General features: G+C 43.8%; 2 protein-coding genes across 6 annotated transcripts in view; both read left to right on the top strand.

The window, feature by feature from the left end:
• The first annotated feature begins 10,534 nt into the window (after positions 1–10,534).
• KIF3B (kinesin family member 3B) lies at positions 10,535–50,551 on the top strand. 2 transcript variants are annotated; one of them, XM_035006040.1, is made up of 9 exons: positions 10,535–10,625; positions 31,371–32,838; positions 36,267–36,368; positions 36,582–36,704; positions 36,812–36,930; positions 42,293–42,406; positions 42,972–43,077; positions 45,417–45,595; positions 47,163–47,259. In XM_035006040.1, exons 2-9 carry the CDS (start codon positions 31,435–31,437, stop codon positions 47,257–47,259), a joined length of 2,244 nt encoding a protein of 747 aa, XP_034861931.1. In that variant the 5' UTR covers positions 10,535–10,625; positions 31,371–31,434. The 2 variants fall into 2 exon arrangements, with proteins under 2 accessions (XP_034861931.1, XP_034861932.1); XM_035006041.1 differs by lacking the exon at positions 10,535–10,625 and having other exon boundaries at positions 31,435–32,838; positions 47,163–50,551.
• Positions 50,552–68,379: 17,828 nt separating this feature from the next.
• ASXL1 (ASXL transcriptional regulator 1) overlaps positions 68,380–69,869 on the top strand; it is a 73,515-nt gene continuing 72,025 nt past the window's right edge. For all 4 annotated transcript variants that reach the window (XM_035006039.1, XM_035006037.1, XM_035006038.1 and 1 more), the window contains exon 1: positions 68,380–68,519. In XM_035006039.1, coding sequence (XP_034861930.1) covers positions 68,463–68,519 — 57 coding nt within the window. In that variant the 5' untranslated portion in view covers positions 68,380–68,462. The remainder of the gene's footprint in view (positions 68,520–69,869) is intronic.

The raw sequence follows: 69,869 nt of genomic DNA, 5'->3' as shown, positions 1-69,869 counted from the left end.
CCTTGTATCTGTGGATTATCTGTCTCCCCATTCCATCTGCTCTTTCTCATTTCATCCCTGATCCCACTTTCCTACTGGGCAAAAATGTGTCTTTGAATTTCTTTCCTTCTGATGCTCTTTGGGAAGAGCCAAAAGATCCCACATAGCTAATAAATGGCAGAGATGGGTCTTGAGTCCAGGTCTGACTGACTCTCCAGTTCATAAACTTTGATGCCACACCATGCTCCTTGGGTTTGACACTCGCTGGCTGTGAGAGATTGAGTGTCTTGCCCAAGATCCCACAGCATCAATGACAGAGCTGAGACCCAAATCCAGATCTACCTCGCTCCACGTCTGGTGATTTTCCCTTACACCGCGCTCCCCTGTCCTCATACGGAATCCTTAGTTGCCCTTTAGAATAGTCACCATGCTTCTCCCATCTGGCCATTAAGTAATGAAGCATTTGACTATAGCACTTCATTATCAACTCTCCTGTAGGAATTCTGTGAGGTCATCTGGCAGCAGTCACATCCAGCTTGTGGATGAAGGAATTGAAGCTCAGAGAGGGAAAGCGACTTGCCCAAGGCCACACAGAATTGGTATATCCAAGACTCCCTGTGCTTCCAGAGTCCTAGCTCAGTGCAAACACCACACCTTAAGTAAACATTTCCTGATGGGTGGTTGGCTACCCTATGTCAGATGCCAACTTGACGCAGAGACTGGGTCTGGTTGTGAGCAGTACCAGAGATGGCCTTGCTGCTCAGGGAAAGGAAAGGGAAATAATCTTGTCCTGATGGATCTTCATGACCCTCCAGGTGGTGGCCACCCCAGGAACTCTAATCATCAGCACCAGGATAGTGGGATTGCTAATGTCAGATTTCATTAAGATCACAATACCTACTTAGGTTATTTTTTTTTTTTAGAGACTTTATTCTTTTAGAGCAGTTTTAGAGTCACAGCAAAACTGAGGGGAAGGTACAGAGATTCCCCACATACTCTGTCTCTCCCCACATGTGTGGCCTTCCTTGTTATCAACATCCCCAACCAGAGCTGTACCTTTGTTACAGTTGATGAACCTCCATTGACACATCATCATCACCCAGAGACCATAGAAGTTTACAGTAAGGTTGACTCTTGATATTGTACATTCTGTGCATTTGGACACATGTATAATGACATGTATCCATCATTATGGTATCATACCGGGAAGTTTCACTACCCTAAAAATCCTCTGGCTTCTGCCTATTCATCCCTTCCTGTACCCAACTCCTGGAAACCACTGATCTTTTTACCATCTCCATACTTTTGCCTTTTCCAGAATGTCATACAGTTGGAATCATATAGTACATAGTCTTTTCAGTTTGGCTTCTTCACTTAGTAATAAGTTTCCTCCGTGTCTTTTCATGGCTTACTAGCTCATTTCTTTTTAGTGCTGAATAATGTTCCATGGTCTGGATGTGCCAGAGCTTATCTACCCAGTGAACAATAACTCCCCATAACCCCCTCCCCCCCAGCCCTTGGCAACCACCACTCCATGGTTTGTCTCTGTATTTTGACTACTTTAAGTACCTCCTATACTTGGGATCATACAGTACTTACCATTTTATGTCTGTCTTACCTCACTTAGCATCATGTCCTCAAGGTTCATCAGTGCTGTAGCATGTGTCAGAATTTCCTTCTTTTTAATTTTATTTACTTACCTACTTATTTTTTTATTTTTAAATTATTTTATATATTTTTTGTTTAAAGATTTTATTTATTTATTTGAGAGAGAAAAAGTGTGAGCAGGAGGGAAGGGTAGAGGGAGAATCAGACTCCCTGCTGAGCAGGGAGCCCAATGAGGCACTCTATCCCAGGGCCCTGGGATCATGACCTGAGCTGAAGGCAGATGCTTAACCGACTGAGCCATCCAGGCACACTTACCTCCTTATTTTAAAGCTTTATGCCCACCCTGGGGCTTGAACTCACAACCCTGAGATCAAGAGTCGCATGCTTTACTGACTGAACCAGGTACGTCCCCCTAATTTCCTTCCTTTTTAAAGCTGAGTAATAGTCCATTGTATGTTTATATCACATTTTGTTTATCCATCCAATGGACACTTGGGTTGATCCTACCTTTTAGCTATTATGAATAATACTGTTATGAACATGAGTATACACATATCTTTTTGGGACCCTGCTTTCAGTTCTTTTGGGTATATATCCAGGCGTTGAATTTCTGGATCATATGGTAACTCTATTTTTAGTATTTTGAGGAACCACCATACTGTTTTCCACAGTGATTGCACCATTTTACATTCCCACAAACAGCGCACAAGGATTCCACTTTCTGCGCATCCTGACCAACACTTGTCATTTTCTGTTTTCTGGAAATAGCCATCCTAATGGGTGTGAGGTAGGATCTCATTGTGGTTTAGATCTGCATTTCCCCTAATGATTAATGGTGTTGAGCTTCTTTTCATGTGTTTATTCACCATTTGTAGATCTTCTTTGGAGAAATGTCTATTCAAGTCCTTTGTCCATTTTTTTTTAAATCAAGTTGGGTTTTTTTTGTTGTTGTTTTTAAATATTTTATTTCTTTATTTGAGAGAGAGAGAGAGCATATGCATGAGTGGGGGAGGGGCAGAGGCAGAGGGAGAAACAGACTCCCCACTGAGCAGGGAGCCCAATGCAGGGCTTGATCCCAGGACCCTGAGATCATGACCTGAGCCAAAGGCAGACACTTAACTGACTGAGCCACCCAGGCACCCCGGTTTTTTGTTGTTGATTGTAGGAGTTCTTTATATATACTGGATATGATTTGCAAATATTATTTTCTGTAAGTTGCCTTTTCATTCTGCTAATTGTATAAGAGACTCTTTCTCAGTGACCACCATGGAGCATTGAAAGTTTTCCTGATAGATAGTAATATATACCTTTCCCCTTATTATATTTTCATGAACATTTCTCTATATCATTAGATGCTCTTCAAAAACATCATTTAATATTCCTTCTTACTGACAGGTCTTAGTTTATCTATTCATTCTCCTAATTTTGGACACAATATTTCCCTATTATAAACGAAGCCAGGATGAACATACTGCTGCCTAAGTCTTTAAGAGCATCTCTCATTATTTTCTCACAGTTGATTCCTGGAAGTGGAATGGGCTGACTCAGATGGTTCTTAGTCATCATGTTAATTTTCCTTACAATTTGTGCCAATTTCATCCCATCAGCAGTGGGATAAAAGTGATCTATTTTTGCCAACATTGAATATTATGCTTTTAAAAATCTGCTAATGTGAAATATGAATGTTGATAATATATATATTTTAAAAGATTTTATTTATTTATTTGACAGAGAGAGACAGGTGAAAGAGGGAACACAAGCAGGGGGAGTGGGAGAGGGAGAAGCAGGCTTCCCGCTGAGCAGGGAGCCCGATGCAGGGCTCGATCCCAGGACCCTGGGATCATGACCTGAGCTGAAGGCAGATGCTTAATGAGCATCATATATAATGGAATATATATAATGGAATCCTCATATATTAATGAGCCACCCAGAGGTCATAGATAATGGAATATATATAATAGAATCCCCATATATTAATGAGCCACCCAGATCCCCCAATAATATATGTTTTTTAATAGTGTGTTGTGTGTTGCTATGTGCCAGGCACTGTGCTATGCCCAGAGGATACAAATAAGTAAGACAAAACCCAGTCCTGGGACATTGATTCTGGTCCTAGTCACCACACATCTATGACCTCCTTTGGGCTCTGAGAGTTTAGTTATCATTGTTTTTTCTTCATCCCCCATGATTTATGGTGCCTTATAGCTGGGAGAGCAGTTTCCCACCCATTCTCTGGGTAAGTTCTCACAGCGCCCCTCCAGGGGGCAAATAGGGAAATGAGGTGCAGAAAGGTGAACTAACTTGCCCAAGGTCATACAGTCAGTTAAGTGCCTGAGGAGGAAGCAATTAGCAGCCAACTCCCATCTGATTTTCTTCAAAAAACATCAAAGATGGGAATTTAGAAGGCATTAGCTTGATGCTCAGCTGGTAGAGCCTTCCTCAGGTCCCAGAGCCTCATCCACACTGAACCTGGGCACTCAGCCAAGTGAGAACCATCCAGGTTGTCTCAGGTGCTTGGCCTCGGTCCAAGCCTGGCATTTTGTTTCTTCCTGAAAGAGGCTCTGGGATGCCACCTCTTTGCATTCTAATAAATCATTCCCTTTACAGTCTTTTTTTTTTTTAAATTGAGATATAACTGACATAATATTATATTAGTTTCAGGTGTACAACACAATGACTTGATATTTGTATATATTGCAAAATGATCACTGCAATAAATCCAGTTAGCATCCATCACCACAGTTAAAAATTTTTTTTCTTGTAATGAGAACTTTCAAGATCCACTCTTTTAGCTACTTTCAAATATGCAATATAAAAATCATTAATTGTAGTCACTATGCTGTACATTATCTACCCAGGACTTATTCATTCTATAGCTGGAAGTTTGTACCTCTTGACCCCCTTCACCCATGTGGCCCACCCTCCACTCGCCACCTAAGGCAACCACCAATCTGTTCTGTGAGCTCAGATTTTTGTTGTTTGTTTTTGATTTTGATTTTTGGTTTCCACATATAGGTGAGATCATAGGGTATTTATCTTTTTCTGTCTGACTTATTTCACTCACTTTTTGCAGTCTTTCTACACAATCCCTTTTCAGACCTCTTCCCTAAATGATATTAAATTTCCTAAAAGATCAAACTCTCTTAACCAACAGAACTCCTTACATTTGCAATTATTGTTTCCCTGGAGGACACTATGGCCCTCACCCAGTAAAGGAAGGGAAAAGAGCCACCATTTATGGAGCACATATTAAGTGCCAGGCACTATCCCACACCATATCTCAGTCAATCCTCACAACAAACCTGAGCAGTAGAATTAATAGCCCCTCGGGCACCTGGGTGGCTCAGATGGTTAAGCGTCTGCCTTCGGCTCAGGTCATGATCCCAGGGTCCTGGGATTGAGTCCCGCATCCGGCTCCCTGCTCCTTGGGAGCCTGCTTCTCCCTCTGCCTCTCTCTCTCTGTCTCTCATGAATAAATAAATTAAAAAAATCTTAAAAAAAAAAAAAAAGAATTAATAGCCCCTCATTTTGCTGATGAGGAAACTGAGTCCCAAAGCGTTAATGTGACTTGCACTGGGTCCCTCAGCTATCTGGCAAGAGGTGGAACTGGGATTCAAACCTAAGACCATCTGGACCCCACAGTCTAGGCTTGTCATTTTTCATAGCCCAGAGCTGCACTGTCCATTTAAACTTAAATTAATTCAAATTGAGTAAATACAATTCAGTTCCTCAAGAGCACTCGTCATATTTCAAGTGCTCAGTAGCCACATGTGGCTGGTGGCTACCATATTAGATGCTGCAGACATAGAACATTTCCATCACGGTGGAAAGGACTTTGGGACAGTGCTGCCCTCAAATGTCAGAGAGAAGAAAGGAAATTCAGTGATTTTCCCCTTGCAAGAGGAGCCAGGCCATCTGTCATTTGCCAGCCCTCCGAGGAGTTCATCAGAAGTTATTTTCTCTGGGTAAGGTCATAATTAAACTGTCCATGGGTGTCCAGGCTATGATTTACCTTTCTCCTGGTATGGTAGGAGACTGCAAGCTGGCTCAATTCAGTCCAACCCAGGCTAGGTACCAGCAGATCCCTTTTTTCACTCTCCTCCTGCCCGGAAGCTCCTAGATGTCCAGTGCCCTCCTCTGTCGCAGAGCATTTGGGATGCCTTCAGCCATTAAAATGGGATGTCCTCACAGGATAAGACAGATGAGGACTGAGCAAAATTTCATGGCATGGTGGGCTTCATTCTGGCTGGGTGGTCATTGGGTCAAGCTTGCCACTGGGGAGAGTTGTCCTCACTGAGTGACAATGAGGGGGAGGCCTGATGGAGCTCCTTGGCAATGGGATGTCTGGTTATAATGAGCTATTTTTCTCCTGCCTAGCACCTCTTTCCAGTGTTTGGGAATTCTCACTTTGTAAATGAAGGCAGAGTCTTCCTGCCACCATAGAAGCCCAAAAGTTCACATGTTTGCTTTTATAGCTTCTACTACAGGTAAGAGATAGATATGTGATCAAAGCTCAACCAATCAGAGCTTGGGTTACAGAGAAGCTGGGACTGTGGAGAATCCTTATGGGGAGGGTGGGCAGTGCCCATGGCCAGATGTCTGTGGTGAAAGCTGGGCATCCAGTGTCCTCACCAGTCTGGCCAAGTAGTACATGCTCCCACATGACCTGGCTTCCCTCATTCCTGGCCACTTCTAGAAAATTCCTGATGATTTTTTTAACTTCCCATTACCCTTTTAGTGAATCCTATTTCTGTGCCTTCAGTCAGAATTGGTTTCTATTGCTTATGATGAATAGTGCTCACTGGAATTAGATCAGATCATTTCTAGGCTGGAGTTTGCTCCATCTGGCAAGGAGGGGTCTCTTTTCTGGCCCACATGATCTTTCTATATCAGGACCCTTTGTCCCCACCCCATTGGCCTCATTCCCCTTGTTGCATGCCTACCATTACTTCCCTCAAACTTATTTTTTTAAAAGATTTTATTTATTTATTTGACAGAGAGTAAATGCAGGGGGAGCAGCAGACAGAGGGAGAAGGTGTGGGGCTCCATCCAGGACCCTAAGATGATTTCCTGAGCCACCCAGGTGCCCCTGCTTCCCTCAAACTTAGCAAATCTCTGGAAACAGGGGGTTGGAAGCTCTGCTCTGACTTACCAAGACTTCTTTCATTCTGAGTCCCTCTCCAAGAATTTGGGGACTCAGAAAGTCCTTTCCCTATTTTTCTTCTGAAACAACTCTTCCTTGAGCAATAAATGCCTCCCAGTCCAGGTTGGATGGAAAAGGGGTCACACTGAAAAGGAAATGGAACATAATAGTTATATATATAAGAAAAAAATTATCTCACCACACTAGAGTAAGTTTGCCCAGTTTGAGGGATTTCTTGGGACATGAGACTTTGGGTGCTGAAACAAGGGAAGTCCTGTGCAAACCAGGATGAGTTGGTCACTCTACACTTTAGTATTGCTATTACTACTACTCATCCTGTTCCTTCACACAGCACTATACAGCTTGTTGAGGACACAGTCAGCATCAGACTCTCATCAACACATCAACAGTGCTTTATCAGAGGTTCTTTTTCTTTCCAATTAAAGGGAAAAAAAAATCTTATTGTTCTTCAAATTTTCATTTCCTTTATGAGTGAGCAGAAGCATGTTTTCGTATGTTTAAAAGCCATGTTTTCTATTATTTTTCTTGGAAATATCTATTCATCCCCTTTCATCCACCTGTTTTTTTTTTTTTTTTTTTTATGAAGCAATAAAGACACCCAGTTAAATATGGTGGATTGATGACATTTATATGAACTCCACTTATATGACAATAAGGAATAAAAAAAAATGTATCATCCCATGATGATAATGGTACAGGAGGGAGACATTAGTAGTCCCAAAATTTCAGCAAGCTTTTGGCAGACAGACAGAGGGCAAGTAGTAACTGACTTAACAGAGGGAGAAAGTTATGACCTAGAGTCTGCAGAAGGGAATATTGATGATTGAAAGGTGAGTCCAGAGTCCATAGAGAGGATGGATGCTAAAGTTGAGGAAATCTCCCAGAGAGTAGGAAAAAGAAAAAAGAAAAAAAGCCAAAAAGAGGGAAAATAAGAGGACAACAATGAGAATACTCAGAGCTCATTCCATGAGGTACAACTTCTGACGAAGAGAAGTTCCAGAAAGAGAGAACAGTGGGGAGAAAATAGAGAGGAGAAAATTATCAAAGAAATAATATAAGAAAGTTTCCCAGAACAAAGAGATACAAGTCTCCAGATTGAAAGGACTCAGCTAACACAACAATGAGGAAAAACACTCACTGAGGGGAATCATCATCAAATATCATAACATTGTAGATAAAGAGAACAGCCTAAAAGCTTCCAAATATTAAAAAAAGAATTAGTCATATACAAAGGAACAGGATTCAGAACAGTGTTAGTGGTCTTAAATGTAGATGCCAAAAGAAAGCAGGGCAATGCCTTGAAAATTCCAAGAGAAAATAATTTTCAACCTAGATTTCTATACCCTGCTAAACTATTAATAAAGTGTGAGAACAGTATGAAGACATATTTGGACATACAAGGACTACAAATATTTGCTTCCATGTGCCCTTTCTCAGGAATCTACTAAAAAATGTGCTACACAGAAATGAAGGAATAAATCCTGGAATTCCAGTAAAACTGGAAGACACTGGGTCCAGGGAACAGGGAATCCAATCCAGGAGAAAGACGTAGGAAAGAGCAAATGTGACAGTTGTGTGTTAGGTTTGGAGAGCACCAGTCCAGATTGGAGCTGAGGTCTTCAAGAGAAAAAAACAAAACAAAACTCATGGACTATTTGTTGTGCCTAAGCATCTGGAAAATTCACTGCTAAGCATTTGCCTGATTTATTGACCCTATATAAAAAAAATTAACAACAGCTACAAAGAAAACTAGTGAAAAAGAAAAAAAATCAAGGCAATTATTAATCTTAGAAAATACCAAAAGATATGGAAGAAATGAAATGTAAACATAAACACATTATTTGATTCAATAGAAAATGTATTTTTCTTTTTCTTTTTTAAGATTTTATTTCTTAGAGAGAGAGTGAGCACGAGTGCGGGGGAGAGGCAGTGGGAGAGGGAGAAGCTGACTCCCGGCTGAGCAGGGAGCCTGATGCAGGGCTTGATCCCAGGACTGGGAGATCATGACCTCAGCCGAAGGCAGCCGCTTAACCATCTGAGCCACCCAGGTGCCCTAGAAAACAGTATTTGTAGTCATTATAGGATAAACATGATTTACTGACTTAACTATATTGAATAATGGGAAGGATAGTAGGGTAGATTAATAGGAGAAGGGAAGTAAACTGGGGCCCCAAGGATGATTCAGAGTTAGGTTTCTTAGCTGGGATCAGCTAACTACTGTGACAAAAAGCCTCCACATCTCAATCACTGAATCCAACAAAAGTTTCTTTTCTTGTCCATCTTAAATGATGGAAGTTGGCTGGCTTCCTGGCCAGCTGTCCTTTAAGGGGTGTCTTATTGATCTCCTAAGGCCTTGGAGTCCTTCGCTTTTTTTAAGTTTTTATTTTAATTCCAGTTAGTTAACATACAATGTTATGTTAGTTTCAGGTGTACAATGGAGTCCTTCACTTGAAAGCAGAGAAAGTGTGAACCAGTGTATGGGAAGTTTTTATGGGCCAGGCCTGAGAATGTACACATCATACTCAATTGGCCAGAAATTGGTCTTAAGTGCAAGGAAGGCAGAGAAACATAGTCTAGTTGTGTGTTCAGGAGGAAGGAAATAAGTTCTGGGGAGCAAGTAGCAATATCTGCGAGAGTAGGCAAAAGTAGGGTGTGGGGTAAGGAAGAGCATCTCAGGTATCCATTCATGTAATACTCAACACATATTTATTGAGCAACTACTATAGACTACGCAAGGTTTTAGGCATGGCAGCTATAGTGGTAAACCGAGACTCTGCTCTTATGGAGCTTTCTGTTTGGTGGGGAATGGCATATGGATTTTATTTTTTTATTTTTTAAGAAGGCTCCACACCCAGCATGGAGCTGAACATGGGGCTTGAACTCAAGAACCTGAGATCAAGACAAGCTGAGATCAAGAGTGAGAAGCTTAAGGTCGAGTCACCCTGGGGCCCCCAGCATATGGATTCTTATGGGGGTGAGTAGAACCTGGCCTCAGACCAATGTGGCTGGAACAGACTTAATAGCAATTTTGTAGGAAGCCATAAGGGTTTTGGATTTGATTCTAAGAGCAGTGAGATTCCATCAAAGGATGTTAAGCTAGGAACATGACATGCTTTGTTTTACCTTTTGAAGTGATCATTCTGGCAGCCTCAGGGAAAAATGGCTTGGCAGGGCAGGGCTGGACATGAGTAGAAGCAGGTATTTCAGGCAATCTAGAGGTGAGGGGAGACCGGCCTGGCCTGGTATGGTGGCACTGAAGATGGAGAAATGTGGAGAGACGGGAGAAATATTTGAGAGGTAGATTAAGAGATATAGTGACTGGGGGGGGGGGGTGAAAGAGAAGGAAGAGACAGGAATAATTCCTAAATTTTTTGGCCCTAAACGGGAGCAGTCTCAGTAGCAGTTCGGGACCTACGTCAGGTAATGTGAAAGCGCTTTATTAGGAAAGGTCAAACGGCGGCTGAAATCACGTGGCGCGACCAAGGCAGTGAGTTCCATTTTACAGAGGGGGAAACTGAGGCACGAGAGCCTGGCAGATGGGGGCAGGCCACGACGCGCTCGCCTCACACCGCTTGGGTAGGTGAAAGGACTGAGGCGCGTTGGGGACCTACTAAGCGCCAGTACCGTGCCGGGCAAGGCTCCGCTCCGCGGGCTTCCCTGTTCACCGATCGTGTTCCAATAAAGTTATTGAAATTGACACCGGTTGCTAAGGAAGTGGGTCGCTGAGCCGGGTTGCTAAGGAAGTGAGCGGCCGCCGTCTCTCCCCATCCGGGGCAGCGGGGAATGGCTGAGCCCGGGGCTTGCCGCCGCCCCCGCCCCCGCCGCCGCCGCCGCCGCCGCCGCCGCCGCCGCCAGCTGTCGGCTCGCGCCGCAGGTGAGTCGGGGAGGGGCCGGGGCTCCCGCGGGGCAGGCCCATCCTGTCCGCCGCCCGCGATGTGCCCGGAGGCCCGCGCGGGCGCCGCCGCCTGGCTCTGCTGCTTCGCGAGCGGGAGCATCCTCTGCCCTGCCTCCCGGGCATCCTCCAGCGGTCCGGGCGGCCTCGCCCCTCGTCCTTCGGGCGGAGGTGCGGCCCGCCCGTCAGACCTGGCCGCGAAGGGTCGGGGTCCATCCGGAGGGGTCTGCGGCGGTGGTCAGGCACCCAGCTCTGGAGAGAGGCAGGGAAGCGAGAGCCTGGGGTCCGAACCCCGCCGCTGCCCCAGGCTCACCGCGTGACCTTGGGCAAGTCCCTTCCCCTGTCAGGCTTCAGTTGACTGTTCAAGGATCTCCTAACACTTGCTGCTCGGAGTAGTTAAGATGATGAGGTGTGTACGTTGAAAGTGTCCTAAATGGGGAGAGGGAGAATTCTTAGGGCACCCTGACATGGGGACCGAGAGTCCAGTTTCAAGTCGAGAGTGTCTGAGTTGGAGACTCTGCATCTCCATTTAGTAATTGTGTGGCCTTGTCTTGGGCAAGTTAATCTCTGAGCCGCCTTTTCTTTATCTGTAAAATGAGTTAATGAACCACTGCGGAAAGCCAATGAAACAGGGTATGTCAGGTAGCTTGGCACATAGTAAGTGTCCAACAAGCTATTATGAGGCATATAGGGTGGTTTGGGCGAGGCTTCCAGGAGATGACTTTAGGACTGGTGGGATTTAAGTGTGCAGAGCACCAGCTCATATGTGTATCCTTTCGCTGTTGACATCCCACCGCCCCCAGTTTTCCTTCTCTGTGCTGCTGGGAGCAGGGGAAGTGATGTGGACCGGCACAAGTAGCCCTGGTGGTGGAAACCCTGAGGTCAAGTTCATGTAGATGACTGAGGTTATGGTCTCATTTTCAAATACGTGGGCTTTGTTGACCCTTCCAGAGCCAAAGGGTATGTCTTATGTCTTTTGGAAAGTGCTTAAAGCTTAATCACTATTTTCAAGTATGTGATTAAGAAGCACTTTTCGGTACATTATCTCACTTAATCTTCATGTAGACTTTGCCAGGTAGGTGGTGATGTTATCCCCATTTCACAGACGAGGAGACCGAGGCTCAGAAAAGCAAATGACTTGCCTAAGAATCTTATCTCTATAAAATGGTAGAGCTGGACACATTGCCAGGTAAATCCTGTATTTTCTCCCCTGTACCCTGATGTCTCTGCTTTCTCAACAATAGCTGTTACAAAGCCACCGGGTATTCTTGTTTCTTCTAACTGCTATGGCTAGAGCCTTTTTTCTCCAGTGGCAAGGAAATAAGATCTTATATAAAGCTTCATTTAAATAGATACCATCTGAAGTGTGGACTTCAAAAAAGACCTGGCATATTTAAAAGGGGGCTTCTCTGTCCCTCAGTCACCTCCTCTTTAAAACGAAAGAAGAGGGCTAAATGACATCTGAAGGCCCTTTCAGTGCTGTTGTGCAATTCTGATTGCAAGCTATGGAGTCGGGCTGTCTGGGTTCAAAGCTTGTGCACTAAATTCCTCTGTGCCAAGCACAACAGAAGATTTGGAAATCAGTCCCCACGCCATATATTTCAAGAGCCTCCAAACTTAATTTGCGTATTACTGGCTTTGGAGATGATTTGACTTTTTTTTTTTTTTTAAGATTTTATTTATTTATTTGACAGAGAGAGAGACAGCGAGAGAGGGAACACAAGCAAGGGGCGTGTGAGAGGGAGAAGCAGGCTTCCCGCGGAGCAGGGAGCCCGATGCGGGGCTCAATCCCAGGACTTTGGGATCATGACCTGAGCTGAAGGCAGACGCTTAATGACTGAGCCACCCAGGCACCCCATGATTTGACTCTTTAAATGAATTCCTATCTTGTGTTTACCCCTATTGCAGGATAAAGCTGCTGGTTCACATCTCTTCTTTTGTGTCCCTAGGCTTCTGTTGGGTGCTTGAGTTAGAAGTTTCAGTTTGACAACTGATGTGTGGGTCCCTGAGAAAGAGCCTTCTCTTGCGCTGGTTAATAATACATGCTCTCTGTACGGTGCCTAGTGATTTACAAAAGTGTTTAAGTGTGCCTTCACTCATTTGGTATTATTAGTAGCCCTACGAGGAAGATAAGGTGCAGATTTAAGATCCCCATTTTGCAGTCAAGGGATGTGAGGTAAGAGAAGCTGTGCTGCTAGTAAGTTGCCCATTTCACCTGGTCATTGGGTCTTCCAGCTCCAAGTTCAGTGCTCTTGCTCTATGCTGCCTCAGTTTTATTCATGCCACATTTGCTGAGCATCTCATATGTGTCAGGCCCTGTTCCAGCCTGGAGATATGATGGTTCAGAGGTAGATGAGGTCCTTGCTTTCATGCAGTTTACATTCCAGTGGCAGCAACAGAGAAATAAACCAATAAATGAACAGGTAATTTGGATAGAAATAAGGACTGTGAAAACACTAAAACAATGATGTCAGAGTAACTTCTTATGGGGATTGGGGTGCTGCTACTTTGATTGGATGGTCAGAGAAGTCCTCTCTAAGGGGGTGACTTTTTTTTTTTAAGATTTTTATTTATTTAATTTAGAGAGAGCGCGCAGAAGAGGGGGAGGGTCAGAGGGAGAGAGAATTTCCAAGCCGACTCCCCACTGAGCGCGGAGCCTGACATGGGGCTTGATCCCAGGATCCTGAGATCATGACCTGAGCCAAAATCAAGAGTCAGACGCTTAACTCACTGAACCACCAGGCACCCCTAAGGTGATGACATTTTGCTGAGATTTGCTGCCGGAAGGGGCCAGCCATTTGGAAATGTGGCCGAAGGAACCGCAAGGGTGAAGGCTCTGAGGGAACAAACTTGGTAAGTTCTGGGAACTGAAAGAAGGCTCAGAGTGGCTGGAGCAGGTGAGTTGGAGGTGAAAGGAGAGGGAGAATAGAGAGGTGGACTGATGGGGAGGGGTGAGGTCTCAGATCATACAGGGCTTGTAGGCTAGAGTAACTGTGATTTGATTTTAAAAGCGTGGGAAGCCATTGAAGGCTTTAAGAAGGGGAGTGATAATAGTTTATTTTTTGTTTTTTGTTTTTAAGATTTTTATTTATTTGAGAGAGTGTGAGAGCGAGAGAGAGCATGAGCCGAGGGGAGGGGCAGCGGGAAAGGGAGAAGCAGACTCCCCGCTGAGCAGGGAGCCTAAAGCAACTTGGTCCCAGGACCCTGGGATCTGATCTGAGCGGAAGGCAGACACTTAACCTGTTTTTTATTTTTTAAATCACTTTGGCCTCTGTGTGACCAATGAATTTTAAGGGGGATAAGCATGGCAGCCAGAAGGGTAGTTAGGAGGCCAGTAGAGAGGTGATGGTGGCCTGCTAGAGGGGTAGCAGTGGAGATGAGTACAAGAGGGTGAATTGGGGATGTGTTTTGGAGGCAGAACCAGCAGGATGGTGGTTGGGAGAAGAGCCGAAGGAATCAAGGATGACTCCTGGGTTTTTGGCCTGAGCAGTTAGGTAGATGTTGGTGGTGCCATCTGCTGCTAAAATGATAAAAGAATTTTTTGGTAAGGTGCCCTGTGAGGAAGAATTAGCAATGGCTTACTCTGAACTTGCTGGAGGGGCAGAGGTACAAACATCATACCTTGTAGTCCTTGGGGAAGAGATCCCAGCTTATGCTGCAGGAGGACAGCCAGATGCGTCTCATTGAAGTCCCCACCTTGGACATCCACAAGCCCTGCTTTTCTTACACTCTGGCTTTTGGCCAGTTTGTGGAGTGGCAGGCGTGGGCTTTGCCAGGGCAGTGCCCATCTGTCTCAGGCTGTTGGCGTTGATGTCCTGACTCGAGATCTTGGCCGATGAAGGCTGGAAGGAGGCTGGCCAGCTCTGGGAGAGAGAATGGAATCATTACTAGTGAAGCTCACTGTCGGTGCCTCACGTGGCCACAATTTCCCTACCAAAGTGGTTCTTTCCTTGGCCATCAAATGATATTTCTAAAGTTTCAGGGCTTTTGATTTGGGGATCCCTTGAAAAGCTGTTGTGTTCTGCCAGAATTCCTAGAGGATCCTTAAATGGAGTATCTCTTCTGAGCAAGAGAATTCAAGCCTTTTTTTCATAATATGCTAATAATTGCTCTTGTAAAATTTAGGCTTTACAATGTTGTAAGTTCCATACTAGGAATAGTAAGATGATAATCCCACCACCTCCACTTATAGAGCAGTTCAGAATGCTCTTTCCTATGAATTCTTTTTTACTAATGCCTGTCAGTGGAGATCACGTGGAATATGTACTGTCCTCAGTTTACAGATGAGGCATTGAGATGCTAAGAGGTCATTTGTTTTTGTCCATAGTGTTAGGAACCTGCTAGGTGCTGGGTTAGGTAGATCCTTGCTGCTCAGAGTGTGTTTTGTGTGACAGAATACCCATGTCCCCTGGAAGCTTGTTTGAAATCTGGGCCTAGATGTAATACACCAGGCTGCATTTTACCAAGACCCCCCAGTGTGTCCTGTGCAAGCTAAAGCTTCAGGTGCACTCATTTGGTAGTAAGTGGCAAAACTAGGCCTTGCCCATGATAATGATAATAAAAGTAGTAGGAATAGCTACCGTTTTTTGAGCCAAGCACTGTCATTAAATACTTGAGACAGGTTGTCTCATTTAGTCCTCAAGGCAACCCCGAACATGGGTACTGTTATGAATCCCACTTTCCAGAAGGGGAAAGTAGAGGCACACCAAAGTAAAATAACTTCCCCAGACCTGCTGAGTCTGAGGCCATTGCGCCTTCTACCACTGAGCTCATTCATCTTTCAGGCGGGCAATATATCCCTGCTGTGTTGTTGAGAGCCCTTCTCTTCTGTTCCTGGGTAACCAATGTCAAATGCTGATGAAAAAGTGACTTCAAAGAATGTTTGAGGAAATCAGGGTAAAAACCCTTGAGCTATTTTAACTGAACCTGGATGTCAATCACTTGACTGATAGTCAGTACACAGATACCCAATTTATAAGATAAGCCACCTCTCACACTTCTTAGCAGTCCAACACTCAAGGCCAAAACAGCTGACTTGGGTGGGAACTGTGAGCTTGTACTGAGTCATTCGGCCCTACACTGTTTCTTGATGGAGGTGATAACATCTGTATGGCTGAGAAGAGGGCAGCCCAAGTCCCATACCACCCACTGACTGCCTGCGAAGGATTTTGTGGTGCCTCAGTTTTCCCTCTCTGCCCCGTGAGCTCATTATTTTCCTTTCAACATCTCCTGATCTCCCCAGAGTCTTAGAAAGATTTCTTGGTCGGGGTGTGCCATCACAGGAAATTCTGGTGTGAAAAGAGGTAGGATCTGGGCGGTTGGGGCAAGAATTTTAGTAGCAATTCTGCCACTTGCTGTGTGATCTGGGGCAAGTAACTCAACCTCTCTGGCCCTCAGTTTCTGTATACACAAAATAAGGACCTGGGACAGCCTTCTAAGGCTCTTCCAGCCCTGCCTGGAAGACTGAGTGTGGAGTCGAGTGGTATTTTCTTCTTCCTTGGTGACTTCATGCTGGGCTTTCACCCAGACCTTCTAGGGTGGGGCTTTTCAAGCGTATTTCTTGGCAGCCAGAGATCATTGATTGCAATCAGCTCATCTTATCAGCGTCACACATCTGCACTGCAGCTTGGCATGTTCTTTTTTTTTTTTTAATATTTTATTTATTCATTTATTTGAAAGAGAGAGAGAGAGAGAGCACATGAGAGGGGGGAAGGTCAGAGGGAGAAGCAGACTCCCTGCCGAGCAGGGAGCCCGATGCGGGACTCGATCCCGGGACTCCAGATCATGACCTGAGCCGAAGGCAGTCGCTTAACCAACTGAGCCACCCAGGCGCCCTTGGCATGTTCATGTTTAAGGCTCAATTAGTCATGGTGACACATTGTGTCTCCTCACTGTCACACTGCAGGCGTTGAGCTCTTCACACACAGGCAGATCTATCTTTAGTGTGCTGATTTATTTAAATCAGGGTTTGCATTAGAGAGCACCCAGTGATAATTGTGGTGGGTGTGGTTTTATTTTTAAAGTTTTTGGCAGGATATTTGCAGCACTTGCATTTTGTCATATTTGAACACAGTGTATAAATGGAAGCGGGTCCAAGGGAACTAGAAATTGTAGGAGATTATTGGGAGTTGAGACATGACATGCTCTTACCTACTCTGGGGTCCTTCATATCACCTTCAGCAGTGGTTCCAGGAACTGCTTGCTTTGGGGCTTTTGTGTGGGAATGAAGTAAATAGAAACTAAAAGCTCATAGCATGGTTTCCAGCAGTATAGTGGATTGCAGTAATCATTACTTTATAACACATTTCAATAACCTAAGCAAAAAAATCTAGCTAGTAAATCACAAAAGATTCCATTCATGTGAGATGAAATATCAGTTTGGGTTACTTAAGATAACCGCAAGAAGATAGTTCTTGGTGGAAATAGTTACTGGTTTTGCAAGATCTGCAGTAACGAGTCAGATTCTAGCCTAAGAAATATATCATGTTTTTCCTTCCTTATTTCTTCAATTGCCAGCATTTTAAATTAATTATTTATGTATTTCCCAGCATTTTTTAATAGAATTTTTTTCCTCATTATAAAAATAATGAATTTCTGTTGAGGAAAAATGAGGAAAGTCCTGAAAAGATTAAATAAGAGGGGTGCCTGGGTGGCTCAGTCGTTAAGCCTTCAGCTCAGGTCATGATCCCAGGGTCCTGAGATCGAGCCCCGCATCGGCTCTCTGCTCTGTGGGAAGCCTGCTTCTTCCTCTCTCACTCCCCCTTCTTGTGTTCCCTCTCTCACTGTCTCTCTCTCTGTCAAATAAATAAATAAAATCTTAAAAAAAAAAAATTAAATAAGATTCACTTTGGGGCGCCTGGCTGGCTCAGTCAGTGGAGCGTGTGACTCTTGATCTTGGGGTTGTGAGTTTGAGCCCCATGTTGGGTATGGAGATCACTTAAAAATAAAATCTTTAAAAAATGCTTTAAAAGATTCACTTTAAATCCTACCACCCAGAACTAATCACTGTAACATTTTACTATCCAAAGGCAAATATATCCTAAATATATTTTTTCTCCTCGATGTACAGTTGTTACCTGTTTCCCCTATTGTTGTCATTTAGGCTAGTTTCAATATTAAATATTATAAATAATGCTACAGAGAACATCTTGATTGTCTTTGCATAAACCTTTGTCTGCATTTCTGACAATTTCTTTAAACAAGATGATTTAATTGTTAAAAAATTTTAATTATAAAGGCAGCCTCCTTCAATAATGTTTTTAACAAGGCAGTGTCTAAATAAAGTTGCAAAAGCAGACATTATTACAATTTGGTGGGGAGGGATTACCTGTGAAAATGGTATCCTATCTCAATTTCAGCACACTTGGCTACTTGCAGGTATATTTTTAGATAAATGTACTCAAAGCAGACTTTTCATTTTCCATTTGGAAATGTTCATTTAACATTTCGTCATCCTGTTTCATGTTTATAGTAAACTCTCCCCAGCATTGGGCATTTGTTTCCAGCTTTTTATAATCACGTATAGTGCTCTAATGAACATCTCTGCTTCTCTCTCAGCCTCATAAGAGAACAATTCTAAATCAATGCTTTGGGGAAAGTTAGAACTTGAAAAAGTTCTAAAGGAGAAGTGTACATTTCCTTCTTAAAATTTTATTAGGAGCTTCTAAAATAATTTTTTAAGACTCCAGCTTTATTGACACATACCATAAGGATTTTTGAATAATTTTTCTCAGCCTTCTTTGCTGCTTCTCCTTAATCCACTTTTCTTTTTGATACAGAATTCCCAATGTTTAAGACCCAGAACATGGGCCTGTTTCAACCCTCCATTCCCTGAACAGGCTGTTGGTTGGTGACATTAACCAGAAATGCTCTACATACATTGTCAGGTTTGTGCACTGTGTGAGCTTTGAGAGCACGCATACCATTGTGGAACTGGACAGTGAACCATGACAGTACTGGTGGACTTTTGGAGAGGGTTTTTTAAAAAGTATTTCCCTCGTCATATTACTGCAGTAAATCCTGTAATTTATAGGAAATTCTGCTTCATCGACTTTGGGAACTGTTTACTATAGAGGTAGCACATGTAGGCAAGAGCCTCTCCAACATTAATGTACACACGAATTACCAGAAATTTTGATAAAATGGAAGTCTGATTTGGGGGATCTAGATGGGGTTAGATTCTGCAGAGTTAAAGTAGGTGGAACAGGAGAAGATTTTCGGTGGCACTCATACAACATCCTAAATTACATTGGATGGCATGGTGAGCGTTATTCCCCCCCTCCTTTTTTAAAGATTTATTTATTTATTTGAGGGGAGGGAGGGGCAGAGGGAGAGGGAGAGAGAAACTCTAAGCCGATTCCACGCTCGGCACGGAGCAGGCATGGAGCACGGAGCCCAAGGAGGGCTCAATCTCAGGACCCTGAGATCATGACCTGAGGCAAAACCGGGTCGGATGGATGTTTAACCGACTGCACCCACCCAGGTGCGCGGAGAATTATTCCCTTTTAAGCTCATTTGTTTCTTCTTCTAAGTATATCTAGAAGAATATTTGTTTGGTTCCTGTCTGTTTCTTAACACTTGCTAATCTGGCTTTCTAACCAAGAGAGATCAGACCTCAGCCCTTAGGGAAGCTGCAGAATCTAGCTAGAATTGAGTAACATTGTTGTGTGTCCTTGTATTTATTTTCATAGTTACTTTCTATTTACAGCAAGTGATACTGATTTTCTATTCATGTCAGTAAAGTTTCTTTTAAAAAATAAATTTGGGTTAGCGGCGCCTGGGTGGCTCAGATGGTTAAGCGTCTGCCTTTGGCTCAGTTCATGATCCCAGGGTCCTGGGATCAAGCCCCACATCGGGCTCTCTGCTCAGTCGGGAGCCCCTTCTCCCTCTCCCTTTGCCTCCCCCCTGCTCATGCTCTCTCTCTCTGTGTATCTCTGTGTCTCAAATGAATAAATAAAATCTTGGGGGAAAAAAATTGGGGTTAAAAGAAAGTAGACTTAAGGAAAAACCTTGAGTAAATAATAGTACAGGTGATGCCTGGAAATGGTAAAAAATGTGAAGAGACGACCCGATGACTGATATCTCGGGCTGGTGTGGAAAAAAGACCATGTACTTTGGAGTCAGGTAGACCTGGTTTCTGTGTATTTTGCCACTTATTAACTTGGTGTGCCATGTTACTTCCCTCTCGCCGTCTCAGGACTTTTGTCCTCTAAATTGGGTCAGGGCAGAAGCACCTCCTGCGGGCCAGGCACTGTAATGCTTGTCTCTGATCCTCACACAGCCCCAAGCAGCAGGCAGGGTATTGGTGGTCTTCCCATTTTACAGACAGCGGATAGGCTGCAAGCGGTGAAGGAACCTGTGCGGAGCCCCAGAGCTAGGATGGTAGGACTGGGTTTCAATCTCAGGTGTGCCTGAATCTCTCTCTCCTTATTCCAGGCCACTAACCTCTTTTAAGTGTAGATTTTTGCTGTGGCTCTCTACCCAGCTGAAAGGCAGTCTGATTAAAATGAAAAGTCATTGAGGGGCGCCTGGGTGGCTCCATCGGTTAAGCGTCCGACTCTTTTTTTTTTTTTTTAAAGATTTTATTTATTTATTTGAGAGAGAATGAGAGACAGAGAGCATGAGAGGGAAGAGGGCAGAGGGAGAAGCAGACCCCCCGCTGAGCAGGGAGCCCGATGCGGGACTCGATTCCGGGACTCCAGGATCATGACCTGAGCCGAAGGCAGTCGCTTAACCAACTGAGCCACCCAGGCGCCCAAGCGTCCAACTCTTAATTTCAGCTCAGATCGCGATCTTGGGGGTCCTGGTCTGTTTGACATTTGCTCTCTCCCTCTCCCCCTCCCTCTGCTTGTGCACCACACTCTCAAATAAATAAACAAATCTTAAAAAAAAAAAAAGTCATTGAGCACACCCATGTTCACTGCAGCATTATTCAGAATAGCCAGGAGGTGGAAGTAGTCCAAATGTCCATGGACGGATCAGTGGATTAAAAAAATGTGGCGTATACCGCACAATAGGATATTATTTAGCCTTAAAAAACAAGGCGATCTTGTCACATGCTACAACACGGAGGTGGAGTGGTGGTTTCCAGGGGCTGGGGAAAGGGGAAAATGGGGAGTTTTTGTTTGATAGGTATAGAGTTTCAGTTTGGCAAGATGAAAAAGTTCTAGAGATTTGTTACACAACAATGTGGATGTAATTGACACCTACTGAACTGCGTACACTTAAAAATGATTAAGAGGGGGACACCTGGATGGCTCAGTCGGTTAAGCGGCTGCCTTCGGCTCAGGTCATGATCCCAGGGTCCTGGGATCGAGTCCCACATCGGGCTCCCTGCTCGGCGGGGAGCCTGCTTCTCCCTCTGCCTGCCTCTCCCCCTGCTTGTGTTCTGTCTCTCTGACAAATAAATAAATAAAATCTTAAAAAAAAAAAAAATGGTTAAGAGGGTACATTTTATGTAAGTGGTTTTTTTTTTTTTACCACAATTAAAAATTTCTTTTCTTTCTTTTTTTTTTTTTTTTTTAAGATTTTATTTATTTATTTGACAGAGAGAGAGCACATAAGCAGGGGGAGCGGCAGGCAGAGGGAAAGGAAGAAGCAGGCCTCCCACTGAGCGGGGACCTTGACCCAGGGCTTGATTCCAGGACCCTGGGATCATGACCTGAGCTGAAGGCAGATACTTAACTGACTGAGCCACCTAGGCACCCCCACAATTAAGAATTTCTTCAAAGTAGAAAAAAAAGAAAAAAAAAAAGAAAAGCCATTGGTCAGAAGGCATTTTTTTTTTCATTTTGGAAAATTCCAACCGTACATAAAAATAGAATAGTACAATGAAGCATAAACCTATTACCCACCTCCAGCAGTTATCAGCACATGGCACTTTTGTTCTACCAATAACCTCCCATCCACCCCGCCCCACTCTGGTTTATTGTGATCCCAGACAGCACATAACTTTATCTGAAAACACTTTTGTGTGTATGCCTAAAAGTAAGAACTTTATTTAAAGAACACCATTTTCACACCTAAAAAAAAGTAATAATTCTTCAACATCATCTAATATCCAGTGTTCAAATGTCCTTGATTGTCTCATACATTTTATAAGTTGATTCGTATGAATTGAGATCCAAAAAGGGCCCCAATCAAGAGCCAAATGTTGTATTTGGTTGATTTAAGTGTTTTAAATCAACAGAGTATACATTTTTAGCAGGGAAACAACTTTGTTTCTTTCCTGGATTAGTACATGCAATGAGAAGTTCCTGGCAGGAAGGCTCTTCCCGCTTTGTAGCCTCATGGTGGTTGAGAGCGTAAGTTCTGTATGTTGGGCTGGAGTGGGCAACAGGGTGCACTAGTGGTGGGGGGATTAGTGAGACAGCGGGGGCGGGGGAGGTGGTGTAAGACGGCCCCCTCTGTCAAAAAAGGAACATGTATAGCTTTTACACCTCTAGGAATGGATCCTGCTCCTTACTCCTACCTGTAGTTACAGGTGTATGCTCAGGATATTCACTGCCACATTGTTTGCAGTAGCAAAAGACCAGAAACCATGAGAAGATCCCTCAGTAGTTGAATAATCAAATACTTATAAGTTTATCTTATTTTATTTTTTTAAGTGAACTCTATACCCACTGTGGAGTTAGAACTCATGACCCTGAGGTCAAGACTTGCATGCTCTACTGACTCAGCCAGTCAGGTGCCCCATCAAATATGTTATAAAGCAACCACACCATGACATCTGGGCAGCTGTTTAAAAGGGGAGATGGTGCAGAAATTGCCTCAAAGATCTATAAAGTAAGATGGAGAATGTACATAGTGTACTTACGCTTGAGTTTAAAAAAAAAAGAAAGAAAGGTGGGAGAGCAATACAGATACATTAATGCTTGCATATGCACTGCCTATCTCCCCAAGGGGTAGGAGGAGGATTACTTGTTTACTGTATACTTAACCTATATAACTTGAATTGTTTTAATCTATGCATATATTGATACATACATGTACATATACATATGTGTGTGTGTTCAGAATAAGTTCATATGTAGATCTTTAAATAAGATAAACCTAGTTTTGAATCCTGACTGTTCCACTTAATTGCTGAGAGACCTTGAGCAAATTAATTTCTCTGAACCTCCCATTCTTATTTTTAAAATAAGGCTAATACCTATGCCTCCTAAGGTGATTTTGAGGATTAGAAGAGGAATATACATTAAACTTTTTTTTTTTAATCTCTTTTTTTTAAGATTTTATTTATTTATTTGACAGAGAGAGAGAGACAGCGAGAGAGGGAACACAAGCAAGGGGAGTGGGAGAGGGAGAAGCAGGCTCCCTGCTGAGCAAGGAGCCCGATGCGGGGCTCGATCCCAGGACCCTGGGATCATGACCTGAGCCAAAGGCAGATGCTTAACCAACTGAACCACCCAGGTGCCCCTACATTAAACTCTTGATAAGCTATGAGTTGTGACTATCGAATACAACAAAACCCCAGATCCACACTGATTCTAATGAGAAGTATCCTCTAGATTTGAATATATTTTTATGAATGTGTTTTATGAATGCTTCACAATTGGATACAAAAAAAAAAAAAGGATTTCTTTCCCTCTTTTTCCCCCTAGATAAATGCTTTCTTTGTTTGCCTGTTTGGGTTATCAAATGATAGGGCATGCCTGGCGCCGATTTGAATTCAGGGCAGGAATTTATTTGTTCACGTTTCTTGTATGTGACCTTTGTAGGTTTCTTCCCAGATAAGTAGCCTGTCTTCGTAAGACACTTAACCTGAAATCAAGGTGCTAGACTTTTTTCCCCCAAAGAAGAAATAGCTTTATTGCCATCCTCCCACTTGATTATAAGAAACAAAACATATGCACCTATTGAAAAGGCCAAAGAAAGCAAAAAAAAATCACTTGCAAGCTCACTCCCGAGATCAATGTTGCTTGCATTCCCTGAGTGTTCATTACACATCTTGCACTAAGCTAAGCATTGAACATTTATTACTTTATGTAATCCATAGAACAGTTCTTTAAGGTAGGTGTTATTAACTGCATTTTATGGAAGAAACTATGACTTACGTAACTTTCTCAAGGTTTTGTAGCTAAGTGGCTGTGCAGAAATTCAAACCCTGTCGAGCACTAAAGCTCATGCTTTTAACCATGACTTTATACTGTTTCCCTCACATCTTTCTCTGCACATGTGCACATACACATGTAAACATAAATCACATCATAATAACTCTTCTGTTTGGTAGCCTGCATCAGCAAAATGTCATGAACATCTTCCTATAAGTAAATACCTGGAGGGGTATTGCCATTTTAATGACTGCATAATTTCCTATTATAGACATGTGTTATAACCAGTCCTTTACTGATGAGCATTTAGGTGGTCAGAGGTGGTACTGTAATAATTATAAACATGTACATCTTGCACATATATTCAGTTACTGATGCCCTTAAATAATATCCTTAAAATAATTCCAAGAAATGGAGTTGCTGTTTCAAGGGATTATAACATTTTGAGTATTACATTTCAAGGAAATGATTGATTGATTCAAGATATTGATTACTCAACTCTTGATTACTCGATGCCAGTTTGAGAAGCTGTGGCTCTCATATGTACTGTAAGGAACAGTTTAAAAGTTTTTAGATAGTTCATACAACTATCTGGCTATAAACATTGCCTGTAATAACAACAAACTATATTTTATTAGTCTGGTATTTTGACATCTTTGCACTAAATGCCTTTAGGGCTGAAGCTACATGACAAGCTACAATGACATTAGAATGTTAAAGATGCCATTACCGCACTGTCATTAAATACTTTAGACAGGTTGTCGCAGACCTCATGGAAGCTCTTTTATGACTCTTCACCAGAAAGTTGAGATAAGCTCTTTTATGACACTTCACCAGAAAGTTGAGATAAGTACTTTTACTCCTAGGGCCCTTTGTTCATCAATTAAAACATTTTTTCCTTTTTTTTAGAAAAATAGTTATTTATTTATTTTTATAAGTAATCTCTACACCCAGCGTGGGGCTCAGACTCACCACCCTGAGACCAAGAGTTGCACGCTCCACCAACTGAGCCAGCCAGGCATCCCAAAACATTTTTATTACCTTATATTCATGGTGGCCAGTGAAACTAGATAGATGAAAAGCAGGAAAAGAATGAGTTTTAACACCTGGATATTAGTTTACTAATCAATTTCACAAAAATTCTCCATCTCCTTTTCCCTTAATTTTATTTTTCTGACCACACAATATACTTCCACGATTTAAAACTCAAGAGATCTAAAGGGCAGACATGCAAAGTCTCCCTCCTACTCTTGGCTCTCATCATACAGCTCTTTCCCTACAGGCAACCAGTGTTGTTTTCTGACTCATGAATATCCCTTCAAATATATTTTATGCATCTATAAGCAGATATAGAACTGTTCCCTCAACACAAATCCAGTGTCCTTTTAAAAGTTCTGCAGCGGGGCGCCTGGGTGGCTCAGTTGTTAAGCGTCTGCCTTCGGCTCAGGTCATGGTCCTGGGGTCCTGGGATCGAGCCCCACATCGAGCTCCCTGCCCCACGGGAAGCCTGCTTCTCCCTTTCTCCTGCTTGTGTTCCCTCTCTCACTGTGTCTCTCTCTGTCAAATAAATAAATAAAATCTTAAAAAAATAAATAAATACAAGTTCTGCAGGGCAGTGATGTTATTTTTCAACAGGAGCTGAATAATCCTGTTTTGAAAATTGTGTAACTCCCATTGTGATCACTGGCCATTATGAGAACCAGAGGCCCAGAATTGGACTTGCTCTCTTGGGGTGGTTCAGGGATTGCAAACAAGGAGCCCTGGTACTTCAAAACACTTAGCAGTGGTTGTGAGAGAGTGGTGTTGATGGTGTTGAGGTGGATACATAGTAGAAGCAGCCGCTTCCCCTGAGAGAAACTTGCACGGACAGTTGTTTTGGGCTGCTTAATAGGGAGTTGCTTTATCTTCTTGCCTGAGAGTTGCATGTTTTTTCGGATAGCCCATGTGATCTGTGGCTTCAGCTGTCTTCCAGATACTCTGAGTCCTTGAACTCCAGGCCAGGCAGTTGGCAGGGGTTGCCTGGTCTGATCTCAGAAGACACTGCGTTGGAATGCATTGATTAAAGATGCATTAGTGTGCACTCTGTGTGCCTGCAGATTGCTCCTCCTTACAGGCCTGTTTCTGGTAAATTGCCAGACCTTTATTTTTTTCCCATTTGAAGATACCACATACTCATTAAAGTATATTTGGAAAATATAGGAATGTTGAGGAAGCAGGGGAAATCACCTCTAGTCCCATCACCCAAAGTGGACCACTGTTGATGTTTTGATGTGTCTTATATAATTGTGATTGCATGCATTCAGTTTTGTAAACTGCTTTTTCATTTATGATAAACATTTTCCATGTTATTACAGAACGTTGGTAAGTGTCGTTTAAAAAGATGGGCTAGCATGGCAGGCCTTTCTAATCAGATCATGTGTACGTGAATTTGATTATAGACAGAGATGCCTATAGGAGCCAGGCAGGAAGTACAAATGGGCAAAGGATGCTGGGAGTGAGACAGTAGGGAGCGGGGTTGGGGAGGATTGGAGAGGTCAGGTCCTCCAAAGGGGCAGCTTTCTCAGCTCCCATTGCTGCCAGTTAGGGCACAGGCCAGGGGCTGTCAGATACTCTCATTCTTCAAGAGAAGCAGAAGACCTGTTTTTTTTTTTAAATGTGAAATTGGTGGTTTTGGGGGGTTTTTTTTGAGAAGATTTTAAACATTCAGAGAATAATATGAGAAACAATCAGGATTTACAGCTAACATTTTCTCTTATTTTCCTCAAGCCTCATTTCCCATTTTTGTTTTGTTTTGTTTTGTTTAAGTATACTTAACTCCCAATGTGGGGCTCTAACTCACAACCCCTGAGATCAAGAGTTGCTCACTCCACCAACTGAGCCAGCCCAGTGCCCCTCCCTGCCTTTTTTTTTTTTTTAAGAGAAATGATAAAGTATTACAGATAAAATTGAAATATCCTTCCCAGTTTTAATCCCATTCTCTACCTCTCACCCTGCCCAATTTGGGCAGCTGCTATTATAAGTTGTTGTGTATCTTTCTATCCCATTTTTTACTACTTACATATAAATAAATGCAACTCCATGAGCACCATATTGTTTTATAAATTTTTAATCATAATTATCGCTCTGCACTTGCTCTTTCACTCAACTTGTTTATTTATCCATGTAAATATATATAAGTCTGATTCGGGGTTGGCAGACTTTTTCTGTAAAAGATCAGGCAGTAAATATTTTAGGTTTTGTGAGCCAGCCTGTCTCTGTTACAGCTACTCAACCCTGCTATTCTATAGCTAATGCAGCCATACATAATATGTAAACAAGGGGGTACGGCTGTGTTCCAATAAAATTTTATTTACAAAAACAGGTTGTGGGCTAGATTTGGCCCATGGGCTATAGTTTGCTGACCCCTGCTCTAATGCATTCCTTTTACCTACTGAATAGTATGGTGTCTATATTATATATATATATATATATTTTTTTTTTCAGTTCCCCTGAAAATAGATGTGTAGGTTGTTTCCCATTTTTCTATTTTAACATGCTGCAGGAAGCATCCCTGTCCATGTCTCCTCGTGTACATGTGCAAAGGTTTTTCACTAGGACATACACATACATAGAAGTGGAATTGCTGAGGCTTTTTTTTTTTTTTTTTTTAACAAATAACATGGTCCAAATAAAATGCTTCAGGTAGAATGTGACCAGTGTGTGACCTCTGTCCTAGAATCTCTATAGGAAGCCCGTAGTGAGAATCCAATCCACACCTAGTTCTAGAATTTGAGGTAAGACTCCATGACAGCTAGCAAAGGTGAGGGTGCATTAATCCAAATAGAAGAGCTGGAGAACGATCTGGAAGAGAGTCATTGCCGTGAGAAATGTGTAACTGACTTCCTCAGTGGACAAAAGAAGTGAAGTTGGGGGAGAAACTCAGTTTTTCATGTGTAGTGGCCATTCAAACTGTGGTTGTTAATGTTAGAATGACAAGTTCTAACAGAAAAGGTATTCAGGATGAAGGTGACGAGCTGCTGACCTGTGGTTGCTTCTTTCCTGGCAATGCTGTGAGTTCCTTTAAAGATTTATCACTGTAATTAGACCGGCTAGAAGGAGAGTAAGGAAGGTAATAAAGTAAAGAAAGAGTGTCAGGGCATCCTTCCAAGAAAACCCTCTCCTTTGAGGAGGATCCAGAGCAAGTTTTTAAGCCGTGGTGGCAGGAAATTAAATTAGCCCATCTTCCTGAAGTACTACGTCAATAATACATGACTAGTTCAGTCGAGCTCAGTGGGTTCTGAAAAGAAATGGTGTTCTGTGTTCTGAGTTGAGATTTAATTAAGGGGATGCAGGCTTTGGGAATTCCTTCTTTTTAAAACATTTCAAACATTGTAGGCCATTATCATTCCTTTGTTTTTATTGTTTTGGAGCGCTCAAAAAATAGACGGTGCTCTAACACAAGCAGCTGAACATCAAGGTCACCCTTGATGCAGGCTTTTTTTTTTTTTTAAACAAGCTTGGGGCCACATTGTTTGATAGGTAAAAGCTGGACGGCTCTGCCCCTTCAGGGATATGCAATGCAGAAAAATTGGTCTCTCCACTGACGCATTCTCCACTTAACCCCCCACGTTGTTGTTGTTGTGGGTTTTTTTTTAAGTTTTATTTAAGTAATCATCCAATGTGGGGCTCGAACTCATGACCCCGAGATCAAGAGAGTTGCAGGCTTCACTGGCTGAGCCAGCCAGGCGCCTCCCCACCCCCACCCCTTACGTTTCTTACTCCGAGTCTAGGACCTTGTGTAAACCATCCCACGAGCTGCAGCAGAGGCCTCCCCACAGGAGGCTCAGGGGGCGGGGGTTTGAGCTTGGCACCTGGACAGCTTTTGCAGGTCTCTGCCGACATGGAGGTAGAGACCCGCACCGGTAACGGCTGCAGTGGTAGCTTGGGGGCCATTGCCTTGGGAAGAGAAAGGGAGATGCAGTAAGCAGACTGGCCATTCTAACATCTAGTTCTTTCTTCTCATTAGGCAAAACTGTAGTAGCATATAGAAGGTGGGGAATGAGGGAGGGACTGTCTTTTACATGGTTTTCCTTAAATGGGTTGAGCTTCACTTTTTTTTAAGATTTTATTTATTTATTTGAGAGAGAGAGAGAGTGAATGAGCACAAGTAGGCGGAGCAGTAGAGGGAGAGGCAGAAGCAGGCTGAGCAGGGAGCCTGATGCGAGGCTCAATCCCAGGACCCTGGGATCATGACCTGAGTTGAAGGCAGAAGCTTCACCGACTGAGCCACCCAGGTACCCCTTGAGCTTCACTACTAATTGAACACTGATTAGTTTAATCTGATTTTTTTTTTTAGGGTAACGACTACAAACTGAACAAGAGTATAAAAGTTAGGGCTCACCAGTAATCTCTGGAATGACCCTTTGATGAGGGTTTTGGATGAATCTGCATCAGTTTATTTTAATCCAGCTTTATGTTAGTTCATAACGTACTTCCACCTTTGTAAGTACCCCTTAGTCTCACAATCATCCATAAAGAAGGAGAATTATCCCTGTTTTACCAATTTTATAGAAAATGGGTTAGAGGCCTTCTAGCTCTTCATTCTAGACATTATTTTATTACATGTAACGACTAGAAAGTATAAGAAATAACTTTTCATGTTTCCATGTACTTAGCAGCAGCAGAATTTTTTATAAAAGCTTAATGGGAGAACATATTGACTCTATATTTATTAACGTCCAGTCCATAAGCCATAGACTGGCCCATCACTGCCTCACGTTCTCCCGCTCCTTTGTTGGCAGGGAATAGGTCACCCTCACAACTAAAAAGAAATTGTTAGCACTGTCCTAAGTGTCTGTTAAAATTACATATGCATATATCCTGTGAGCCAGCAGTATGTTTTTAGAAATTTATCTTACAGATACACTTTCCCACACGTGAAAGGATGTGGACCTAGTTTTTTCACAGTAAAATATCAGAAACAGCTTAAGTGCTGGGATTGTGGTTAAATAAATTATGACGCTTCCATGCAGTGGGATATTTTCCTGCTGTCATAAAGAATAAGGCAGCTGTATATTTATTGAGGGAACAAATGCCAAGATATGTGGTTTAGTGAGGAAAAGCAAGGTGCAGGACACTGTGTTATTACTGTGTATAACATTCTATGCTTGCGTTAAAAAAGAGGGGGTAAGTATGTATTATTACATATTTGCTTGCTATGTATAAACTAGCTCAGGAAGATTAAAAATCTAGTAATACTTGTTTTGTGGGCAGGGACCTGGGTGGCTGGAGAACATGTGAGGGACAGGGACCTATCACTGAAGAGGTCACTGAATCAAGAAGCAGGAGAATCACCTACTTAAAAGAAAAGCCAAAACCACCCCACATTGAGGTTTTTAGGAATTTGGGGTCCTTGTATGTACTTCTTCACTCTGATCTGCTTGCTTGCTACCCCTTCCCAAAGGACCCATTTAATCATCCTTTCTTCTGCTCCCTGAGTTTTCTGGCACCAAATGAAGTTCTCTTTTTTGTTTTTACTTAAAAAAAAATTTTTTTTTTTAAGATTTATTTGTTTATTTTAGAGGCGGGGAGGGGCAGAGGGAGAAGAGAGAGAGTCTCAAGCAGACTCCGTGCTGAGCATGGAGCCCCACGTGAGGCTTGATCTCACGACCCTGAGATCACAACCTGAGCTGAACCCAAGAGTCAGTCACTTAACCTACTGCACCACCCAGGTGCTTCTATTTAAAAAAAAATTTTAACACCTATTTTTTTATTTGCATTCAAATTGTATTCAATCTGTTGGTTGAATAAGTGCTTTCTATGTAATGTATTACACCACATCCTCATTTATTTGCATACATTTTGCATAAGCCATAGTTTATGATTTTAGAATGGAAGAGTATTATTGGCACAAGATAGGAAATTCAAACAGTACAGATGAGCATGAAGTGAAGTTTTTTCTCTCTCTCTTGACCTGAGAGTCCTCTAGGCCCACAGTTCCCCTGCTGAGGCTGCCACTGTTACCACTTTGATATGCATACTTCTAAGAATATTGTTTTGCATATCAAACATAAACATGAGTGCATATATCCACCTGCTTACACACCGTGTTAACTGTACTATACACACGGTTTCTCATCTACTTTTTTCACTTAGCACTGCATCTCAGTATGGAGTTACATTTAGATTAGCATGTTCTTTTCAGTAACTGCTATATATGTGTCATTACATATATATTTAATTTATTCCATCATCCTCCTCAGTCTGTTGCTACCACAAATGATGCCACAACGAATATCCTTGTATCTGTGGGATAAGTTCTTAGAAATACAACTGCTACGTCGAAAGGTATTGATAGATAGTTCCAAATTGCTCTCTGCAGAGGTTTTAGTAGTTCAACAGGACAGAAGATTATCCAGGCTTTTAAAAGGTTTCTAGCTGCTGCAACCTGGAGTATAAGATAAAGTATCAGTCAAAGGGAAGACAGGCTCGTTCACACTACTGGGGGACTAAAGGTTGTACTGTTCCCACTGAAGCTCGTTAAGATCCTATGAAGAGGTATATAGCGTGCATTACAGTTATTTAATGTAGCCATCAGAAGGTTAGCCAGATGAAGGTGACATGGGTGTGTCAGGTGCTATTGAGCAGCCTTCAGTGACAACTGTACTGTCCTTATTTACTTTTGCTTTTTTTCTAGGACCTTAGCATCCTGAGACATTTTGGATTCACAGCCCTCAAGGTTGACCCAGTCAGAGTTCATCATGTCAAAGTTAAAAAGCTCAGAGTCAGTCAGGGTGGTGGTTCGCTGTCGGCCCATGAATGGCAAGGAAAAGGCTGCTTCATATGATAAGGTGGTGGATGTGGACGTGAAGCTGGGGCAGGTGTCAGTGAAGAACCCCAAAGGAGTGGCCCATGAAATGCCCAAGACCTTCACCTTTGATGCAGTCTATGACTGGAATGCCAAGCAGTTTGAACTCTATGATGAGACATTCCGACCGCTCGTGGACTCTGTCTTGCAGGGTTTCAATGGGACAATTTTTGCCTATGGACAAACCGGGACTGGGAAAACCTACACGATGGAAGGAGTCCGTGGTGATCCTGAGAAAAGAGGGGTCATCCCTAACTCATTTGACCACATCTTCACCCATATCTCTCGATCCCAGAATCAACAGTACCTGGTCAGGGCTTCTTACTTGGAGATCTACCAGGAGGAGATTCGAGATCTGCTCTCAAAGGATCAGACCAAAAGGCTAGAGCTCAAAGAGAGGCCTGACACTGGCGTGTACGTGAAAGACCTGTCTTCTTTTGTCACCAAGAGCGTGAAGGAGATAGAGCATGTGATGAACGTGGGGAACCAGAACCGCTCTGTCGGCGCTACCAACATGAACGAGCACAGCTCACGCTCTCATGCAATTTTTGTAATCACCATTGAGTGCAGTGAGGTGGGCCTTGATGGAGAAAACCATATCCGTGTAGGGAAATTGAACCTTGTGGATCTTGCTGGCAGCGAACGGCAAGCCAAGACCGGTGCACAAGGAGAAAGACTGAAGGAGGCTACCAAGATCAACCTGTCCCTTTCAGCCTTAGGTAATGTCATCTCTGCCCTGGTGGACGGCAAAAGCACTCACATTCCATATCGGGACTCAAAGCTGACCAGGCTCCTCCAAGATTCTCTTGGTGGCAATGCTAAAACTGTGATGGTAGCCAACGTGGGACCTGCCTCATACAATGTAGAAGAGACTCTGACCACTCTGAGATATGCCAACCGTGCCAAAAACATTAAGAACAAGCCAAGGGTCAACGAGGACCCTAAAGATGCCCTCCTTCGAGAATTCCAGGAAGAGATTGCTCGGCTCAAGGCCCAGCTGGAAAAACGGTCCATTGGCAGGAGGAAGAGGCGAGAGAAGCGGAGGGAAGGTGGTGGCAGTGGTGGGGGCGGGGAGGAGGAGGAGGAGGAGGGAGAAGAGGGTGAGGAGGAAGGGGATGATAAGGATGATTACTGGCGGGAACAGCAAGAAAAACTGGAGATTGAGAAGCGGGCCATTGTAGAGGACCACAGCTTGGTTGCAGAGGAGAAGATGAGGTTGCTGAAGGAGAAAGAGAAGAAGATGGAGGACCTGCGGCGGGAGAAGGACGCTGCTGAGATGCTGGGCGCCAAAATCAAGGTACCACAACCTTCCTTGGGCCTTTGTTCTCTCAGTGCTTTCCATTTTATCCAAAAAATGATATGATGGATGATGTCCCTTTCAGTTTTACATTCCCAACAGCCCCATGGATCCAGTGTCCAGTAAACATTTGTTGAATTGAAATAAAAACCATTTCTTCAAGTTTATATTGAACTCGTAGGAAGAATAATTATTACATATGTGCAGGTATGAAAAGCAGCAATAAAACGGACACCCAAGGGCCCCACAGCCAGTGTGAGAAATAGAACATAATCCATATCTTTACAAGCTTTGTGTCTCCCTCCCCCAGAGCTAGCCCTTGTTTTGAATTTGGCATTTATTGTTTCCTGACTTTTCTTCACAGTTTTCTCATATAAGTATATACCTCTAAAAAAAGATAGTTCCACATAATTTTCTACCTTTATATAAATGGAATCCCACTGCTGCAATTTGCTTTTACTTGCCCAGTCTTATGTAATGGGATTTGTCTAGGTTGATGCTTGTAGCTGTGGTTCATTCTTCATTACTGCTCTGAGAAGTGAGTGGTATTCCATTCTCCTGATAGTGGGTTGCTTCCATTTTTTGCTATGTACATTTTTGTACTTGGCTCCAGGAGAACACGGATGAGCAAGAATTTCTTACCTGGCGCCATTAGGTCCTCGGGTATGTGCAGCCCCAATTTTACTAGATAATAACAAGTTGTTTTTGGAGGTGGCCATATGAAGTGAAGCTTCTACCCGCACATATGAACTCTGGTTGCTCCTCGTCCTTACCAGCACTTATGACTATCCGATTTAATTATCATATATCTGATGTATATAAAATGGTATCTCATTGTGGGATTTTTTTGTTTGTTTGTTTGTTTTTAAGTAGGCTCCATGTTTAGCGTGGAGCCCAACTCGGGGCTTGAACTTATGACCCTGAGATCAAGACCTGAGCTGAGATCAAGAGTCGGATGCCTAACCGACTGAGCCACCCAGGTGCCCCTCATTGTGGTTTTAATATGCAGTGCCCCGACCATATGACATACAGAATAGTTCCATTGCCCACAAATGCTCTCTTGTAGTCAGCCCCCTCCCTCAACCTCCAACCCCTGTGAGTCAGTAGCTGACTAGCATTCTAGAGCATGGAGACTCCTATGTATTTTCTTTCTGGTGCCAGTGTACTATTCCATCAGGTACCTGGACTCTGGGCTGCCATAGGCCTTTACTGGCGGAGGAGAGGACAGGGCTAGCCCTGGCAATCGGACCCCTGCCCACCAGCCAGAACGGCTCTGAGGTGTTGGGTTTTTTCTTAGTGAATTTATGAAAACTGATTTCGATGCTCAAATGTATCCTTGTTTATTAATTTCGCTTTCTCGCCTCCGCTTTCCCCACTGTATGAAGCTGTGCTTTATCTCTGGCTTCATGGTAGCCCTTTCACAGAGCTGGGTTCTGTTTTACTTCAGAGGCAGGGGTCTGTTCCAGAGTGTTCAAGACCTGATGTAAAAATGGTGTCCTATACAACACAGTTAGGACGTCACTTTGTTTCAGGGAGGGGCTTACTCTGGGATTCCTGAACGTCAGACGCCACTTCACCCCTCCATATTCCTGCACTTAAAGTGTAACAGAGTGTGCCCCTGTTTGATGTGCATGCTGGTTTTTAGGATCACATCTATTATTCAAGCCCAGGAACACCTAGACTCTCTAAACAACCTGGATTATTTGGGCAACTCTCAGAGGCCAGGTGTGGCAAGACTCAGTATTACGTCAAGGTCACTGAATCTCTTAGAAGTTTTGTTTATGGGAGAATGATATTACTTCTGTCTCTCAAAATCTCTGGATGCTGTAAAATCATAGGACAAAAGTATTTTACAGCTGGAAGGAGTGGGGGGGGGCGGGGGCGGGAAGGGTGGTTAGTAATCCAGTCCAACCACTTCATTTTGAGAGAAGAGGAAATGGGCCTAAGGGCTCACTGAAAGATGGCAGCAGAGGGCTACTATTAATGTTCATAAGTTTCTTAAAAGCAAGGTTGTGGAGTTTTTGGATTCTGTGCTTTTCAGGTGCAAATCATTCCCATGGCTTTAGCCACCATCTAAATGCTCAAGGTGTCCCATCTATTATAGCCAGCCCAGAGCTGTCTCCTAACATTCAAGTCTGATAGTTTCTGCCTACTGGACATTTCCAGGGATGGCCATGGCCACCCAGAACCTGTTCCTGCCTTCCTTTTCTTTTCTTTCTTTTTTTTTTTTTTCCTGCCTTCCTTTTTGCAGTCAAGCCAGAGCCCTGCTAGCCATGCCTCCTTCTCCCTTACCGTCCAGTCAGTCCCAAGGCCTCTGAATCCTGCGCCATCGGATCGGATCTCTTGGACCCATCCACTTTGCTCTGCCCCGCCATTACTGCCCTTAGCCCAGGCCTGAATCCTCAAAACAACCTCCTGGCTGGTCTCCTTCTGCCTGGCCTGCCCTTGTCCAGTCATCCTTCCTGTGGTGGGTGAAGAATGTTTCTAAAACACAAATCTGACTGTGTACCCTTATGCTCAAAGAACAGTCAGTGCGATTCCTGCAGTTCTCAGATCAACTTTAGTTTCCCTTAACAGGGCTTTGATGTTTTTTGAACTGACCCCTGATTCCTTTGCCACCTTCATGTATCACCACTTCCTATCCTACCCTCTCACACACGATATTTTTTTCTTTTAAGATTTTATTTATTTATTTATTTGAGAGAGAGCAGGAGTTTGAGCAGGGGGAGGGGCGGAGGGAGAAGGAGAGAGAGAATCTCAAGTAGACTGCACACTCAGCGCTGAGCCTGATGCGGGGCTCAGTCTCACGACCCTGAGATCATGACCTGCACCGACATCATAAATCGAACGCTTAACCTGCTGAGCCACCCAGGCACTGCTGCATTTCTTTTTTATTTCAGCACTCTGGAGACAGGAAGCTTTCCTTGATTCCCTCCAAAAGCCTGAATCCTCCCCTCCTGTATGCCTCTCCCATTATTTCTCTGTCTTTTCCTTACAATGGTGGCTGACTCCGTAGCGTAAGAGCCTGCTTATTTGTCTGTGGGCCACAGTGGAGTCTTCAGCTTTGTGGTTCATATTCAGTTGCATTCCTAGTACCTAGCACATGGAGGTACTCAATATGTTTTAAGTAGGGTCAATACTTTGTACATACAAACAAAACAAAACAAAAAAAATTTTTTTAAGAGAGCTGAAATTCCTATATGGCTGGGGCAGCTCTATCTTCAGTGTTTCTAAGGTAAAGCCCCAGTGGGGCCACCTCAGCCCCACCCTGGTGATGGTAAGGACACTGCTGTGCACAGTCTATTTTCCCCCAGAGTTCACTCCTTTGGCTGAGTCCTGAGCTCATTATGTTTTACAGACTTCCCTATGAGGAGATATGTTCTGAGGGAGATCATTCACGAGATGGATTCTACTTTTTTCTCACTCAGGCCATGGAGAGTAAGCTGCTTGTTGGAGGAAAAAATATAGTAGATCATACGAATGAACAACAGAAAATCCTGGAGCAGAAACGGCAGGAAATTGCAGAGCAGGTAACTTTTCATTCCCTTTTGAGGAGAACACGGTGGGATAAGGTACACCAAAGCTACAGAGCAAATATCTCTTGTGTTAGATTCTTCAGAGGGAATGAAAACAAGGTGTTCAGCCCCTTCCTAGTGGGAGACTTTGGCCTGGAGCACCCAGCTCTGTATTCTTGTATAGACATTGTCTCTAGGCAAGCTGATGAATTATGTGATGTTGCTCAGAAACGTCGAGAAAGAGAGATCCAGCAACAGATGGAAAACAGAGATGAGGAGACCTTGGAACTTAAAGAGACGTACAGCTCATTGCAGCAAGAGGTGGACATCAAGACCAAAAAACTCAAGAAGGTATAAAGGAACGAGGCCAGGCAGAGGTGTCTTGAGACTCGGGGGAAGGGAAGAACTCTGTTGTTTGGAGGGCTCCCCTCCTCACCTGCCTTTCCCCTCGGTTCCAGCTCTTCTCCAAGCTTCAGGCGGTGAAGGCAGAGATCCATGACCTCCAAGAAGAGCACATCAAGGAGCGTCAGGAGCTGGAACAGACTCAGAACGAGCTCACAAGGGAGCTGAAACTCAAGTAAGTTCTGGACCTTTCATGGCACCCCCAGCTGCTTGCCAGGTGGTTGTTTGTTGAGTAAGAAACAGGTCTCTAAAGACAGGGCCCCTGCCTACTCCCCACCTTGTCTGTTTTTTGTTTATTCTTGAGAAAGTCACTTTCTGTCTCTGGGTCCCATCTGTTAGGTGAATGACTTCACCAGATGATCTCCAAATTTCCTTCCACCCTACCTGCTTGAAGTTTTTAAAGGCTCCAGCCTCTATTGATAAGAGGGAATCTATTATTAACTAGAATTTTCTGAATGGTATAATGAACATCCAAATGCCCACCACCCAGATTCACTGATAAACAACCTTTTGTCATTTATCTTTCATAGAAATATTCTAAAATCTCATGTAATGTTAACGTCATGTTATCTCATTCCTGCATACTTACATACATGATCATAATGCTGTTTTAAAACATGCTTTACTGAGGTATAATTTACATACCATACAATCCACCTATTTATTTTTATTTATTTATTTATTTATTTATTTATTTATTTTAATTCATTTGAGACACAGAGATACAGAGAGAGAGAGAGCATGAGCAGGGAGAGAGGCAGAGGGAGAGGGAGAAGCAGGCTCCCCGCTGAGCAGGAAGCCCGATGCGGGGCTCGATCCCAGGACGCTGGGATCATGACCTGAGCCGAAGGCAGACGCTTAACCATCTGAGCCACCCAGGCGCCCCTATTTTTTTATTTTTTTAAAGATTTTATTCATCCATTTCAGACAGAGTCAGCGAGAGAGGGAACACAGGCAGGGGGAGTGGGAGAGGGAGAAGCAGGCTTCCCGCAGAGCAGGGAGCCCAATGCGGGGCTCGATCCCAGGACCCTGGGATCACGACCTGAGCCGAAGGCAGACGCTTAACGACTGAGCCACCCAGGTGCCCCACAATTCACCTATTTAAATTAGTATACAAGTCTGTGAGCACCTGGGTGGCTCAGTTGGTTAAGCATCCAACTCTTGCTTTCGGCTCAGTTCATAATCTCAGGGTTGTGAGCTCAAGCCCCGTGTCAGGCTCCCCATTGGGCATGGAGCCTGCTTAAGATTCTTTCTCCCTCTGCCTCTCCCCGCCCCCTAAATGAATAAATAAATAAATAAAGTATACAAGTCAGTTTTAAAAATAACGTATTTACAGGGTTATAAAACCATCACCACAATCTGATTTTTTTAAATTATTTTTTATTTTTAATTTTTTTAAAGATTTTATTTATTTGACAGAGAGAGCACAAGAGTACAAGCAGGGGGAGTGGCAGGCAGAGGCAAGGAAAAGCAGGCTCCCTGCTGAGCAAGGAGCTCAATGCAGGACTTGATCTCAGGACCCAGGAATCATGACCTGAGCTGAAGGCAGAGGTTTAACTGACTGAGCCACCCAGGCGCTGCTACTACAATCTGATTTTAGAACATTTTTTGTGTCTCCCTGCCCCCGCCGCAAGGAAACCCTGTACTAGTTAGCAGTCATTCCTTATTACCCGCCACCCTTTAGCCCTAAGTACCTACTAACCTACTTTCTGTCTCTGTAAATTAGTCTGTTCTGAACATTTCATATAAATGGAATCTTATAACATGTGGCCCTCTGTGACTGGTTTCTTTCACCATCTTAACATGATGCTTCCAAGGATCATCCATGTTGTAACATGTCAGGACTTCATTCTTTTTTATGGCTGAATGATACTGCATTTTATGGATATACCACACATTTTATTCATTTATCAGTTGATGGACATTTGGGTTGTTTCCAGTCCTTGGCTATTATGGATAATGCTGCTATGAACATTCATGTACAAGTTTTTAGATGAATGTGTTTTCATTTCTCCGGGGTATGTACCTAGGAGTGGAATTGCTTAGGTCTCATGGTAACTCTGTGTTTGACTTTTGGAGGAATTGCCAAACTGTTTTCCAGAATGGCTGTATCATTTTACATTTCCACCACCAATTTTTCCACATCCCGTTGACACTTGTAACTGTCTGTCCTTTTTATTATAGCCATCCTAATGGGTGTGAAGTGGTATCTCATTGTGGTTTTGATTTGCATTTCTCTAATGACTAATGATGGAATGTCTTTTTACGTGCTCTTTGACCATTTGCATATCTTCTTTGGAGAAATGTCTGTTCAAATCCTCTGCCCGTTTTAAAATTGGGTAGTTTATTGGGTGTTTTTATTATTGAGTTGTAAGAGTTCTTTCTATATTCTGGAGACAAGTCTCTTATCATATATATGATTTGCAGATATCTTCTCTCATTCTGTGGGTTTTCTTTTCACTTTCTTTATGGTATTTTGTTTGCAGCACAAAAGATTTTAATTCTGATATAGTCCAATTTATATTTTCTTTTGTTGCTTAAACTTTTGGTATTGGATCTAAATTTTCCTATTCTGGATATTGCGTATCAGTTTATAATGGAATAATTTGGCCATTGGTGGCTGGCTTCTTTCACTTAGTGTAGTGTTTTCAAGGGTAATACATGTAGCACATACCAATATTTCATTTTTTTTTATGGTTGAATAATATTGTATCATATGACTATACCACATTTTATGTATCCATTCATCAGTTGATAGACCTTTCGGTTGTTTCTATTTTTTAGCTAATCTGAATAATACTGCTGTGAACATTTGTGTACAAGTTTTATTATGGACTTATGTTTTCAATTCTCTTAGGTCATCTTAAAGTCTTAAAGTTTGAGGTCTTACATTTAGGTCTATGATTCATTTTGAGTAAATTTTTGTATATAGTCTGTAGTAGGGTTCCAAGTGCATTCTTTTGCATGTGGATATCCAGTTGTCCCAGCACCATTTGTTGAAAGGGTCTTCTCTCATTGTCTTTGCACCCTTGTTGATCATAAATGGAAGGGTTTATTTCTGAACTCTCAATATTGTTCCATTGATCTATTTGCTTGTCTTTATGCCAATACCACACTGTCTTAACTACTATAGCTGTGTAGTAAGTCTTGAAATGAGGAAGTATGAGTCCTCCAACTTTGTTGTTCTTTTTCAAGATTGTTTTTGGCTATTTGGAGTTTCTTACATTTCTGTATACATTTTAAGATCAGCTTGTCAATTTCTGTGAAAAAGCCAGCTGGGATTTTGATAGGGACTGTGTTGAATCTATAGATCCATTTGGAGAGTACTGTCATCTTAACAGTTAAATGTTTTGATCCACGAACATGGGATGTCTTTTTATTTATTTAGATCTTTAATTTCTGTCAAGAATGTTTTGTGGTTTTCAATAGACAAGTCTTTGCACTTCTTTTGTTAAATGTATACCTAAGTTGTTTTTTTTTTTACTATTTTATATGGAATTGTTTTTCTTAATTTTATTTTCAGAATGTTTATTGCTAGTGTATGGAATTACAATTGATTTTTGTATACACAATGATATCTTTGCACCTAACAAAACTAATGTTGTTTCTTAGTATTATCTCAGGCCTTACCCATATTCAGATTTTATGGGTTTGTTCATATTAATATCTATATAAAGACCACATATTGCATTTGGTTATTATTTCTCTTCAGCTTATTTTAATCTGGAGCAATCCCTTCTCCTTTTAAAAACTTTTTTTGCAGTTGACTTACTGAAAAGCCAGGACAGCCTGTAGAAATATCTCACAGTCTGGATTTTAACTGAAAGCTAGTTCTGAAGCACTAGTTCTCAACCTTGGCTGCACACTGAAATCATATAAGGAGTTTTAAAAAGGCCCCACCCCAAAGATTTTGACTTACTGGTCCTTCAGCTTTAGCAGGCACCAAATCATCTGAAGGGCATGTTAAGTACAGATTGCTGGGTCTCATACCAGAGAGTCTGATTCAGTTCATCTAGGATGGAGCCTGAGAATTTACATTTCTAACAAATTCTGGTTGTTGCTCCTGTTGGTTCTGTGAACACATGGTCTCTCATGAGGTCTGGGCAAGATATTTTTCAGAACTCTGTAAATAATATTAACGTGTAGCCTGGCTTAAGAACCACTGAGTTAATGGTTTCAACCAACAATAATTTGTATGAAATTATTATTTCATTAGGGGTTGCAAAATACTGTTTTTCTCTATCAGTCCTTCTACAACATCCGCTGAGATTTTGCTTTTCTTTTTCTTTTAAGTAATTTCTACACCCAGTGTGGGGCTTGCACTCACAACCCCAAGATCAAGAGTCTCATGCTCTACAGATTGAGCCAGCCAGGCACCCCTAGCTGGAATTTTTCTTTAAAGAACTCTTCAGAGGGATTCTTTTAATGACCAAGTTTTAAATTTGGAAGGAGCCTTTATAATTAAATGTGTCCTCTTTCTAGGTATGTACACCTAGAAAAAAAATCAAAACAAAATGTGTCAAAATATTAATAATAGCTATCTCTGGATAGTGAAATTATATGTAGTTCTATTTTTCACATTCCTACTGTAAATAGGACTTTTAAAATCAGATAAAAACAAATATATATCATAAAAATAATTTCTTAAATGTTTCAAATAAAATAAGTAGAAAATTTCATCTCTCTGAAATATTTTTTCCCTAGGGAAGCCATTTTCATTGTTATATCTCTTATTTATATCTTTTGAATAAACAGTGAGTCAGCCTCTTTCTCACGGTCAGTACCCTACACGTCCATGGTGTTTGTTGTGTGTCTTTCCCACGTTAACACCCTGTTGGCATTGTTCTGTCCTGAGGTTTCGAAAGCGTGAATGCAGAGATGTGGCAGGGGACAGTCGTCACCATGGAGAGACACAATCCAGTGGGTTCCAGTTTCATCGTTCGCCATGTTCCCCAGCACTTCTCAGACTGAGACTCTTCTCGGGAGTGGTCTTTATTCTCAGTGCTCTAAGGGACTGAAATCCACTCAGGCTTGCTCTTTGTCCTGGTGATTAGAGTAGGAAGTTTTCTAGCTTGGGCATCAATCCATGGGAAGAAGACCGTTTAACTTCTAATCTGTTTTCAGCATTTTGGAAGTCAGTACGCTGGGTTGGCAGTACCAGTGATCCTCTAAGAGACACTTCAGTTAGCACATGTTCACTCTGGTACAGCCCAGGCATGGCTGCTTTTCTTCAGTCCGTTCTCCTCAAGCTGCTCCTCCTTGGGCAGAAGTGACCTCCCTAGAGGCCTAGGGCAGCCCACTGTTGGCACCTGACAGATCTAAGAGGGTCACACCATTACCTCTCTGTCTCAGGCAGGGACCAAGTGTCATTCCTGTCTGTACCCCAACTCTCTGCCTGGTGGTCGGCCCGCAGTGCCTGCCCACTAAGTGTTTGCTGAGTGGCTTGACTCTTATCTAACGACCCCACGTGTAGGCTAGCCGGTACTCCAACTGTCTTCTTTGTCCGCCTGTGTTCACTCATGTGTGTGCCCTTACAGGCATCTTATCATAGAAAACTTTATCCCTCTGGAAGAAAAAAGTAAAATTATGAATAGATCCTTCTTTGATGAAGAGGAAGATCATTGGAAATTACATCCTATAACCAGACTGGAGTAAGTCACTATTGATTTTAAGGTGGGGAGGAGGGGAAAAATGTGGGTAAGCTGGACTTGGCCCAAGGGGTATGGTAGGAATTGGGGGACTATCACAGCGAATTCATGACCTTTCCCAAGTTCCTGCATTTGCGCTTCCTCAGCTGTCGAGTGAAGCATGCTGGGCCAAAGGAGGGGCAGTACCTAGATAGAGGTCATATTGTACGGCAGTCTGACGCAGCGCTGAGGAGGATTTCCAGTCTACGTCTGGGGTCTGCCAAGGATGTGGGGATGGGGAATATTGACAGTTGTGCTTCACGCCGGCCGTCTAAGAATGGGATGATGACTCCGATCCCTTCCAGCATAAGAGCTGTATGATGTTCACATTTGAATCAGAACGCGACTCAAACAGAAAATATAAGCAGTCCCTAACCCATTTGCATGGCAGCCCTCAGTCCAGGGAGTTACTAGGTTCAGGTTCTAGTTAAATAGGCTCAGTGTCTTCTGAGAGCTGGTTCCACAGGATGATCCTGGGACTGCGGAACACACTCCAGCCAGGGCTTTAACCACTGCAGTCCATTTCCAGGAATCAGCAGATGATGAAGCGGCCAGTCTCAGCTGTGGGATATAAGAGACCGTTGAGCCAACACGCAAGAATGTCCATGATGATTCGTCCAGAGGCCCGATATAGGGTGAGAAGATCATCCTTGTGTTTCTCTCCTCTTTTCAAGGAGTTTAGGTTTATGTAAACCCTCAGGCACCATTCCACAAAGTCACAGAGTTTGTATACTGCCTCTTTCCAGAGATTCCTGAGGACATTTATATTAACAATTATAACAAATAATAAATATACTAAGTAAATAACAATAGAAAGAACAAATAATTATGAATAAGAAGGTAAAATAGAATGAGATTTAGAAAATTAGGCCTAGGGAAGGAGGAGAGCACAAACATACTGTCAGTAATGGCCAAGAAACATCAACACGAAGCCTGAAAATGGCTGTGTGAAGGCTGGAGGGAAGGCAGGTGTGTAATGACAGGAGATGGAGATGAGTTAAAGAGTGGTCGGTACTTCCATTTAACGGGATGTGGGTCAGTCAGGTAGTTATTTCTTTATTTTTTAAAGATTTTATTTATTTATTTGAGAGAGAGCAAGTGAGAGAGAGCACAAGATGGGGGAGGGTCAGAGGGAGAAGCAGGCTCCCTGCTAAGCAGGGAGCCCGATGTGGGACTCGATCCCAGGACCCCGGGCTCATGACCTGAGCCGAAGGCAGTCGCTTAACCACCTGAGCCACCCAGGCGCCCAAGATAGTTATTTAAAGTGACATAATTGAGGACAATTTAATGACCCAAACATTTTACAACAATAATACTGTGCAAACTTCTGCCCATAAGCACTTCCTGTATGCCGGGCATGTACTCAGCACTTTATTGCTTTCTCTGACGCTCCCACCTCCTCTCTGCAGGTCCTGTGGCTTAGTAGGTAGCTGGTAAGTGGATGGACCAGGAGATACAATGTATTGTTAAGTTATGAAACAGTTGGTACTGGAAGTTTACGTATGAATTAAGAAATCTACTGTAAAATATAACAACGTGAACTGGTTATCTCTGGTTAATGGAAGTGCACTCAATTTAAATTGCCTTCTTTTTGCTTATCTGTATTTTATGTCAGCGGGGAACCTGTGTTATTTTTTTTAAGGATAGATTCTCACTTGAAAAATTTAAACTGTTTTTGAGTCTCCCTTGGCCACCAGAGCAAAACAGATTGGGATTAATTAGTTCCTCAGGTACTGTTCTTCCTGGTGCTGAGTTATTTAAAATAAAGGAAACAAAAGCAAAGAAGCTGCATTAGGTGGGGTTTTCTTTCTTTTCTTTTTTTTTTTTTTAAAGATTTTATTTATTTATTTGACAGAGAGAGACATAATGAGAGAGGGAACACAAGTAGGAGAGGGAGAAGCAGGCTTCCCTGCGGAGCAGGGAGCCCAATGTGGGGCTCGATCCCAGGACCCCGGGATCACGACCTGAGCCGAAGGCAGACGCTTAATGACTGAGCCACCCAGGCGCCCTAGGTGGGGTTTTCTATAGTGGAAGGTGAATGATATATCAGAGTCCTCAGAAGCATTTTCCTAGCAGTTTCAGAGGGTGCATCTCTTGCCCATTATTTCATGTCTCAAAGCAAAAACATGATTTCAAAGCCTACAAATCAAAACACGTGGGTTTCCAGGGGACTAACCTGATCCAAAGGTAGAATTTAAAGCAGTGGCTTCAGATGTTTTTAGCAATGGACCCAGTCCATGAAGAGAAATTTTAAGCAGCATCTCAATATATAACATTGATTGATGGAACCCCTCCATCTCCCCACCTTCTCCCTGCAGTGGCCCTCCTGCCCCCTCTGGGGCTTGAACTCTACGGGGTGGGAGGAGCTGAGGAGGAGATATGTACCATGGGTGTTCTTCCCTCTACACACTCATCTCCGTATGTAGGAGCCAGGGAAAGGCCCACCACAGGCTATCAGGTGAAGGAATCCAGCCACAAGGCCAGTTATGAGGCAGGGCCTGGTATGATTTATAAAATGTGGTTACAAGACACACACTGCCACATACCTTCCACATATGTACTCCCTACCTGCCTCCTTCCCTCAGCAACCAAAAGGTTCATCAGAGCTGCTGTGGGTGGTGAGATTATCAGTGATTACTATCTTCGTCTTTATACCTTTTTGTATTTTCACATTGTCTGCAGTAAATGAGTTCTACTTATTATTTTTCCCTGCTTATTCCCCTATAGGGTATAATATATGTTCATTGTTTAAAAAAATTTTTTTTAAGGAAATAGAGAAAAGCCCAGAGAAGAAGATAAAAACATCTGTATCCTCACCAGGAAAAACGTTATAAAATTACGTCACTACAGGCTCCTGGGAGGCTCTGAGTAGCAAGAAATGTGCAGTTCTGTTTTTTGGAGGGGGGCAGGTTTGCTTGTACTCTCTGTGTCTGATCAGAGGCCAGCCTTGCTGGTTATGACTGTGCTTCTGCAGGCAGAGAACATCGTGCTGTTAGAGCTGGACATGCCCAGCCGGACCACCAGAGACTACGAGGGCCCCGCCATTGCTCCCAAAGTCCAGGCTGCACTGGATGCAGCTCTGCAGGACGAAGATGAGATACAGGTGGATGCATCATCCTTTGAAAGCACGACAAATAAGAAATCGAAGGCCAGGTGAGTGGCTTTTGATGACCTGTGGTTAAACAGAACATGCTTGAACAAGGACAAATGAAGGTAGAGGTTTATCATGGAACGCTTTACAGAACACACCAGAAAATACTGCCATATTACTCCTATGTTTATTCATTTATTCCACAAATACTTATGGTTCAGGCATTATGTCAAGTCTAATGAACACCAGAATGGCTAATGTGCCCAAGTTCCTACCATAAGGAGCGTGTGTTCTCGTGAAATAGGGGACAGTTCTTTGGTCCCTGCCAGGTACTAGGCAGTTTGTTTTTTTTTTTCCCAAGATTTTATTTGAGCGAGAGAGAATGAGAGAGAGAGAGCACATGAGAAGGGGGAGGGTTAGAGGGAGAAGCAGACTCCCCGCCAAGCAGGGAGCCCGATGCGGGACTCAATCCCGGGACTCCAGGATCATGACCTGAGCCGAAGGCTGTCACTTAACCAACTGAGCCACCCAGGCGCCCCATGGTACTAGGCAGTTTTAAGTGCTTTAAAAAAATTCTCTGATTTCCTGCAAAAACAAAATAAATGTTATCATTAATCCCATTTATAAAATCTCTAAGGTAAGAAAACTGAGTCTTAGAGAATTTGAGAAAGTAGCCAAGTTCAAGGAAGTAAAGTCCGGAGTCAGGGTTCAAACCTAGGTGTGTCTAAATCCACAATCCAAGCTCTGAGCCTCACTGGTGAATTTACCTCATTTAAATAACCCATTAAATAACCAAGTACTTAATTTGGTGCTAAATTAGAAATTCTGTCTTATTAAATTTTGGATTAGAAGCTTAAGGACGGGGCACCTGGGTGGCTCAGTCGTTGAGCGTCTGCCTTCGGCTCAGGTCATGATCCCAGGGTCCTGGGATCGAGCCCTGCATCGGGCTCCCTATTCAGCGGGAAGCCTGCTTCTCCCTCTCCCACTCCCCCTGCTTGTGTTCCCTCTCTCGCTGTGTCTCTCTCTGTCAAATAAATAAATAAAATCTTTAAAAAAAAAAAAAAGCTTAAGGACAACAAATGGGTGAAAACAAAAAAATGGAAGAAATTCTACCTGCAAACAGTATTTTTTTTTGTTTTTTGTTTTTTTAAAGATTTTATTTATTTATTTGAGACAGAAAGAATGAGAGAGACAGAGCACATGAGAGCGGGGAGGGTCAGAGGCAGAAGCAGGCTCCCTGCCGAGCAGAGAGCCCGATGCGGGACTCGATCCAGGGACTCCAGGATCATGACCTGAGCCGAAAGCAGTCGCTTAACCAACTGAGCCACCCAGGCGCCCTGCAAACAGTATTTTTTACCAATTTGGAAAAGACAGTGAAGATCTGATTTAAATGGAAGAACAGTTGCCAAGAAGCTGGTCCCTTCCCTGAGGTGTCACGCCTCGGTTGGCAGGTCATGTTGGCCATGCACAGAGGGTTGGGCTGTGTCGGTCTGGCGGTTTTACAGTTGAAAGTATACTGGCATTCAGGCCATTGAGGAAAGGCTGAGGATACTTGGTGAGAAAGCAATCTGATCTGTGTTAGGGACAGAGACGGGATGTGACATGTAAACATGTGCTTGATTTTTGCAGGCCTAAAAGCGGAAGGAAGTCAGGATCCTCCTCCTCTTCCTCAGGAACCCCTGCATCTCAGCTTTATCCACAGTCTCGAGGACTGGTTCCCAAGTAAAGCCAGTTCCTCCTCTCCCAGGGTGTAAATAGCTTTTGCCTTCTGAGAGAAGAGACGAGCAAAAACCTGCAGAGAGGACTTCAAGCCCAAACTCAGAACCGTGCCCTTGGGGAGAAGCTATGGCCTCTTTGCAGATTAACCATCGTAATCTGGTTGAAACGTGCTGGTGCTCATCTGGCACGCAGCGACTGTGGGAAATGTCCTTTAATTAGCATCTCAGAAATGCATGGGTAAGGTAAAGTGTGATAGTCGAAGTGGAAAGCAAGAGAATGACCAGTGACCTTGCTTCCCTTCTCCCTTGCTTTCTCCTCTCCCTTCCCTCGCCCACCCTCCCTCACCCCTCTCCTTTTCTAGCCTGTTCTTTGTGCTGGGCTCCTTTCTTGTTGAACAACAGGGCAGAATCAGGAGTCACCTGAGCAGGACCAAGTCTGTGGAGCCTCAGGATAAAATGACAGTGAGGTTGAAAAGTAAAAGCCCTAGAACTTGAATAGGTGCTTGTTCCTGTAGGTAGAATGAGAATTCTCATTTGGATCCAAGCCCCTGATAGGCTCGATAGGCCTTTGGGATCTGCTGAATAAGGAAATGTTTTCCAAGAATGTTGTGAAGCAATAGAAACAACATTCCCTTTGCCTCCTTGGAGAGTTTAGGGAAACAGCTTCTTTAAAACCTTAAAACCTTGACCATCCTTGTCAATGACGTAAATCTGTAAGCTGATGCCATGTCCATACACTGTGTCACTTTACTCTTCATTTGTCACCATCTTTTCCCTTGCACACGTCCTCTGAGTGTCCCTCTGAGGCCCGCAGAGCATGCTCAGCCATGGGCCTGTTTTATGGGAAAAGGGAGGTTGGCTCTGCTTTCTCTGATGGAACAAGAGTTGGGGGAATGAGACATACAGTGGCACTTTTGAATTCCCCATTTTGTTCCCTGTCTGCATAAGGGTGATTAGGCAGTGCAGAGACAGAGACGTGGGACTTGGGGCGGTGGGAGAGGAAGGTATAATGGATGGGAGCGAAGGAGTCCTGCCTGCCTTCCGCAGAACACTCACCTGAAGCTAGAACTGTGGCTCCCTGCGGGCAGAGCTGAAGCTGGTGGCCAAGGGTGGCCGTGCGACTGAATAGGCTCAGAGGAGAGAGTTAGGAATTCCCGTTTACATATACTAGTTTGGTTTATAAGTTTTAGTTCTTTGTATTATTGAAATTCAAAGCTTCATTTTATGTTGGTCCTTAGGTGAATGTTGTTCATTTTCCCCCCAAGAGAAGCTCATAAGTGTGTGTGGGTGTGTAAGCACAGTGGTGCCTGTGTTCTTTGAGTTTGTCCATGTGTGTCTGTAAGAGAGAGACAAAGGACTCGCCCAGTTGTAGAAATACGCTAATGTGCAGTTGTTGCCTTTGTCTGTATTAAAGGCCCATTGGATGACTAATCCAGGCTGGAAGTGCTCCCATGTGAGTGTCTGAGTCCACGAGCCAAGCCTGAGGGGACAATAGGAGTCCTCAGGTCTGCCACACTGGTGCACCTTGCTGGCACGGTGCCTCCGGAAGGTGGCGACTCAGGTGGGCCTTGAGTTATATTTTAACTCAGCTGCTGAGTTCCCAGGGCACATTTCTGGATCAGAACCCGTGGGAAAGAGGAGGTACCAAGTGCAATGTCTTTGCATTCTACAAATGGAGATCTGGCATCTGGCAGCTTATCTCCTTTTTAGTTACCATTCTTTCTGAAACCCAGGGCCCTTTTCAGCAATTCCCAGAGCATAATGGAGCCTCCCCTCATCTTTCTTGGGATCAAACCCTGCTTCTTATTTATTAAGAATTTACCTGTTTGAATAGGAACCAAATGATGAGGTGGATAGTCTAAGATGGTTATCTGCCAGCTACACCTTTCTCTTGCACCACATTCCCTCAAAGCTAGTCCGAATTCCATAGGCTGAAAATATTCATCTAGCATATCTGAGAACTGAACACTGCAGATAACACTGTACCTTAATACCGATGTCTTAAGGTGGCTTTTCTGAGCAAGGGTGGTTGAGTGACCGTGGAACTTTTCTAAGAGGGCAAAAGAAGAAAGCCAAGTGGGCAGGCAGGATTATTAAAACAAGCTTGCCTTATACACAGCTATGTTTGTTTGGCAGTCTGTGAGACCAGGTAGAACAGCTGTGAGGAGGAGATGTCCCTCCGCAAGCAGTCTCTGGTGCTTTTCTTCTCTCAAAATGGATCCGATAAATATTTGAGTAGAGCAGACAGGAGCATGTCTCACTGCTACCAGAAAGCTGCTGCTTTGGGCTCTGAGTTGAGCCAAATGTGTAGAGGACCCACCTGGTTTTCATGTCTGTAGTCACGCTATGTTCCAAGCCATCTGAGGGTCTTCATGCAGAAGCAGCTAGTGAAGTCTGGAAGCAAATCTGAACAGGATCTAAGAAGATCATCTGGGAGAAGGAGTTTGAGACTGTGTGTGCAACCCTCATCAAGCCCCATTTTTCTCTGGTCAGTAAGAATGTATCTGGCTTCCTATTTGAAAGTCACATGTCTCCCAGATCCCTGGATTCAGAACCCAAGGCCATAAATCATAGGCATGAAGCACTTTTCTTAAGACTCTGACCTAACGTTGGATTGTTCCCCATCGAATGCCTGCATGCTGCTTGAATTGTACCACCCACACCTCCATGACCAAGGGCGTCAGAGAGTTCTGCAGTTCAGGCCTGGGCCACTCTCTGCTTTTCCTGTCTGACTCTTGTAAGTCCTCCCTCACTGAATGTAGAATTGTTGCCAAGTTTTTGAGAAGTGTCGATTCCCCGCTACCATGGGATATCAGTTCTGCCTCACATTTCCCACTTACAGTCCAGGCTCATTGCAAACAACACCTTGAGCCATCTCAACACCATCAGTGGATGAAAATGGGGCTATTAATATACTCTAGAAGCCATAATCAAAATGCTCAGAGGGAACTGGATAAGGACAGTGGGTCTGGCTGTTGTCTACTGCACATGGTTTGGTCCGGTACTGTTTGGAAATCTGCCCCCTTTCTCCCTGCCCTTGTTTTCTTGAATGAAATGCTTTTGAGGTTATTTATGAAAGGAGTGATCCTGGGGCAGGCAGGGGGCAGTGGGCTTTATGGCTCTTTGGAGTTACTCTTGATCTTGACCTTCTCTTTGGCTACCTTTAGACAAAGAATATGCCAATACTTGGGGCTCTAAGTTTTACAATTGATATTTATTTGTATCATCTCTTTGTCTAGGAATGTAAAAGTGATTCTAAACTAAGATGTGTAATAAAAATCAATCAGATTTATTGTACCTACAAAAAGGTGTCCTCATAAATGACTAACGCTTTTGGAAATGACATGCCCGTGGCCGACACACTGCCACTTTCTTTCAACATTTAAATTTTTCTAGTGAAAGGAGGGTGGGAGTGGAAAATGAAGACTGAGTTGGAAGGCTGGCATTAAAAAAAAAAAAATAGCAAGGTAAAGGGACATAAAATGAAGAAAGAGTGACAAATAAGTGCTTTTCATGTTTTTCCATGGAGGTTCCTGAGGTAGGCCTGGGCAACAGGCATGGCATTTCTTTGAACTTCTGTGTTTTGGGTTCAAATTTCTTTTAAGTTCATTCCATATTGTACTTTAAAATGTGTCCTTTTTTTTAACACAAAAATATGTTATTTACCATCAGGTAAAAAAAGAAATACCAGAAACGGGCCACATGTTGGTCTCTCGTGGTCTCTCATGTGCTCAGGCCTGTTGGACTGTACCCCGGGGGGGTTGAGAAGAAGCAGCACAGACCCTGGACTCTGAGCTGGGTTTGAGTTCTGATTGTGTTTACTTTCTAGCTATGTGACTGTGAGGAATTTAACTTCCCTCTCTGAACCTTGGTGTCCTTGTCTATAAAATAGGTTAGAAATCTCCACCTTACAGGGCCGTTGTGAAGATTAGCAATGCATTTAAAGCAACAGCGCACAAGGATGTGGACTATAGCGGCCATTTAAAAGTGTGGTTATTGCTGTCACGTGGCCCTGTGTTCAGAAGACACCGTGAATAGTTTGTATCCCAAGAAACTAGAAGCTACAACTGGGCATACCATGTTTAGAAAATCCTAGGCCTTTACAGAAAAGCTGCTAACCATTTAACAAATATATGTGAAGTACCATTTAACAAATATATGTGCCACACTATTTTCGGCACCGGGTATATAGATGTGAGCATCCCTGCCCACACAGAGCTTGTCCTTAAATGAGGAGGAAGGCAGGATAAATATTAACAGAATGCACAAAAATGTACAATTACAAATTATGACAAATCCCATGAAGTGATATTATAGGAGACTAAGAGGGTCCTAACTGAGATTGGGTGGGTAAGTAAGGGAAGGGCTTTCTGAAGAAATGGTATTTACAGTGAGATCTAAAGAATGAGAGGTTTGGGGCGCTGGCTGGCTCAGTCGGTAGAGCGTGCGACTCTTAATCTCAGGGTTGTGAGTTCAAGCCGCACTTTGGATGTAGAGCTCACTTAAAAGGGGGGGGGGGCACCTGGGTGGCTTGGTTGGGTAAGCGTCTGCTTTGGCTCAGGGTGTGATCCTGAGGTCCTGAGATAGAGCCCTGCATCAGGGTCCCTGCTCAGTGGGGAGTCTGCCTCTCCCTCTGCCCCTCACCCCACTCTTGTGCTTACTCTCTCTTTCAAATAAATAAATAAAATCTTTAAAAAAATAAAAATAAGAAGGATGAGAGGTTAGCTGGGTAAAAGGGTGGGTGTGGGGGAGGGGAGAGTCTGTGAAGGTCTTGAAGCAGAATTTCATAGGAAGGCATCTCCAGTCCTTTTTACCCTCACTATAGGGAAGCACGGAAAACTATTAGGGAAAAAACTACAGCATAGGACTTAAAAAAAAAAAAGAAAACCAACAAATTTAAAGAGCCTAGAAAGGATAGCATCCTACGTGACTTAGGCAAAGGATTCTTAATTGTGTTTCTTCATAAGATGCCCTCAAACTATGTGTGTAATGTTCCCACACCCCCCTTTCCTTCCAAAAAGAGTTAAAGAGCATAGTTTGGCTTAGCCTAAATAATTATCAGTTAAGAATAATTCAAAATCCATTAGCCAGAAAGCAAGAGTTCAAAATGTGATCTGAAGAATTATGAGTGTGTTCTTGAAAGTAACAGAATTCTGGATAGGCCAGGGGCTAATTCATAAGGGAGGTCTAGGGCAGGGCGGCTGGGCAACTTGGCAATTCCTGTGACCACCAAGTTGTCTTCTCATCTGCTGGGTTCTTTAAAAAAAAAAATCAAGAAATTATACAAGCCTTGTGTGATTCAGTAAGAAATATATGTTTGGTCTTTGTCCCTGAAGAGCTTCTACAACCCTTGGAATTTCTTCAGTGACAGAGGTGATAGGATTTTTTGATATTCCTGACAAGCCTCTTTCAACCCTGCCTGAACATATGCTAATAAAGTGACTCTAGGTGGGTCCCTAGATAGCTTCCGAATGGGGGCTGGTTGCCAGAGGAACCAATCTTGTGACTAAAGGTTTGGAACTTTCAGCCCCACCTGCTGACCTCCTGGGAGGAGGGAGGAGCTGGATGGGGTTAATCACCAATTAGCCTCTGTAAAAGCCCCTCAATGATGGGGATTCCAAGAGCTTCCAGGTTGGTGAACACATCGAAGCTCTGGGAGGGTGGCACATCCAAAGACAGCACGGAGGCTCCACACCCCTCCCCCCCCATACCTTGCACTGTGCATCTCTTCCATTTGACTGTTCCTGAGTTGCATTCTTTATAATAAATTGGTAATAGTAAACTAAAACACTCTCCTGAGTTCTGTGAGCTGTTCTAGCAATGATCGAACTTGAGGAGTGGGTCGTAGGAACCCCTAACTTATAGCCTGTTTACAGTTGGCTGGAAATACAAGTGGCAGCCTGAGACTTTGAACTGGCATCGGAAGCGGGGCAATCTTGTGGGACTGAGCCCTTAACTTGTGGAGTCTGTGCTGACTCCAGGAAGGGTCAGAATTCTTGGTGTCCAGAGAATCAAAGATTTGGGTGTTGAAGAAAAAAACATATATTTGGTTGTCAGGGTGTTGTGAATAATAACAGCTGACCTTGGAAACTGTATTTTGAACTTCGCGCTAATGGCTTAAGTCTTGAGCATGTGATTTTGGCAAGCTCTCTTGTACTAGAGTTGCCATCTGATTGAAGTTTACCCTGAGAATCTGGTCTCCAAGGATCATGTGGTAGTCACATCTGTCAACTGGGTTGTCAGTAGCATTTGTCAAGGACGTAACTGTAGCTCCTGCAGCTGCTCCTGTTTTGACCTCTGTTTCCATCACCAGAATTGTGGTTAACCATTGCCGGGTGCTTCGGTTAGGTGAGCCAACTGGGGACTTGCTTTTGGAGTGGGGGAATGGGCAGAGGGAGAGGTTGCTCACCCGCATCTCTAGGGGCAGTGTAGCCCTCAGAAACTTGTTGAATGCCTGTTTCGCTCCAGGTGTCTTGCTCTGCACTGGAGATGAGGAGAAGTAGAATGTTCTCATGCCCATCGAGGATACAGTTCAGAGCGATTACGACCTGCGAGAATGCCTGCCTCCTCTCCTCACACCGCTCTCCCAGCCCTTCGAGGCTGGAGCCACACAGCCCTCCTTTTGGTTCCTTGGTTGTGCCAACTGCTTTCATGCCTTGGCACCTTCATATGTCCTGTGTCCTCTTTCTGGAAACTTCTCCCCACTCTTTGGTGGGCTACCTCCTACTCATCCATCAGGTATCAGTTTAATGTCACCTCTGCCAAGAAACCATCCATTCTGGTTTCTCCCCATCTCCACCTGACTGTATGGTATCCTATCATCTTGTTTCCCTCTTAGCCTTTTTCCCAACTTACAATTATGGTTGTTTTGTTTCGTTTTGTTTTGTTTTGTTTGCTTTCCTCTCCCCTACCAGACTGTAAGTTCCCTGAGGGCATGTCCTATAGTGTTCTCCAAGTTTGACACTTATATGAGTTGGTAGGTTGGGTGGGTGCTGACATCTACAGCTAACAGTGTTTTCTGGCAGAGGAAGGGGTGATGTGCCACTCCAGGAAGGAGAGGTGGAGCACGGCTTTGCCGAGGAGACAGCATTTGAGCTGTGCTCTGTGAAATGGGTAGGGTTTTACCCACCTGGGAAGGAGGGAGGAGCATGCCAGACAAAGGGAACAACATGAAGGAGCTCTTGGGGATTAGGGAACCGGAGAGTGACAGGAATGAGAGTAACTGGGCTTGGGAAGGGTCTTGACTTCATGGCACAGCCTGAAGACAGAGAGTCCTTGAAGGCCTCTGTGTGTGTGTGTGTGTGAGAGAGAGAGAGAGAGAGAGAGAGAGACAGAGACAGAGAGAGAAACATGACCCTATTTACACTTGAGCATTTTCTCCTTAAGCCAGACTCATATGCTATTATTTTTTTGAGATAACAGAAAACAATTTTACTAAGTGCTGCTTTAAGTTTGCCTGCTGTTCACACAGGTTTTTCTGGGCTCGGCTGGCAAATTCCATTCTGCAGGGAGCTTTCCCTGGCACAGCTCGCTACCCAAGGAATTCCAAGAAGCACTTGAACTTGACTTCAAGGTCTTAGTTTCCTAGGAATGGGGCTGAGGCATTTTTCAGTGCAGTGGGCTGGAAGTGGTCCCTTTGCTGCGTTTGAGAAGAGAGAAATTAAATTGCTGTTGGTTTGGAAATTTCTCTTCTTTATCCAGTCAACAAAGGATTTAAGTATGCTGTTCAAGTCTGAGCTAGGTGTCATGGGCTACAACTCAGGACCTTGCCCTTCTAGAGCTCCCAGTCTGGTAGGGAATGACTGCCATTCACAAATAAGTCCGAGTGCAGGTTGTCAGTGGTATCTCTGATGGGATGCAGAGGGGGTCATAGATTTGAGTAAGGAGCGTGTTAAAGGCAGTGATCAGTCTCTTTGCTGGATTATCTGAGAGGCGGCGAGAGAAGCCAAAGCTTTGGCATTAGATTAATTTATTCATTTTTTTATTATCTACTATGTTCTAGCCATTGTTCTAGTCCTAGGGTTCCAGGATGAAGCTCCTGTGCCCAGGAATGTCACATTCTAGTGGTGGAGACAGATGGTTAACAAAGAAATATGTGTTGGGGCACCTGGCTGGCTCAGTCGGGAGAGCATGTCTTGGTCTCGGGGTGGTGAGTTTGAACACCATACTGGGGGTAGAGTTTACTTAAAACAACAAAAAAGTATGTGTTATGTTGGGTGGTCAGAAGTGCTCTGAAGGAAAACAAGGCGGGTCTAATGAGAGTGCCAAACTGGGGGAGGTGGGAGCTGGGTTAGATTGGGAAGTCGGGGAAGGCTTCTGTGCAGCGGTGATATGCGACATTTGAGCAGAGCCCTGAGTGAAATTAGGGAGCAAGCATGTGGGTATCTGGGACCCAGAGGAAAAGTATTCCAGGGAAAAGAACCACGGTGCAGAGGCCCAGAGGTGGGAGTGTGGGGACAGCAAGGAGGCGAGAGGGGCTGGTGGGCAGTGAGTTTGGAAAGGTGGCCAGGGGCCAGCTCTGAATTGTAAGAATTTTATTTTTTTGGACCATTGGAGGCTTTTAAGCAAAAGAGGGAAATCTGACAGGAATGCTTTAAACAGATCTCTCTTGCAGCTTTGTGGAGAACAGAGGGAGTGAGCAAGGGGGCAAGGCGAGGGGACTGCTTGAAGGGGTGCAGTAGTTGGGGTGAGGGGCCATGACTCGGGCCAGGTGCTAGGAGAGGAGAGGAGAAGTAGGCGCCTCAGGGTGTGTGTTGATTTCTGGTAACTGGATGCAAGAAGCGAGAGAACAAGAAAAGGCCGCAGTAGTACCCAGTGGTTCCAGGGTGTTTGATCTGAAGCCAGTGGAAATTCCACCACTGCCATTTCCTCCCCTGTGTCCTCCCCACTTTCAAAATAAAAGGCTTGATTAAGATATAACTCAACCACACCGTTCACCCACTGAAAGTGTATCATTCACTGGTTTTGAGTGTATTCACAGAGCTGTGCAACCATCACCACCATTAATTTTAAAACATTTTCATCGCCCTGATGCACCAAATGCAGCCACTCCGCATTTGCTCCCAACTGCAGAGCGTCAGGCAGCCACTGATCTATTTTCTGTCCAGGTCTGGCTCTTTTTGGGTCTCAGAACCCCAGTTTGCTCATCTATAACTTCACAGGGTGATTGCGAGGTTTAAAGGAAAACATGAAGAGACACATGAGGACATGCCTAACGGGCCAAGCAGACCGCCCTTGACTTTGGTGAGCGCTTCCGGGATGCCAGCTGTCCCCGCTGCCGGCTCTTGGTCCATCACCTTACTGAGGCAGCACGGGCAGTGGTAAACAGCGTAGGCCCTGGACCCACACTGCTGAATTGTGAATTCTGAACTCATCATTTACTAGCTTTGTGATTATGGCAAAGTTTCTTAACCTCCCTAGGGCCTCAGATTCCTCAACTGTCAGAAAGGGGTTAGTTTCCAAATTGCTGTGAGTCGCTGGGAACAGTGCCTGGTATGTAGCAAGTGCTTAGCGACTGGTAATTGTTGCAGTGTTGTAATCATTGTTAGTCAATTAAGGAGTTCTGCAGGCTGGAGGTGACTCCCAACTTCAAGGCTAGGAATGGATATTTCTGAATCCAGATGATTGCAGAGGTAATGGAGAGAGAGTCCACGGATCTATTTTTAGCGTAGTCCTCTTACTGGATCTATACCTTTGCAAAAGTCGCTTGTTGCATCTAAGCCTCAAGTTGCTCATCTGTAAAGTGGAGGTAAAAGTCATCCTTTTTTAAAAAGATTTATTTATTTATTTTAGAGAGAGAGCGCATGTGCACAAGCAGGGAGAGGGGGAGAGGGAAAGGGAGAGGGAGAGGGAGAAGCAGACTTCCCGCTGAGCACAGAGTCTGAGGCGGGGCTCCATGCCACAACCCTGAGATCATGATCTGAGCAGAAAACCAAGAAACCAAGAGTCGGACCCCCAGCCAACTGAGCCACCCAGGCTCCTCGGTAAAAGTCATTCTTACTTCACAGGGCTCTGGAGAGGATTTGGTGACCTCCTGAACCACGTATTTGCCAGGCACTGTTGTGACCACAACAGGGAGAAAACCTTGCCCTCCTAGAGCTTTATGGAACTAGTGGAGAGAGAAATTAGTCATCATAAGGATAATAATCATCAAAATAAATAAAATACACACAAAGAAGAGTCTGTGTAAACCACCCGGGGCCTGGCCCGTGGCAAGCACTCCATGGTAGCTCTTACAGACACACTGTGACAGCACTTTGTAAAGCCAGCACAGAGGTAGGACTGTAGGTGACAGACTGTGAGCATGTTGCCTTCATTCATTAACTCCTCTCTGCTCAAGCACGTATCATTCAGCCTCCAAGGCCCCTCTCGAATTGCCTGCTTGAAATCCGTGTCTCTTACAGTGTAGAGCTTTCTTCTTTCTTCTTTTCAGCCATCATTTAGTGACTGTCACTTTGGGTGGGTGCTGGGGCTATTAAGCAGTCAGGGTGTGGTCAGGAGGGCAGAGGGAGGGAGCCCAGAGGCCAGGCAGAGGAGAGCCAGACTGGAGGAGTGGGCAGCCTTGGTTTTCCTCGGCCAAGGGAGACCCTGAAGGCTTCTAAGCTGGATGATAAAGTTAGCAGATAAACTAAGACTTCACAGCATTCTTGCTTAACTACTACACAGTAAAAGTGAACATTTGCATTATGGTCAAATGAATAATCTGTATTTAAGCACAATCAAACTAAAGAGCTACATACAAGATGGAGATGTAAGGACATGGAGGAGCAAAGACCTCAGGGCAAATAATGTCTCAAGGTGAAGACCGTATGCTACTAGATCAGCGAGAAATGTGGCAAAATGGAGCAGGGAGGTTTTGGAGCTGGATAAACCTGGGTTAGCATTTCTTACCCGTAGCAAGCTATTGCACCTTGGTGGGAGGGTTAACACCAACCCTGTTGCTTTGGGAATCCATCAAATGCCTGGCACTTACTAGGCATGTAATAAGAGGCATATATTATTAAATAGCAATAGCAGTATTAGTTATCAGTAACAATGCAGCATTATCGAGAGAGTTCTGTGTCAACCAGAACTGTGTTCACATCCTGATGTCCAGCACAGGTTTCCTAACCTTTCTGAGCCTTGAGTTGTCTTCTTTCCTGTAAAATGATTGAATAATACCTTCCTTGTCGGGTTGAGGTAAGGAATAAATGTGATCATGAAACATTTCTAGGCCGTATAATAGATGTTCAGTTAAGTGCTATTTTTATTTTTATTTATTTTTATTTTTTAAAGATTTTATTTATTTATTTGACAGAGCACAAGCATAGGGAGAGAGAGAGGGAGAAGCAGGTTCCCTGCCGAGCAAGGAGCCCGACACGGGACTCGATCCCAGGACCCCGGGACCATGACCTGGGCTGAAGGCAGACGCCCAACCGACTGAGCCACCTAGGCGTCCCTATTTTTATTTTTTAAAGATTTTATTTATTTATTCGTCAGAAAGGGGGGGGAGAGAGAGAGAGAACACACAAGCAGGGGGAGTGGCAGGCAGAGGGAGAAGCAGGCTCCCCACTGAGCAGGGAGCCCGATGCAGGACTCAATCCCAGGACCCTGGGATCCTGACCTGAGCCGAAGGCAGACGCTTAACCGACTGAGCCATCCAGGTGTCCCAGTTAAGTGCTATTTTTAAACCAAAATGCAGTGAGCTTTATTGAATAGTCTGATTATAAGAATTATATATTCTGATGACAAAAAATTCAAGCAATATAGAAACATTTAAAGAAGTGATGACAAATCACTGGAAATTCCATTAACCATAGCTAGCTGATGGCCAATCTTTTAGATAACTCCTTATATAAACTTTTAGTTTGATCTTCATAATATACATGGGTTCATAGTACACACCTGTCCAGTTTTTACTCAATAACATGTTCTGGATATATGTCCGGTTCATAAATATAGACATATCATTTTTAAGGGCTGCCGGGTAAACTATTTTATGGAATATCAGAATTTATTTAACATTATTGATAGTCACTGAAGTCACTTCCAGATTTTTACTATCTTATACAATGCTGTATTAAGCAAGCTTGTACATAGATCATTGTGCTTGTGTATAAATTCACTTGTTTCATTTCCTCTCTGGGATAGATCTCTGTAAGTGAGATTACTAGATCAAAGACTTTTCCCATTATAATCTGTTTACATACTGCTAAACGGCCTCCCAAAATGACTGTGTGAATTTGCACTCCCACCAACACTGCAGAAACTGTGCTTGTCTTCCCATATCCTTCCTTGCTCACACTGGATTCTGCCAGGCTTTTTAAACTTGGTCAGTCTGGTCTATTGAAAAATGGTATCCAGGGGCACCTGGGTGGCTCAGTTAAGCTGCTGACTCTTGATTTCTGCTCAGGTCATGATCTCGGGGTTGTGAGATTGAACCCTGCGGCAGGCTACGCTCAGCAGGGTGTCTGCTTGAGACTCTCTCTCCCTCTCCCTCTGCCCCTCCCACTCTCTTTCTCTCTCTCTCTCAGATAAATACTTTTTTTTTTTAAAGATTTTATTTATTTGCCAGAGAGAGACACAGTGAGACAGGGAACACAAGCAGGGGGAGTGGAAGAGGGAGAAGCAGGCTTCCTGCTGAGCAGGGAGCCTGATGCGGGGCTCGATCCCAGGACTGCGGGATCATGACCTGAGCGGAAGGCAGACGCTTAAGGACTAAGCCACCCAGGTGCCCCTAAATAAATAAATCTTAAAAAAAAAAATGGTATCTCAGTCCTATAGTTCCAGGATTACTAATGAGATTGACAATCTTTTCAAGTATTTACTTCCATTTGTCTTTCTTCTTTTGTTAATTGCCTGCTTAGGCCATTGTTATTTGACCATTTTCCTATTGAGGTGTTCCTATTGACCTTTAAGAATTCTGTTTATTAGGATTCTTAACTCTTTGTTGTATATGTGACAAATATTTCCCCCACTCCGTTGTTTGTCTTTAACCTTGTGTATGGTGTTTTGTTGCTACATATGCACTTTTAATTGTAAGTAGTCAAATCTATCAATTTCACTTAATGTGTCTTTTTTAACTTTTATAGCATGTTCAGAAATACCTCCAGTTCCAGGATTATGAAAATATTCACTTGTTTTTTAATTTCAATACTTTGTTTCTTTCATGACATACAAAACTTTGATCAAGGTGGATTTTTTCTCCAAATGGCTACCCAGTGGTCCTGTGCTGTTTATTGCCTTCCATCTTCTCTCCACTAATTTGAAATGTTACCTTTATCATACACTACAGTTCCTTATACACTTGGGTTCTATTTCTGTACTCTGTTCAGTTTAATTGGTCTGTTTTTTCTTTTGTCAAAATGGCACTGTTTTAGTTGGCATATCTACCTAATGCATTTTAATATCTGGTAGAAAAAGTCCCAACTCACTAATCTTCAAACTTTTTGGGGGCAGTAGGGCAGAGTGGTTAAATTCATAGAGATTGGGTTCATTCAGCCAGTCCGAGCTTTAATCCCAAGTCAGCTGCTCACTAGCTGTGTGATCTTGGGCAAGTTATTTTTTTTTCCTCTGAACCTCTGCTTCCTCATCTGTGTAATGTTGATAGTAATGGTACCTTCCTTATGGTATTTTTGTGAAGATGAGCTGAAATGAGGCATAGCAAGTCTATGAGATAGGGTCTGGCCCGTGGTAAATAGTAAATGTTGGGCCCTTTTGTTATGAAAACAAACGATGCATCTGTTTTTCCAGTTGAATTTTAGGGTCACTGGGATCTTGACTGGGATGACATTTACTTGATAGGCTAATTTTGGGACAATTAATATCCACATGTTATAGGGTCTTCCAATGTAAGGCCAGCTGTGATCTTTATTGGTTCAGACCAATAAAGTTTATAGCTTTCTCCATATAAGATGTGCACATTTTATGTTAACTTTATTTCCAAATGGTGGAAGTTTTTTTATTGTTGTTACTGTTCTTGTGAATGGGCTCTTTTATCCACCATTATGTTCAAATGGGATTATTATTAGTCCATAAGAAAGTTATTCATTTTTCAAAATTGAGATATAATTGACACGTAACATTATATTAGTTTCAGGTGTACAACAGAATGATTTGGTATTTGTACATATTGAGAAACAATCACCACAACAAGTCTAGTGAACATCCATCACCACACAGTTACAAATTTTTTTCTTGTGATGAGAACTTTTATGATCCACTCTCTTAGCAACTTTGAAACATACAGGACAGTATTGTTAACTATAGTCACCATGCTGTATACTTCGTCCCCATGTCTTGTTTTATAATTGGAAGTTTGTCACCTTTACCCATTTTGCCTACCTCTCAACCCCCACCTTTGGCAGCCACCAATCTGTTCTCTGTATCTAGTTGTTCATTTCTAAATGTTTATTTTGCACCCAAAGTAGCTGGAAGTGTTGAGTTAGGAAATAATTTCTCCTCTGTTTAGTGTCAGCTTTTGGGCATCCTCTTCTTTCAGCTCCAAGAGGATCCCCCTGCCCCAGGCTCCTATCTCTAGGGCCCTTACCACATTGGTTTGCCATCACTTGTAATCCAATCTATGTCATAGCAGAACTGTGTCTAATTGGGCCGTTAGTCCCCAGGGCTCAGCACAGAGCTTACCTCCCGGTAGGAGCTTATCCATGACAATGAAAGAAGGTGCTCGATGCTGTATTACTGTTTTCTTGGATAGAGGAGCCTCTCTTCTGGGACAGAGAGCAGGGCAGTAAATAGGCCTACAGTCCCTGACCTCATCTGGCTGACAGTCTAATTCAGAAGCAGACATTGAAGACGTCATCATCAACGTCAAGGGTGAATTCTATTTTTCCTCATTATAGTTTGAAGGAAGCATTGGGTGCTATGGGAGTGTAAAAGACTCAATGAGTATAGGGCAGCAGGGAAAGCCTTGTTGAAGAAACAGTCAGGGAGGCATCCAGGATGACTCTGCACCCCTCTCTTGCTCCTCCTCCCCTGCAGACCAGCCTTAGCACCTCATCCTGCTTGAATGAATCCATTCAGCAACCTACGAGCCCCCACTCTGTGTCAGGCCCTGTGCCGTTGGGTCTGGGTAAAATTTATCTGGAAAGAGGGTCCTATGCTTTTTAGTAGACTTCACAAAACGTAAGAACCACTCAGAAGGGAGGTACTATGTCTGTGATAGTTACCTACTACTATGTAACAAATTACCTCAAAATGTGGTGCCTTAAAACAGTAAATATTAAAAAACCAAACAAACAGTAAATATTTATTATCTCATACAGTTTCTGTGGGTCAGGAATCCAGAAGTACTGTATTTGGGTGATTCTGGCTCTGAATCTTTCATGAGGTTGCAGTCAAGATGTTGGCAAAGGCTGAAGTCATTTGAAAGCTTGTCTGGGGCTAGCACCATGTGGACCTCTCCATAAGGCTGCCTGAGTGTCCTCCTGACATGGCGGCTGGCTTCCCCCAGAGAACAAGGCGGAAGCTGCCATGTCTTTTATTACCTAGCCCCAGAAGCCACCCACAGTTGTTTCCAAAATATCCTTTTGGGTCTACAGTTCAGCCCTCTTCAAAGTGAGGACTAAAAAGGATGTGAATAATCAGGATTGGGAATCACTGTGGGCCGTTTTGGAGGCTGGCTACCAGTGCCTTAGGAGTTTGGAATGAGGAGTTTGGGTCTAAGTCTTGACTGCAGCACAACTGTGGGATCTTGGGAGAGTTCCTTTGCTTTACTGGCCCTGCCATTTTACTCACTCACCTGGCATGGCAGTTGTGATACAGCTAAGCCTGTGAAAGCCATTTATCTAAGCCTTTAACTTCACACACAGACATTAGCGATCCTTCAAGAAGGGGAGGAAGAAAAGCCATTTGGGGCAGGATGTAAGCTGTTTTCATTATAAAACATTGAAAAGGAAGAAATAGCACCTCTATCAATCATCACATTAGCACTAGCACTTTTAGAATTTTGTTGTTAAAATGCACTTTAAAGTTTCTTTTCCTTCTTTGCAAAGAAAGACAAAATGGCTTAAATTGAGCCCAGAAAGATTTATAGTAGGAAGGAGTACATCTCTCTGGCATTAAGAGAGATTAAAAATTGGGATGGGCTTCTTAGTGAGGTCTTGAAATCTCCATCTGAAAACCTTAAAGAATCTGGCAGGGGGCTGATAGTTTCCACAATTTTGGTAAAAACTAGGTCAGGTCATCCTTTGAGGCCATTTTAGGGGGTCCCACAAATCTTTTTAAGTAAATGAAAGGAAGAATTATTATTAAAGATGTCCTCACACTGTTGAGAATTAAAACTTTAATTTTTTCAACATACTCATATATGAATGGCACATACTCATTCTAGAAGATTTGGAAAATACAGACAGTATAAAGAAGTGAAAAACATTACATCTGCCATCATAATCTAAATGCTCTGTTTCGTGGTTAAATGAAAAAAGTTTTTTTTTTCAATTAAAAGTAATACTTTGTAGGAAAAAAACAAAAACAAAAACAAAAACAAAAACTGACTTCAGTCTTACAACCCAGAAGTAACTATTATTAACATTTTGGTGGGGTAAATGAAATTTAAACACCTTTTTTTAGTCTCAAGGGAGACTGAAAAACAGGAGTGGACTTAAATGATGGTGAAGGGCAGGTAAGGTGAGTTGGGGCTCCCCATCATGTGGGCCAATTCTGTGCCCCAGTTCTGTGCCCAAAGACAACAGGGAGGTCATGAAGTCTTTATTCCTGAGCATCTTTATAATTTGCATAGATATGTTTGGGTGAAATCTTGCCTCAGTCTTTCCCAGTTCTGCTTGGGCACGTTCCAAATAACTATTTTGGGCTCTTCAGTGGGAAATAAATCCTCAGGGATTTTGCCCAATAAAGTAATTATTGAGTAAGGTCATTTATTCAACAGAATGAGTGCCTGCCCTGTGCCGAGACTGTGCCAGATGTTGGGGTGGGTGCTGTTTGATGATGAACCCAAGATGCTAACACGAGCACAATTAAACCAAAAATCATACAAAGAAATGAAATGTGGGGAGGGAGAAGAAAAATACACATTTGGTGATCATCTGCTATTCTGGAAGTTTAGTAAATGTGATCTCATTTAATCATCTGGAACCTGGGGGAGGGAATTTGACATCTGAACCTCAACTTCATTTGAAAATGGAGACAATTATTGGAAGAGAACATTTGTTAGAGTGGCAAACTCTATTCCAGAGCTTAGTTTGCTGAAGTATAAAAATGAGGCATTTTTTAAAAAAAGATTTTATTTATTTGACAGAGACACAGTGAGAGAGGGAACACAAGCAGGGGGAGTGGGAGAGGGAGAAGCAGGCTTCCCGCAGAGCAGGGAGCCCGATGCAGGGCTCGATCGCAGACCCTGGGATCATGACCTGAGCCGAAGGCAGACACTTAAGGACTGAGCCACTCAGGCGCCCCAAAATGAAGCATTTTTTATACTTCAGACTAAACCATCTCTGAGCCAAAGAGAGCTGGCATTTAGTGAGTCTACTGTGTGTTAGGCACTTTACAAAGATCCTACTTAATCCCAATTCCACACTTCGAGTTTATGTATCATGTTGTCCAAATGATGGCATTGAGTCAAAGAGAGGTTTCAGAACTTGACCAAGGCCAGTCAGCTAGAGAATGACTCCAAGAAGATTCAAACCTAGGACTGCTGAGGTCAAAAGCCCCTGGCAATCCGTTAGCTCATAGTGAGGGTCAGAAGGTGTATTTGTCCTTTTGGGAAGTCCTGGGTTTGCTAGTGGTGTGTTATTCAAATTCCTGAATGTGTGCTTTGCTCATAACTGTGCAGTTTGAAAAGAGTGACTCATCCCCAAACAGAGCAAGGTTGAATACAGTCCTGTTTATCTTAGACTGTCCTGTGCACCTGTGTTGACTTCAAAGATAATTTGTAATAAGAACACCGTGATAAAAACAAAACACACCAAAAAAAAATGTATAGGTTTGTTTTTTGGTGCTTCTGACAACAGAATAAACTTGAGTCTCATTCACTTAAAAAAAATCAGAGCTACTTTAGGTTTAATGACTAAAATCAATTTTTCAACCTATTTTGTACAGTTCTCTGAATGTACTCCTTTCACACTTAACTATGATGTCATTAGTTTCTGTTTGATTCTGTAAGGGCAGAGACCTTGAGTCACATCTGGATTCCCCCATGGTTTGACCCAACTGTGAGAGCCAGTCACTACTGGCTGAAAGAATTAAAGGCATTTCCAGTGTATTAGCTTTTTTTTTTTGCACCACTGTAAGAAGTTACCACAGATCTAGTGGCTTAAAACAACATCCATTTATATCCTACACTTTCTGTGGGCCAGAAGTCCATATATAGTATGGTTCAGTTGCCTCTCTGATAAGGCTAAAATCAAGGCTAAAATCAAGGTGTTGACAGGATTGTATTCCTTTCTGCAGACTTGGCAGGAAGGCGGGGAATACCCTGCTTGCAAGCTCATTCAGTTTGTGAGAATTCCGTTCCATGAAGTTCTAGAACTGAGGTCGTATTACTTGCTGGCAGGGCTTGTTCTCAGCTTCTAGAGGCTGCCTACATTCCCTGGCTCCTTGCCCCCTTCAAAGCCAGCAACACTGGGTTGAGTTCCTCTCAAACTTCAAATCCGATTCTTCTGAATCTCTTCAGAGCATCTCTTCTGTGTTCTTCTGCTTTTAAGGATGCATGTGATTATACAGGGCTCACCTAAATAATCCAGGATAATCTTGCTGCTTTATAGTCCTTAATTCTATCTTTAAAGTCAATTTCCCAATGGAATGTAACCTACTCACAGGTTCCAGGGACTCCCAGGGCATAGATGGTTTGGGGGGGTGTGTTGGAGAGGACATTATTCTGTTCTCAAGGCCTGTACTAAACATGTAAATTTTAGAGTGAATCTTTTCTAGTTACTCCTTGGAGGTCAGAGGAGGGTGAAGCTACTCAAGAAGAAAACAGTGGAAACAAGTCAAATGACTTGTCAAAGGTTACTGTGTCAGCTATAGATTAAAAAAACAACTTTTGTTAAAAAAAATGAGGTCAAAAAATTTTGTGCTGGTGGTGGTGGTAGGGGGTTGTTCTTCCTTTCCTCCTCCTTAGGGTAAAGTAAGGGGAGAAAGATTTTATTTTATTTAAACTTCTACAGTCTGTTTACTTTGCAATATTTTGTTTATTGGGTGTGAACATCTGTGTGATGAGCATTGAAGCAGGAGCACTGGATTTCCTGGTGTTAGGATTAGGCAGCACAGTATGGGTCTTCCATGTGCTAACATCAGGGAGAAGGTTCTTTCCTCACCCAGGGAAACCTTTCAAATGTGGCCTTTGACTCTGCCTCCCTAATTTTTTTTTTAAAGATTTTATTTATTTATTTGACAGAGAGACAGTGAGAGAGGGAACACAAGCAGGGGGAGTGGGAGAGGGAGAAGCAGAGAGCCCGATGTGGGGCTCGATCCCAGGACCCCGGGATCACGACCTGAGCCAAAGGCAGACTCTTAACGACTGAGCCACCCAGGCGCCCCTGCCTCCCTAATTTTTAAGAGCTCCACACTAATCCAGCTTAAAACTGATTTTAGGAATGTTTCCGGACAAATACGTACAGAAAACCTATGTGTTTGGTATTCTGAACCTCATTTCATTTCATACTCTGCAACCAAGGCACAGAGAGCTAAGTCCATTGTCCATTGTCTCTCAGCTTATATTAATTATTAAACACTTGTTCTATACCAGGAGCCAAATTACATGGACCTAATGTCAGGGTCCCCCTTCACACCCTCTTCCAATCTGCCAAGTGTTTTATGTTAACTTTAATCCCAATAGTGCTGTGAGATATTAGACTAATGTAGATTAAAAAATTGAGGCTCAGAGAAGTTGAGCCCCTAGTTTTATGTACCCAAGGGGTGACTTAGCCAGGATTCCAGCGTAGGTCCACTTGACTCCAGGGCCTGTGTTCTCTTCAGGGTACCACCTTTAAAAAGGCCTCAAGAGCATTCTGGTCAGCATGGTCCCAAAGTCCAAGTTCTTTACCCCTCATTATCACGAAGTTCTCCATATGGTAAGAATGCTCAAGGCTGCGGGTGCAGCTTCTGCAAACATATAGCAGTATTAGTGTCATGAAAGCACAGGAGGAAATGGGGAACTGTTTAGGTCCATCAAACGTGGAATAACCGTTTTACTGGTATGAGTGTCTCACTATCTCATTATTATGCGGCAGTGAGTCATTTAGGGCAGGACCAAAAGGGAAAGTCCTGTCCCTTGCCATCTTTGTGAAGTGTCGGTGAGAAGGGTTTAGGCGGGGAGAGGCACAAAGTGGTTTAGGTAGACACTGGGAGTCGAGCTACCACCAGTTCTCCATCTCCACCCTTAACAGCCCAGCGGCTGGGATGCCAGAAGCGCCGAAAGGGTTAAACGTGGCTGGGGAGCCCAGCCACCGCCCCTTCCCAGCATCGCCTCCCAGAATGCCTCAGGCTCCCAGCCAGTTCCCGCACCTCGCGATACTCCGCCCAGTCTCTTCCCCGAACGACTGCCCGGCCCCCTTCTTTACCGAGCTCTGCGCGAGGCGGAGGAAGGTAGGGGAGGGCGGAAAAGAGCCGTGAGGTACGCCGGGAAGTGTGGTCCAAGCGTTTCATGCAGCCATATTCTTCCGGAGCGGGGGAGGCCAGAAAGGCAGCCAGGACTACAATTCCCAGCCGCCCTTTCGGTTTGTTTTTGTTCAAAAAAAAAAAAAACCCCACACTCCCCCTCCTCACTCTTCACACACACTCACACACACACACACCCACGGCAGATACGCACACACCCGGGCGCCGAGGGGAAAGCTGCGTCTCGCCTTCCTGCCCCACCGCCAGTCCTTTCTCGGCCCCTCGGCAGAGCGGGAAAGCGGAGGCTGGAGCCGTGACCTCTGACCCCGTGGTTATGCGGAGCCGCCGCATTCCTTAGCGATCGCGGGGCTACCGCCGCTGCTGCCGCTGCCGCCGCCGCCGCCGCCGCCGTGGGCGACTGACGCAGCGCGGGCGCGTGGAGCCGCCGCCACCCCTCCCCCACCGCCGCCCTCGCTCCGGGTCTCGCGCCAGCCGGTGCCCGGGCGCCCGCCCCCTCTCCCCGGCCGCACCCGAGTCCTCGCGCGCCGCCGCCGCCACGCGCCCCCCGCCGCCGCCGCCGCCACCGCTGCCCCAGCCCCGCGCCGCCGCCACCCGCCCCGCCCGGAGGTCCCGCGTGGAGCCGCCGCCGACGGGGAGGAGGATGAAGGACAAACAGAAGAGGAAGAAGGAGCGCACGTGGGCCGAGGCCGCGCGCCTGGTGAGGCGGGCCGCCGAGGGGGCTCAGTGGGGGCGTGCGGGGTGGGCTGGCCGAGCCCCCTCCACGGGGAGGGGGAGGGGAGAAGCCCTGCCCACTGCAGGAGGGGGCGGGGCCGCCATTTTTTTTAGGAACGGGACACCCCCCCACCCCCCAGGCGTTGGGTGGGGGAGAGGTCCTTCGCTGGTTGGATGTGGCGCCTTTTTATGCAGCTCCCCCCACCCCCTAAATTCCTGCGGAGGGGCGAGCTGGGAGGCCGGCTCCTCCCCCTCTGGGCGGCGGGGCCCCAACCTCCCCTCCCCCACTATTTGGCAGCGTCTGGGGGTCTGGGGAAGCTTCGTTTATGCGCTCGGGGGAGTTAGGTTTCCGGGAAGGGTCGGAAGCTCCTCCCTCGCTTCCTGGTGGGCAATGGGGTGGTGCGTTTGACTCCAGGGGTCGGAAAACACCCCCAATTTTAAGGACGCGAGTGACATTTTGAGCTTTCCCAATCTAAACCAGGTGTGTGGAGGGAAGCAAGTGCTTACTCCCAGGTGGAACCCTGAGCAGTGGTTTTCAAACTTTAGTGTCTTGTTGGGGACACCTGGGAGGTTCTTAGGAATGCTCGTCCTAGGGCCCTGCTTAAGATCTTCTGAGTCTGAAATTCAGTCTGAGTAGAGCCTCAGTGTCTTCATTTTAACCAGGTTCCCATGTTGACTGTAATGCAGGTGGCCCCTGACCACACTTTGAGAAACGCTGACTAGAGGGTTTTGCTTCATAAGCTAGACTGGAGATAGGGACTCTGCAGAGAACTGACTCTACTTTGCAGAGAATGTATGTGTGTGTCCTGGTGCATGTTATACTTGAAGTGTTGGACAAAGACCAAGTACCTCTGAAGATACTGCTCATTGAGGACTTAGCAAAGGAGGGAGTAATTTGTTGAAACTGCCTAGTGAGGAGGGTTGTGTATTTTGTTCCCATAGCGTCAGAGGACTTGTAATCGAAATACCTTCCTTTTGGATTTGCACCCACAAAGCTAAGACACTGGGAGACATGTTCTTAAAAATATATCTTGGCAGATGACAATTGTAACTTTTCCTAGAGATGTCACTTCCTCAAGAACTGTCACAGAGCAGGGTTATAGTGCAGATAGCATATGTCTCTTGACACCTTGTAGTTTAAATGTAATTGCTGTAATTCACTTTTAATGATGAATGAAGCTTCACTTTCTAATCTTTATTGGGAAGTGAGGTTCCTTCCTCAGAGGTGTTGTGTAGACAGAGAGATGACTATTGTGTTGGGGGTTGTTCCGGCTCTATGGTACACCTTTTTCTTTCTTGGAACATGTAAAACTCAGTTACTGACTTACAAGAACTA

Source organism: Mirounga leonina, unplaced genomic scaffold (assembly GCF_011800145.1).
Source record: "Mirounga leonina isolate KUSES-001 unplaced genomic scaffold, KU_Mleo_1.0 Mir_150, whole genome shotgun sequence".
Taxonomy (NCBI): domain Eukaryota; kingdom Metazoa; phylum Chordata; class Mammalia; order Carnivora; family Phocidae; genus Mirounga; species Mirounga leonina.
Note: the sequence above shows the minus strand (reverse complement) of the source record. Positions and strands in the feature narration are given on the sequence as shown.

What these genes read in the sequence shown, in the direction of transcription:
- KIF3B (XM_035006041.1), top strand. Translation starts at nt 31,435, where the DNA reads ATGTCAAAGTTAAAAAGCTCAGAGTCAGTCAGGGTGGTGGTTCGCTGT. An exon ending in GGCAGGAAATTGCAGAGCAG is followed by an intron (nt 36,369 to 36,581) that starts GTAACTTTTCAT and finishes GATGTTGCTCAG; the next exon opens with AAACGTCGAGAAAGAGAGAT. An exon ending in AGACCAAAAAACTCAAGAAG is followed by an intron (nt 36,705 to 36,811) that starts GTATAAAGGAAC and finishes CCTCGGTTCCAG; the next exon opens with CTCTTCTCCAAGCTTCAGGC.